Consider the following 72,089-nt stretch of genomic DNA (forward strand, 5'->3'; position numbering starts at 1 on the left):
GTGCATTGGAGTTGGCCTTACAAGTGGGACCTCAGTTAAGGAAACCGACTATCGGCAAACCCCCACCTCGCCCGCCGTGCGATGGCCGAAGTTAGAGAAACGACGAGGTTGAAGAGATTGCTCTCGCACTGACTCCAAGAAATAATATGGTGTCATATGGATGTCGTGGTGGTGGCGTGTGCCGTACTCCTGGACGTGAATGCGTGTTCTGGCCCATGCCACCCTACTACTCCTACTACTTACTCCTACTATATAGTATACTAGTATCGAGGATTCGAGGTGCTGGTTACGTACAACAAACAGATTAACATATGGCTACAGTAGAAACACCCGCCCGACGCGCGAAGCATGTGAAGCTAGTACAAATAGTGTACTACTATTGTTGATTGGCCTCATCTGATAACCTGTTGCAATGCACGTACAATTATGTATTCGAAAAATATTTTTTTGCCTCGTCGCACCACTCACTCAGAGAAGCGACTCGAAAGCCATTCATAAATTAGTAAGTTTATCATAGGCATATCATTTTATTACATAGAACAACAGATCATCAACCCACATCGACAACGAGGATACATTATAAATACTAAAGTTTTCGCCACACAACAAATAACAAGCAATGAAATGAACTTCAACTCAACCATTCCTCGGCGTTGGAAACGCTTGCTTTGAACCACAAGTGATTCTCTGGGACGGGCCATGCATTGTCGATCTGGAGACCAACGCAGGACTGATCATCCAGGCTGAAGCGGCCTACTATATCAGTACCAGGGTAGGGAACCATGCAAATGTCCGAGGTATAGACACAGTTGCTTCTCATAAATGTGTCAACAGCGGTTGGATCGCCTTTCACCATCATCGGATAGTTTCTTCCAAGGAAGAGCGAGTTTTCTCCAAGACTATCAATTATGTGCCAGGGAGAAGGAGTTGGCGCTAGCACACTAGTATCCATCCCGAATACCATGCAACGGCTGTTGGAATAGGTCCGGAGAGTGCGACCATGGGAGACTACACCTGCTTCCTTAGCAGTAACATCATCAGTGGGCTGTATAGACACAAGAAGAGGTGATCCATCGAAATTAGTTGCCAGGCGCCACAGAGTATATCGGCGCTGCTCGTGATCATCACCATCGTCATCTCCCCCTTGGTTATAAAAATCTTCTAGTATAGGTGGTGGGATGTCCACAGGACCTTGGAAACACAAGAAGAAGGTTAATTAGTAAAGGGAAAGTTCCTAACCCGCATGCATGTGGATGAAACAATTATAATTATGGTGGAAGACAAACGTACCAAAAAAACGAGGATCCCATGCAAAAACAGTGCCACGAGAGGTGGCAGCAAACACAAGATCCTTGTATTCAATTGCATCACAGTACACATCCGTGTATAGAAACTGATTTTTGAGTAATATCCATCCAGTCGAACCACGAAGGACGGCAACTAGCTTGTCGAAGATAGCAACAACATCATAGTTTTTGTAATTCCAAGAGCGGTTGGGAAATCGACAAATTGCTATCTTCAGTACACGACAGTCACCATGATCGTATTTGAACGTACGTAGATCATCTGTGTGCTCAACCTCAGGGCACTCGGAGATTTTTGGAAGTGGAATCCGCTGACGAGTGTACACATTCACAAGTTCCCACTCGCAATTGTACCCAGTATAAACAACCCAATCTCCATTTGCGCCAGCCCAGGACTTACCCTTAAGCGATGGCATCTTGACATCACACGTATCATTATCAAGCGGCATCAACTTGCACAAGGCGAGGTCTCCGTCGTCCGCTCGCCAGCGAGCAGGGTCATGGCGAAGAAGATAGGGGAGATCAAACCGCTCCATGATCATCTTGTCACCGGCATGACACCATGATCTCCATCATCATGATCTCCATCATCGTGTCTTCTTGAAGTTGTCTCGTCATCGACATGCAAGTCGTGATTCCCTTGACAAGAACATGATCAATCTCATACATCACATATATCATTCATCACATCCTTTTGGCCATATCACATCACACAGCATACCCTGCAAAAACAAGTTAGACGTCCTCTAATTGTTGTTTGCATGTTTTACGTGGCTGCTATGGGTTTCTAGCAAGAACGTTTCTTACCTACGCAAAGACCACAACGTGATATGCCAATTGCTATTTACCCTTCATAAGGACCCTGTTCATCGAATCCGATCCGACTAAAGTAGGAGAGACAGACACCTGCCAGCCACCTTATGCAACTAGTGCATGTTTGTCGGTGGAACCGGTCTCACGTAAGAGTACGTGTAAGGTTGGTCCAGGCCGCTTCATCCCACGATGCCGCCGAATCAAGATAAGACTAGTAACGGCAAGTAAATTGAACAAAATCAACGCCCACAACTACTTTGTGTTCTACTCGTGCATAGAATCTACGCAATAGACCTAGCTCATGATGCCACTGTTGGGGAACGTAGCAGAAATTCAAAATTTTCCTACGTGTCACCAAGATCTATCTATGGAGAGACCAGCAACGAGGGGAAGAAGAGTGCATCTACATACCTTTGTAGATTGATAAGCGGAAGCGTTCAAGAGAACGGGGTTGATGGAGTCGTACTCGTCGTGATTCAAATCACCGATGATCAAGTGCAGAACGGACGGCACCTCCGCGTTCAACACACGTACAGCCCGGTGACGTCTCCCATGCCTTGATCCAGCAAGGAGAGAGGGAGAGGTTGATGGAGATCCAGCAGCACGACGGCGTGGTGGAAGTAGCGGGATTCCAACAAGGCTTCGCAAAGCGCTGCGGGAGGAGGTAGATGTGTCACGGGAGGGAGAGGGAGGCGCCAGGCCTTAGATTGGTTTGCTCCTCCTTTTTCCCCACTATATATAGGGCCAAGGGAGAGGGGGAGGCGCAGCCCTTGCCCCTTCCTCCAAGGAAGGGTGCGGCCAAGGGTGGGGAGGAGTCCATCCTCCCCAAGGCACCTCGGAGGTGCCTTCCCCTTTTAGGACTCTCCTCCTTTTCCCATCTCTTGGCGCATGGGCCTCTTGGGGCTGGTGCCCTTGGCCCATATAGGCCAAGGCACACCCCCTATAGCCCATGTGGCCCCCCGGGGCAGGTGGCCCCACCCGGTGGACCCCCGGGACCCTTCCGGTGGTCCCGGTACAATACCGATGACCCCGAAACTTGTCCCGATGGCCGAAATAGCACTTCCTATATATAATTCTTTACCTCCGGACCATTCCGGAACTCCTCGTGACGTCCGGGATCTCATCCGGGACTCCGAACAACATTCGGGTTACCGCATACTAATATCTCTACAACCCTAGCGTCACCGAACCTTAAGTGTGTAGACCCTACGGGTTCGGGAGACATGCAGACATGACCGAGACGTTCTCCGGTCAATAACCAACAGCGGGATCTGGATACCCATGATGGCTCCCACATGTTCCACGATGTTCTCATCGGATGAACCACGATGTCAAGGACTTAATCAATCCCGTATTCAATTCCCTTTGTCTATCGGTATGTTACTTGCCCGAGATTCGATCGTCGGAATCCAATACCTAGTTCAATCTCGTTACCGGCAAGTCTCTTTACTCGTTCCGTAACACATCATCCCGTGATCAACTCTTTGGTCACATTGTGCATATGATGATGTCCTACCGAGTGGGCCCAGAGATACCTCTCCGCTTACACGGAGTGACAAATCCCAGTCTCAATTCGTGCCAACCCAACAGACACTTTCGGAGATACCTGTAATGCACCTTTATAGTCACCCAGTTACGTTGTGACGTTTGATACACCCAAAGCATTCCTACGGTATCCGGGAGTTGCACAATCTCATGGTCTAAGGAAATGATACTTGACATTAGAAAAGCTATAGCATATGAACTACACGATCTAGTGCTATGCTTAGGATTAGGTCTTGTCCATCACATCATTCTCCTAATGATGTGATCCCGTTATCAACGACATCCAATGTCCATGGTCAGGAAACCGTAACCATCTATTGATCAACGAGCTAGTCAACTAGAGGCTTACTAGGGACATGGTGTTGTCTATGTATCCACACATGTATCTGAGTTTCCTATCAATACAGTTATAGCATGGATAATAAACGATTATCATGAACAAGGAAATATAATAATAATCAATTTATTATTGCCTCTAGGGCATATTTCCAACACACATGTCAACGAAACATGGTGTGTAATTTCTCGTGCAAAATGCGATCTGGCCGCGTTGGCCCGAGGTGCCGCATTAGTTATCGACCTTTATTTTTTTAATGGCGTGCCGATCAGTTTTGAAGCACGACTAACTGGTACTGTACGCTGAGAAAATATAAACTACTCTACCACTACCCCACCTCTAGTACTAGTAGTATAAAAAAGATATATATAGGCTGGAGCTTCAGCGCTTTCTTGCTAAGGGCTGCCCACTTGCTTCTCACACTACCACCCTCTCTCCAGATCTAAAAAAGACGGGCTCTCTCTCCCTCCTCACCGGTGGTCACAGATCCGCCGGGGAAGAAAAGGACGTGCAGCGTTCACGCACTCGTCGTCAACGAGCGAGGTCATGCACTGACGACCACGAGCGAAGCCACTTCCCGCCGACCCTCAGGTATGCTACCTCTTTTCGAGCCATAACCTTGTTCTATTGCCCCATCTGCTACGTCGTTGCATGTGGATCTTTTTCCACTCCACCATCTTCCCAATTTGCTATCCTCTACTCTGCTGGCCACGCAGACGAAAACCATAATTTGCACTATTAAAGGAAACCCTACTTCATGCAGACTAATCCATGTCTGGGTTGAATAAGGAAAGGAAGGGAGACTGTACTGTCCAAGAGAGTAGGCATCGAACCCGCATCTAGGTTGAAAAGGGGAAAATCAGTAGCTAAGGAACGAGTCTCGTGTCTCTTGGTTGAAGAAGGGTAGAAAGGCATGACAACGCAATAGAGAATGACCAGGTCGATCGGTTTGTTGTCCTCGCATAGGACAAAGGTGGCTAAAGAGAACAAAAATGGGACCGTAATCCACATATACTGCCTAGATATTTGTTGCTCTGGGCAACCATACCTCCCTCACCACTCTGCGTCCGTGGAGGTACATCGTACTAGTGCCTCCCATGCTCTTATTGCCACTTTTTTTGCTGTTAGTATAATGCCAGCAGTCAAGTCAAGCAATGCTTCTGCTAAAGTGATGCCACATTTAACTAATGTCGCTCTCAGTCTAATGCCACCCATAAATTTAAGCAATGCCATTTAATGTCACTGGATTATTTCAGGGTTAGCTATTGATTGTCGATGTATTAAAGATTTTTCAGCTATAAGGCATTCTAATGTTGTTGCACAGCCGGTATACCAACGATGAAACTTGTTACTCCCATCAGATTTTTGCACTGTTAATGCTTATAGATTACATACCTCACTTTCATGAGATAAGTTAATTTTTTTGTACAATGTCACCAAAATGCCAAGGCGCTGATGTCATTTTATTTTGGCTAAACTGCACATACAATTATGAAGACAAGAGGAAAGGTCAAGAGTGGGCACCTCCTCCTCCGGTTGTTCTCTTGAGAGGTCTGTATGTTTGTCTCTAATGCCTGTCGACTACATACCTGACATCATGATGTAATGTTAAGTCATTTCCTTTTGTACAGTGTCACTGAATTGTCAAGGCGGTGATGGCATTTTATTTTAGTAGAACTGCACAAAATTTGCTTAAAAGAAGAGGAAAGGTCAGGAATGGCTCACTTTTCTAGAAAAAACTATGTATGCCTTCCTCACATCAGCCGCTGTTGCTTTATTTATTCCTTCAAACAGGTGGTTAGAAACAGTCTTGCTACCTTTTCCCATTAAGAAATTGGAATGCTTATATTTGTGAGTCTATGCTTCAACTAGTGCCACTTCTAGAGTAATCACACTTTCAATATCTATGCAAACAGGGATGCTCGATTTTAGTGGAACTGCACGAAAAGTCCAACTGGTTCAACATTAGGAGCATGTTTTTTCCCAACCTTTATATCCAATTGGTGGCACTATGAGTTGTTCATTACGAAGGTACATGGTTTGCTACTATCTTGCTACTCTTTTTGTACTGTCATTAGATAGTAATACTAGTGGTTTGCATGTGAATTTACTGGTAGGGCGGACCTACATTGGAGGTGCAGGACAGGATTCAATGATTGGATGCTCAATTTCGGTTGTATCGATTTCACCTCTTCCATCACTGCGAACATGGATATCCTTGGTCTGATGAAGAATAGGCGCTATATTTCTGCTCTAAACTAGCAAATCAATTCAGTATGAAATTGTCCAGGGCAAAACATAATTGTATCAGATTGTCCAGTGCAGAACATGACAGATGCTAAGCGGAAGAGACATGTTTAAACCAAAAATACAAGGTGTGGTATATGTTTACTAGCTGCTTGATATTTGTGCAGACAGAGATGTCTGCCTGTTGCTATTTGGCAAACCAACAAAGTGCCCGCAATTTTGGTTGAACTGCACAAGAGAATAGTATAGTCACTGCATGCAGTGCCATTTGAAAATTGACACGGAAAGATTGGATAGTCACTTCATGGACTGCAGAGAAGTAGTACTGCACTATTTATTGGCCAACACTAGGTGCTTCATTGCTTTGGTCTGATTATACAATGGGCATCATTTTGCCTAAGTTAAAGTTTGTATTCCGAAAATAGTCTCGCCGTGTGATCGAGAGAAGACCAAATCATATTGCAGTGGATGTTCCTCCATCATGTCTGGTTCATTCTCATGGTTCCAGCTGTTGGTGAAACCACTTACGTTTGCAAGAGGAATTGTAGACTTCACAAACAAATTTGTATTTCAGTCTGTACTGAATGTTGGCCAAGAGAAGCATCCATGTTAGTAGGAAGAACATACGTTTTTTCTAGATCTTTGCTTTTGGAGCTACATATTTGTATATGATCTGTGAGTCATTGAGATGCATTAACATGTTGATCTTATGTATGGGAATCGTACTAGTTAGTCTTAGTTGCGATGCAAGATCCGAAGTGGCTGATCTTTGCTTTTGGAGCTACATATTTGTATATGATCCATGAATCATTGAGATGCATTAACAGTTACTTATTTCTGTTCGCTCAGTGTTTACAAGTTACTGATCGATCACTAGCTAGCCTACAAATGCGCTCCTGGCAGTTTTATTTGCGACGCAAGATGCGAAGTGGCAGTTTTTTGAATAAAAATGCCTACCTATGAAGAAACTGACAAGCTACACTATCGATCCTACATGGATAAAAATGCCTACCTCTAAAGAAACTGACAAGCTACACTATCGATCCTACACGGATAAATAGCGGATCACGCACATACTACCTCCTTTCCGGTTTGCAGGGCTCAATTCAAGAAACGACCTACTCGATCCTACACGAATAAATAGCGGATCACGCACGTACTAGTACCTCCTTTCCGGTTTGCAGGGCTTAATTCAAACCTCTCACCAACCAAGGTACTCCCTCCGTCCGAGCTTATTAGTCCCGTGAGCAAAGTAGCAAGACCAAGGCATGGCAATAATTAACGGCATGCAGAAGTTTAAGCCTAATAAATTCCAGCGATTTAAGTGGCTGCATGCATGCCCTCGGCATGCAGAAGTTTAAGCCTAATTAATTCCAGCGATTTAAGTGGCTGCATGCTGCTTCACGTACTGCCTGCGAGCGATTCTGAGTGCCTGCATGCAGCCGGCCGTAATTAAGGCAGCTAACTGATGCGAAAAAATATACGCTTTAAATCCGTGGAATCATTATTGACAAGGAGGGAGATGATTCGAGTGCACTCGTTTCACCGCCATGCCGGCGTGCGACCCAGATGGGACGGGACGGCACAGTCATAATTTCAGTTTCTCTAGTTTTCCACGGCAAGCTGGCGCGCTAAGCCATTATGCATTGAATTCCGATGACCGTCGCACTACCTTCCGCCTATAAGTACTGTTTCCCGGCCTTCTCAGGTGCCACCGTGACCCAACTCGCCATATCCTCATAAGCCCCCTGTCGGTGTCAAAACCGACGGATCTTGGGTAGGGGGTCCCGAACTGTGCGTCTAGGCCGGATGGTAACAGGAGGCAAGGAACACGATGTTTTACCCAGGTTCGGGCCCTCTTGATGGAGGTAAAACCCTACGTCCTGCTTGATTAATATTGATGATATGGGTAGTACAAGAGTAGATCTACCACGAGATCAAGGAGGCTAAACCCTAGAAGCTAGCCTATGGTATGATTGTTGTATGATGATGTATCGACTAGCCTGGCCTTGGTTTATATAACGCACCAGAGGCCTAGGATAACAAGGGTCCTAGCTGAATACGCCGGTGGGGAGGAGTCCTTGTCTTGATCGCCAAGTCTTGTGGAATATTCCTTGTATGCGGCAGTTGTCCGAACTGGCCCATGAGTATATGGCCATGGGGGTCCTCGGCCCAATCTAATAGATCGGGAGATGACGTGGTGAGTACCCCCTAGTCCAGGACACCGTCAGTAGCCCCCTGAACTGGTCTTCAAGTTAGGGATGCTCCTCGATTCTTCCGAACTGTTCTTCATCTTCGGTTGACGGTCTTGAAAACTGGTTCAACAAATCTACTCATCTTCGATCTTGAGGATCGCCGAAATGCATTCGGCGAGTTTACACGTCGGGTATCCGAGGAGCCCCTTTAAGTTTCTGGCCTTTATCAATGCCTTGTTATTTTTATGCCATACCTCGGGTTTGAAATTGTTCCCGGGCGGCAGCATCCTCTTTCGTCCGAGCTCCAACGCCGGACTGCATTCGAGGTATCTTTTGCAGCCGAGCACCAACGCCGGACCGCTTCCCAGCTCTAACGCCGGAATGTATCCGAGCTCCAACGCCGGACTATGTATCCGAGCTCCAACGACGGACTATATCCGAGCTCCAACACTGGATAGTGTCCCAGCTCCAACGCCGGACTATATCCGAGGTGTCATATCACCTTGGTTCAAAAAAGTTGAAGGAGTTTTAGCCGAGCTTAATGTCGGAGTGCCCTCTATGGAGCCAGCCACTAGCGCCTGAGCTTTATGCCGGACTGCTTCCGAGGTGGTGCACCACCCCGACTGTGGGCCGATTTTTTGTCAATATTTTTTATTATTGCAATTTATTCTCTGCCGAGATATATGGCCAGTAGCCCTCAAGGTGTGTATCGGTCTAAAACCCGAGATGCACCTGAAGGATGACGTAAGACCGCTGATCCCGGTAGCCGCTGAGACTTAGGTTGATTTGCAAAATCGGCCTGAGGATCAAGTCCTAGCTCGGCAGAATACTTCGGGACACAAAAAGCGGCGTGCTTAGTCCTCGAGACTCAGGTTGGGTGCGGCCGACCAACCTGAGGATCAAAATCTCCTCGGCAACTGTATTGCACTTAAAATTTTCTGCATTGAACAGGCAATGTAGTAGCCCCCGAGACAATGGTCGGGTGGCAACACCAGATCAGGGGATCGATGTGCCCCTTTAATATTTGTAAATAATAAGCCCGAAGCCCAGTAGCCCCCGAGCCTTAATGCGGGAACGTGTGGCCGAATTAAGGATCAATATCCATAGTAAAATCACAAATTATGTGTAATGACTCTATGTATCCAAGTACTTTACGTCATTAATGCTCGGATCCGCATTGTACAAAACTTTGTTGACCGACCATCGGCTTCCACCTCCTCAGCCAATAGCCGAGGAGTGTTTGTCCTACTTTATAAATCCTTTATGAGGGCAAAGATTTACGACAAACAAGGCAATCTGGCCACACGGTTTTATAAACAAAGGTACGCAGAGAGATATGTTATATTATTGTTTAACAGAAGAAATGTCTTCCAAAGAAAATAGTCCCGCTATCGGTTCCTTTCTTTGGGTTGTCATGCTAAGCATGATCATTAAACCTCAGCTCTAATGTAAGAGTAAAATATCGAGGATTTAGTTTGGGAGGCCAGTTAATAGCCCCCGGTAGTGTTCGGCGACAGTCGGGGTCAAGCCGTAAACACTTCGGCCAATGTTATGAGCGGCCCATCATTTAACATAGTCATCGGATCGCTGACCAGTTTACGCTTATTTGTGAAAGTCAGATTTTGACTTTCTCCACTGAGGTGCTTAACCATGTGAGCTGGAAGCACAATCGCAGTGGTTCTCCCTTTGCACGCCTAGCCGAACAAAATGGAACGTAGGAAGCAAGTGCAGGAGCCGGGCAACCCAACTATTGACCGAAGACACAATTCAAAACCGATGCATATATAGCAATATCTGAGAATGTTTTTACCGAATCCCTAAAGATGTCCGGCGTTGCACTGCGAGACTAATGCTGGAAAAGCACAAATAGTTTAAAAGTGCCAAAAAGCTTGGAAAACCAAGAAACGTCAGTAAAAACATGACGTCCGAACAATATCAAGTGTTCGGTGCCAATCCGAAAGTTGGTCTTAGAAAAAAGAAGTGCTTCTATCGTGCTTTAACATGATATATCCTATCTCAAGACTTCGAGCGGGTCAGCCTACGGCTTCAACCTCCTATCCCGAGGGCGGAGTACTTCTCATCAGGCCAGTTTAGCAAACTAAACTCTAGCGGCTTTGAGAGAGAAATTAGGCTCCCCGCTAGTGACCGCACACTCGTGTCAAAAAAAGGAGTGATAAATAATAATAATAATAAAACTTTGCAACGACTAAGAAGAAGAACACTTATTATAAAGCGGCTCAAATAAACTTGAGCCCCCAAGTGACTTGGGTAGAAGAATGATTGCATGTACCGAAGTACTTATATCATATCTATGTTCAACCGAACTTTAAATGCGTCTTAACCGACCATCAGCTTCTCCCTCTTCGGTCAAGGACCAAAAAGTGTTATGTACTCCATCGGTCGAGAATATCGATGGTGTTTCCAATAACCAGGCAATCAGGCCATAAGGCTGTAACAGACAAAGCGCGCTCGGGGAACTTATGCTATATTACCGTGAAGTGTAAGAAGCATCTTCGAAGAAAATAGTACCCCCACCGATACCTTTCTTCGGTGCTCATTGTTATTATGAGACTTGTGCAATAGATTTTTTGTACTCATGAGTTCCGTTGTGTGCCGACCATCATTGAAAACTATAAGAGCGCTAGCTTTCGACTTCACCCAGTCTGAGGTCCGGCTCGGGTGACCCTGATCGTGACAATCGCAGAGGTGCTCCCTTTAATCCCTAGCCGAACAATCGGGAACATAGGGGTAAACACAGGAGCGAGGCAACCCAGCTTGCAAATCGCTTAAGTCAATATGGTGCATATTGTGGCGTAATACACGAACAAGGAACGAAGCCATACAAGTATAATCATATGCAAGAGGAAAAAGCTTCATGAAGGAAGCCCCCAAGTAAACGGGGTATTTGAATTTGTGCGTCACAAACAAAGTTTGGACAAGGAAAAAAATTTACAAGCAACTTTTTCCAAAAAAGTATAATGCTTGGTCGAGCCGAACACAAGTTAAAAATTTAAAACTTTGAGCATGAAGGCAACTTAGCTGGTTAATGTGTTCGGTATTGATGACGCGGTCCGAGCTTGATGCGGGACAAGGTGCCATCCCCCAAGCCGGTCCTGAGGTGGCGGAGCAAAGAGCTTGGCACTTCGAAGTGGTGACATAGCACGGTCAATGCAGGCCGGCAGAATGATGCTGAAGTCCCCGGCATGGGGTAATGAAGTGTTGACGAAGCCCCCCGTCCAGCCGAGGTGACGCCAAAGGATATAGTCCGGCTAGATCATTTTCCTGTGCCACATAAAATAGTGCAAACCGGAGATAATAGTAATAATAAAAAAAATCGTTGCATAATCAATAATTTATGCAAAGTGAGTAATAAAAGAAATATGGCCTGGCGCCGAAGTCAATGTCGATGCAGGGCGTCGGCGTGATGCGGTAAGGGCGTGGCAAAGCCTGAATTCACAGGTCGGTCCGAGTTCCGGATGCGGCATTCGCCGGACTATGTACGGAGACTGACCGGACCACCATGCGACCGTTGTTAATGCGGCCACCATTTGATAGACATGTGTACATATGATGGACAAACCAGAGTAATAATTCCTTGGGGAAAAATTGAACCCAAACAAGCAAAAAATACTAGGATTAATAGCACCTGGTTTATTTGTTGTAGCAATCCGAAGGAAGGTGATTCCCAAAATTGGGACTCGATCCGCACACCCGTTACCGGAGTAGGTTGATGAAGAGATGATGATTTATTCTTTGCGATGCCGAACTGTTGTTCAGCTTGCTGAGGTGATGATCCGAAGAAGTTGAGCTCGGCTCAATAAAGTAACGACGTGTCTAGCGCAGGTCGGCAGCCGTGGAGCAATATTGCCGGACTGGTTTGACACCAGCATTATATTGAAGATCATCTTCAAAAGATTTTAAAGTTAGTGGGATGTGTTCGGGAACAAAACACAATACCCCATACAAAACTTCCTTCAAAAAGGATGTCCGAAATCCCGTTCATAAAAAAGACGAACTCGGGTCGGATTCGTTTTCGCGCAGAAAACAGATCCGAAAAGTGATGCACTAAACGGAAGGTTCCCAGAGTTTGGACGGTCGGATCAAGTTGAAATTCGGAGGGGTGGTAGATATAGGAATTCCGCAGCCGATCAACGGTTGGATCTTCCCAAGGACGTCCGAGATAGAAGCTGGACACCACGCCCTAAACTCGTCCAGATTCCCATCCAGATTTGACAGGGCTCCGGTATATCGCGGATTGCCAGGAACTCGATGAAATTTTCCAGGGTTGTTGTAGACCCAATTCCGCACAATCCCACCAAGGCAATCATTAAAATGACACTTGAGGAGGCGGTGGCGACGGATACAAGTTCGCTGTCCAGAAAAACAGCACGGTTGCCCGAGGGCAATGTTGACGTTGAGCCCCCGAGATCTCTGGATGATTCCTCCATGATCTTGATAGAGATCGGAGTTGACGTTGATGAAGGCCCTCATCCGAACATGATGATCGGAGATAGGGCGCAGTCCTTGGTCGAACCAAGGTGACCAGTCGAGCTAGTGACGAAGATGCTGAAGTCGCAGTTGTTCTGCAGGTGAGCCATCGACCTTTTGCCGAACACACATCGGAACTCTCAATGAAAGCACCAATGTCGGTGTCAAAACCGGCGGATCTCAGGTAGGGGGTCCCGAACTGTGCGTCTAGGCCGGATGGTAACAGGAGGCAAGGAACACGATGTTTTACCCAGGTTCGGGCCCTCTTGATGAAGGTAAAACCCTACGTCCTGCTTGATTAATATTGATGATATGGGTAGTACAAGAGTAGATCTACCACAAGATCAAGGAGGCTAAACCCTAGAAGCTAGCCTATGGTATGATTGTTGTATGATGATGTATCGACTAGCCTGGCCTTGGTTTATATAATGCACCAGAGGCCTAGGATAACAAGAGTCCTAGCCGAATACGCCGGTGGGGAGGAGTCCTTGTCTTGATCGCCAAGTCTTGTGGAATATTCCTTGTATGCGGCAGCTGTCCGAACTGGCCCATGAGTATATGGCCATGGGGGTCCTCGGCCCAATCTGATAGATCGGGAGATGACGTGGTGAGTACCCCCTAGTCCAGGACACCATCACCCCCACCGGCCCGACATCGCTCGCCACGTCCGCCATGCCCCCGCCCGTCCATAGTAGGCGACGTCGGAGGCGGTCACCACCGGAACTAGTGTTCGGGTTTTCACCGGAAGGCAGATGAGGGAGGAGGCATTCTATCTGTCTTTAGATGGCAATGCGGAGATCGAGGAGTTGTTGGAGCGTGACCGCATGGCGGAGGAGCAGCGCCTCGCCGATTTGCGCCGCCAGCGGGACATGGAGCAGCAGCGCACCGACGCTCTGAGTCGCGAGCAGAGCGCCCGCAACTGGGTCGACTACGTGGAGGTCGGCGCCCGGCAAATAGCCCTGGAGGCTGTCGGGCACGCACGCATTCACGACGCTGATTTTTACTACCAGCTCATCAAGTGGGTTTTCTGCTTGGAAGTCGAAGCTTCGGTGGACCACGCCGGCATGGAAAGGGCCAATGCGTGCGAGCAACGCGCCCTATCGCACCTCTGGCAAGTCCGAGGCGAGGCGGAGGAAGCCGGTGCCGGCGTTTAGCATGGACAGCAGATGGCGGCCGGCATCGTCTAGTTAGCTAAGAGTAAGTTAGTACTTGTACGCTACTAGAGTGTTACTAGGAGTAGATAGTTCACTTGGCTATGATGGTTGTCAACGTGGAAGTTCAGTACTCTATATGTGGATCAGACATGTTACTTTGCTCTGAATGTTGAACTTTCCGTTTGAACGTATGGAATGGGCTGTTATTTTTTTAAATGGGTTGTATTTGTCCTCCACGGTTTAGAAGCTGACTTGTGGGCCTAGCAAGTTGACGCGTACACAATAAGGAGATGATTGTACGTGGAGAGGATCACAGCAGGGACCCGCCAAGGTCATGGTAGTACGCAAGCAAGTGCCTCCTTATTTCAAGCCAATAAAAAAATGGCTCCTCCTAGTGGATTTCTGACATCTGGGTCCCATGCCATTGTCAACGTAGTCAATAAATGAGAGAATTGCACAACGAGCCGCTGACACCAGGGACCCAGCAGCTCGCCCAATTATTATTTTTTTGGGTTAATTTGATAAATGCCACTCCAAATCTGGTGTATCCGAGAAATGCCACTGCAATTTCCAAACTTTGAAAAATGCCATTTCATGCCATTTCTAGTGGCATTTTTCGAAGTCTGGAGTGGCGTTTTTCAAATTAGCAAACTGCAGTGGCGTTTTTCAAAGTTTGCAAAAATTGCAGTGGCATTTTTCAAAATTTGGAAATTGCAGTGGCATTTTTATGAATCGCCATAATTTGAGTGGCATTTATCTAATTTGTTTTTGAGACGGAAGCAGGGTGTCAACTGGGCTATGCGGGACACTCTAGCCTGTCTAGACAGCTTTTTCTTTTATGTTTACCACAGACCAGCCCAGTAGTTTTTTTTCTTTCTGAAAATGGCTAGCCCAGTTTTTTTGTGATTTGTCAAGTAAGTCGTTTTATCAGGCCTATTGGGCTGCAAATCTTTCAAGACGAGGAAAGTGGCCTATCAGTAATGAGAAATGGGTTGTACATTTTTAAAACACATCAAACCGGCAATTATTTTCAAATATATTTTTTTCATTTCGAGATTTTAAATTGCATTGATTTTTATGTGTGGACAATTTATTGGATTTTATATTGATATACATTTATTTTTAAAATTAGTCTGAATGTGACTCAAAATTTCGGGATTAAAAACAGTTCAGACCGCACCGACATATGCAAAATTTCGTATAATTTTTTAACCGTGGCCATAATATGGGCTGTAATGCTAACATAAAGAATATGGGCTCCAAAAAAAACCCGTAAGAATTAGAAAATGGGCTGTAAATTATTTGAAATAATGGCAGATGGGTTGTATGTTGTTTTCCACATATTTGAGGCTATTCACAGATGGCCTGTATACTGTTGGATGTCCATCCAACGGCCGTCGTGCTTCTTCAATCTCTGCTCTTCCTCCTCCAGCCGCTCAAACAAGCGCCGGCGGGACTGCCTGCTCCCTCCTCCCCGTGGCCGGCTGTGCTGCCGCGCAGGACTCACCGCCCCACCGTACTCCCATCGCTGGCCTAGCCATCCCTCTACTCACCCACACCTGCTGTTATTCTCCGGCGACGGCAGACGAACCAGTAAACCCTCGTACAGTCATACTCCCCTCCGCGTGGGAAACAAAAACAACGGCCGAGTCTTCCCTACCTCCCTGTCGTTCCCTTCCTAGGCCTCGCCGTCGTCCACTGCACTGGTGCTCTCGGCGTGGCATGGTCGGCGTGGTCAACGACCGACATGCATCTGAAGTGGACTGTACGTGGAGAGGCTGACAGCTGGGTCCACGGCCGCACGCAAGGAAATGCCTCCTTATTATGCGCAAAATAATGATTTCCTCCACCTGACATCTAGGACCCACCGAAATGGCCTCTGTATTTCGCGAAAAAACGTTACCGCCGCTGACAGCTCGGACCCACCAGCTATATCTTCGCACGCAAGGAAGTGCCTCCTTATTATGCACAAAAAAATGAATACTCCCCCTGCTAGCTGGGACCCAGTATAGTGGGCCTACTAAGTTGACGGGGATGAAGGGCTTTGTCAACTTAGTCAATATGCACGATTCTAGCTCGACTGACCGTACGATGTCCATCCAACGGCCGTAGTGCTTCTTCAACCTCTGGTCTTTTTGCTCCAGCCGCCCAAACCAGCGCCGGTCGTGCCGCCTGCTCCTGCCTCCCGTGGCCGGCTGTGCTTCCGCGGAGGCCTCACCGCCCCTATACTACTCCCACCGTTGGCCAGGCCATCCCTCCACTCCACTCACCCACACCCCCTGTTATTCTGTGGCGACGGCAGCGCAGCCGAACCAGTGAACCCTCGTACTCCTCTCCGCGTGGGCATCCACTGCCGCTTCTTCCCCGGCTCCGCGTTGTCCCCTTCCTAGCCTCGCCGTCGTCCACCGCCGTGGTGCTGTCGGCGCACCATGGTCAATGTGGTCAACGACCGAATTCCATCGGAAGAATACTGTACGTGGAGAGGCTGACAGCTGGGTCCACGGCAGCCGCAAGGAAGTGCCTCCTTATTATGCGGAAAATAATTATTCCTCCACCTGACAGCAGGGACCCACCAGACGGGCCACCAGTATTTTGCGAAAAAATCGTTTCCCCCTGACTGCTGGGACCCACCGGATGGGCCACCGTATTTCGCGAAAAAAACGTTCCCCCCGCTGTCAGCTCGGACCCACCGGAAGTGCCTCCTTATTACGCACAAAAAAATGAATACTCCCCCGGCTAGCTGGGACCCACCTTGGTGGGAGGCTGACTTGTGGGCCTACTAAGTTGACGGGGACGAAGGGCTTTGTCAACTTAGTCAATATGAATGATTCTAGCTCAAGTGACCGTACGATGTCCATCCAACGGCCGTAGTGCTTCTTCAACCTCTGGTCTTCTTGCTCTAGCCGCCCAAAGCAGTGCCGGTCGTGCCGCATGCTCCTGCCTCCCGTGGCCGGCTGTGTTGCCGCGGAGGCCTCACCGCCCCCTACTATTCCCACCGCTAGCCAGGCCCTGCGGCGACAGCAGCCTCACACCGCAGCCAAACCAGTGAACCCTCGTACTCCTCTCCGCACGCGCGGGGGCTTCCACTGTCGCGGGTTCCCCGGCTCCCCGTCGTCCCCTTCCTAGGCCTCGCCGTCGTCCACCGCCCTGGTGCTCTCGGCGCGGCGTGGTCAACATGGTCAAGGAACGACTTCCATCGGACGTGGACTGTACGTGGAGAGGCTGACAGCTGGGTCCACGGCCGCAGCAAGGAAGTGCCTCCTTATTACGTGCAAAATAATTATTCCTCCACCTGACAGCGGGGACCCTCCGGACGGGCCACCATATTTCGCCCCCCTGACTGTTGGGACCCACCAGCTACATCTTCGCAGGCAAGGAAGTGCCTGATAGTCGGGACCCACCTGGTCGAAGCGTACGTAGCATTGTCATTCTGGTCGCGAACGTGTACGTACATATATACTGGTGGATGTAGAGGCGCGCATGTGTCGTAGTAGAGGCGGCCAGGTGCAAGAAAGAAAATACGGCCACGTATGTGTACATACAGGCGGGGTCTCGAACGCCTACTCGCGCATACGTACGGCGAGGGATCGTGTACATGGCTGGGTCGGAACGGAGAAACATCGTCGTCGTCGTGTTCATGGGGAGGCAATGGAATGTGTGGTCATGTTCATCGGGAGGGCTTGGACGGAAGAGGCAATGAAAACGAGGCCTGGCGTACCGCACAACGGAGGAAACGGACCTCCTACGGTCGAAACGGGGGTCCTGTTGATCGGGGGGGTGTGGCGTACCGCAAAACGGAGGAAACGGACCTCCTACGGTCGAAACGGGGGTCCTGTTGATCGGGAGGGGTGTGGCATACCGCAAAACGGAGGAAACTGACTTGTGTTGGAGCGCTACGGTCGAAACGGGGGTCCTGTTCATCGGGAGGGGTGTGGCGTACCGCAAAACGGGACTCCACGGGATACTGTTCATCTCCACCATCGACCCCCTCCAGCCTCCACGAGCTACTGTTCATCCACCGTCGACCTCCTCCAGCCTCCACGGGCTCCTGTTCATCCAGCCTCCACCGCGTGCTACTCCACCGGCTACTGTTCAACCACCCCTCCACCGTCTACTGTTCATCCAGCCCTCCACACCACGGGGTCCTGTTCAACCACCCCTCCACGGGCACCCCTCCACCGTCTACTGTTCATCCTGCCCTCCACACCACGGGGTCATGTTCATCCACCCCTCCACGGGCACCCCTCCATCGTCTACTGTTCATCCAGCCCTCCACCACACCACGGGGTCATGTTCATCCAGAGGCAACGCCACCGCTCACTGTTCATCCAACCCCCCCCCCCCCCCCCCCCCCCCCCCCCTCCCCCCCCCCTCCCTGTTCCCCCACCCCCCCCCCCCCCCCGCAACGCTCACTGTTCATCCCATCGATCGGCTTCAGTTAGCAGCAGTAGCCAAGGAATCGCTCGATCGGGTTCAGTTAACAGCCATCGATCGATCGCTCGGGTTCAGTAATGCGTAGCCTGTGTGCAATCGCTCGGGTTCAGTTAGAGCCCAACGCCTCGCTCGGGTTCAGTTAGAGCCAATGCCTCGCACACACGCGCGTACGTGTACGAGAGAAATGCGCATCGCTCGGCCCCCGACCTCCCACCGTAACCGGGAACTCCCCGAAATTTTCCTCCCCCTCGCTTCTACCATGGTTTTTTCCGTCATGGACGGCCCAAAGAATGTCATGCAGTTGCATCTCCGGCCCGCCCAGGACGAAAAGCCCATTTTCTGTCATGATTTTTTGTCATAGAAGTAGGAGCCCACCACATCTATGATGATACCAGGTTTTGTCATAATTATCGTCATAGAAGTGTCATATGTATGACATAAATTTTTTTCGTTCGGCCCAAAATGTCACGGGTGTGTCTTTTTTTGTAGTGACACCATCTACACCGCGTTGTGGTCATACCCCCAGCGACACCAACATCCTAGTCCATAACGCTACAGCACACTGGTCTTGAGGAGCCCTGCTGTTATTCCTGTACTTGGCACATCTTACCCTTTGTCCAGCGTCGCTGGAGTCTGCCTGATTCATGGCCCATCACAGGATGTCCACTGACATTGGGCCCTTCACTAGGCCAGGAATCAGTGTCTTCAGCTCCTCTGTCGTAGCCTTCTTTACCACAACGTCGATCTCCTTGTGCATGTCTTCGATGCTGATGAAGTTCGAGCACACTTCCATGGTGTTCTCGAATTCGTGTGATCACTGAGTGAGCACTCGAGGAAGAAAGACTTCCATCCAATGCCCCAGGGGAAGGGGTTGGGGTTGGAGTTCATGGCAATGGAGAGGTGGAAGAGGAGAGGCAGAGAGGGTTTGAGTGCGGTGATGGGTAAGTAGGGTGGGTAAATATAGGAGTGATAGACCGATAGGAATGAATGTTGATCTTTGAACTTCCAGCTGTTCATAATGCATATCAACACGGCGGGTATTCCGCCATTGGACAAGGGTAAGGAGGTCGTGCCGCCATTGGACAAGGGCAAGGAGGTCGTGCCGCCGTTGGAGGATGACGTGGTGGTGCAGGATCCCCGGTGGCAAGCGAAGGAACTATGGGCACTACCATGAGGAGGCAGGACCAACCCACTTATGCAAGGTGATCCTTACTCCAAAACTAGGGAGTCTTCCTTTGCCTTTGTACTTCACAAAGAACTTCCCCATCGTCCCTACGGAGTTCAGGCTCAAGACGAACACCATCTGTGCATGGAGGGTCACGGTCAGGGTGATCGATGACATGGTCACTCTTGATCAGGGTTGTGCCCCCTTCACCGTTGTTCACCAGATCAGGATCAGGAACATGGTGACCTTCAAGTTGCTGACTCCTGACACCCTGAAAGGTGATCGTCTTCAACGATGATGGTGTGGAGGTGGTCACCAAGTGCAAGAAGTACGATGACTCCTTCGCCGTGACCGCCTAGAGAGCTCATGTTGCCCATTGCCTATTGCTTGTGAAGTTTTAAGACTATTCTATGGTGCGGTTTGGTTTAAAACTTATCCTGATGTTGAACTTGTTCTAATGTGTGGTTAATACTTTTATGTGTGCCTCTATTTGTTCTACTTGCTCTACTTTTGTTGTTAGCTATCTATGTGTACCTCTGGTAACCTCACCACAACACCGAGGAGGGTTACCAGACAATTTTCCTGTATGCAACCAAACAACCGTACTTGTGTTTCCCTCGAAACAAGTCCACAACCAAACAGGTTGCCTTTTCTTTCAGCACATGCAGGCTAGAGGGGGTGCAGACAACCAATCAACACACATATGTTACTTTTGCATGCATTTTCCCTATCAAGCCCGACTGGGACAAGTATGCAAAGTGCCTAAAAAGATGCATGTAACCAAATGCACCCTAGATGACCAAATATTATGTTTATTTTGAGAGTCGGCGGTGTTGGAGCTGCCCTCGAATCTTAATCAGGGAAGTGAAGGAGAGAGCAGTAAGGCTGGCCATAGTGGTGGTGTCTTAGCCGGTACTCCCTCTATCCATCTATATAGGTGCGTTTTTCACGGAGGTGGATTTGGAGCACACAACGACGACGCCCTCCGAAATCACGGCCTATCGTCTGACCCCTGGGGATTCGCGTCACTTTAGCCGAACTGATTTTTTAAGCGTGAACACACGACCAAGTTGTATAGTTTAGCAGTGTGTACATGTCCTTTGACATTTAATATAGTTGACACTTAATGGTATATTTGTGTAGCGTGGTGGGGTAGCATACTAAATTGGACAGCAAACATTTATATACATTGACGGGGTCGGAGACTCGAACATGTCTCCTTCATGGGCAAATGCTAGAACAGTGTATGTAGGTCTTAGCTATAGGTCGGATTTTGTTTTTTACCGTGGTAGAAATGTCGTGTATGGAGTAGCTGTTCCAAGACATTTAGATAATAATTGTATGGGTCAATTATATAATAATTTGCCACTGTCGCCCCAAATTGGCCATGAGTCGGAAATAACAAGGGGAGCTTGAAATGCCAATTAGAACCATGTAAGAAGGAAATAGAGAGTAGCTGAGGAACAGCTGAGCTGAGAATCAAACAACTTGGGGGAGATATGTTGTGGTGAAGAAGATGGCCGGTTTTATGAACAGGCGGTCGGAGGAAGATGACCGTTCCCATAAACAACATGGTGTCGTTGGGGAGGAAGATCGGTGAGCGTGTGCATTTAATTGTAGCGGGTGGTTGAGAGTTGGAGGTAGAGGCCGGATCAACCCCACTTGAACAGGAACTATCTGACGAGGGTACAAAATGCGTGGACTCCACTTCTTCTATACCGCACAGTGTAAAACATAATGCAATTCTGCAAAATAGAGAATACAATGCATCTATTATAGTCGGTTCGGATTCCAATGTGACTGGATGCGCGGGATTATAGAGGGCGTCGTCGCCGTGTGCTCCTATGCAATTTCACGTTTTTCACAGCTAACTTTGACCATAATATATGACATGCAGGTTACATAAATCATACTATCAAATTCGTACGTGAAAGGAGCTTCCAATGATATAGTTTTCACATTATACATCTTATATATTATTAATCTTATCAAGAGTCAAAGGTTATCTCAAAAAACATATTAGGCCATATATATATATGGACGGAGGGAGTATCATGCACTCGAGACTAACAAACACGATGATATGCAGACAATTAAAGAAGTGAGAGATGGAATAACATAGGTAGATACCGTATCATATGGGTGGAGGGAGTACTATGTGTCATGCATGGTAGTCCCTCCGTTCCTAAATATAAGTCTTTTTAGACTTTCAAATGGACTACAACATACAGATGTATGTGGAGACATTTTAGAGTATGGATTCACTCATTTTGCTCCGTATGTAGTCACTTGTTGAAATGTCTAAAAAGACTTATATTTAGGAATGGAGGGAGTAATAAATAAGATCATCTATGATACTAATCTAAGATAACACTCTCTCCTTTCCGGTTTAGGTTGGTCGGAATGGGAGTATCATAAGTGGTATCATGCATGCCAACTAGACTTTTTGGATGATATGTCACACAATTAAATGAGTAAAGAGAGGGTGTGGTATCATATCATGATACCGTATCATATTAAATATTATACTACTTTGTGTCATGCATGTCAATTAATAAGGCAACCTAGGATACTAACTTATGATACTATGCATTACAGGTGTAGTATCATACACTAGTATCATATGCATGATACTAGTACACTAGTAGAAAAAGGACCTAATGTGAGACACATTAGTCCCGGTTTGATTTTGATCCAGTACTAATGGTACCATTAATGCCGGTTCGAATGGCTATGCATTAATGCCGGTTCGTGTTGAACCTTTAGTACCGGTCCGTGCCACGAACCGGTACTAAAGGGGTGGTGGCAGGTGGCGTCAGGCCGGGGCCCCACGATCACCTTTAGTACCGGTTCGTGGCACAAACCGGTACTAAAGGGCTAACCTTTAGTACCGGTTCGTGCCATGAATCAGGACTAAAGGGGTCTGACCTATAGTCCCGGTTGGAGACACAGACCGGGACTATAAGGCAATTTCCAAACTCTACCCCCCCCCCCCCCCCCCCCCCCCCCCCCCCCCCCCGCGTGTATCGCCATTTCAGTTTTGAAAAAATCAAAAGAAAATGATGAAAACTTCAAAAAATAAAATCCTTCGAGAGGTAGTTATATTACTACATCTACTAGTTACGAAAATTTGAAAACTTAAATTTGGACATGTTTTGCAAAAAGTGTAGGGAAAATGTAAAAACGGCTATAACTTTTGCATACGATGTCGGAAAAAAACGTATAATATATCAAAAAATTCAGCACGAAAATCCGCATCCGATTTTGATGGCCTACGACCTGTTTGCAATTTTTTTAGAATCCTCAAATTCCAAAAGGAAAAAAAGATATGCCCAAATTTCAGTTTTTTTAATTTTGGTTAAATCTGGTCAAACTATGGTCGAACTACTTATTCAAGAAGTATTAATGTTACTACATAATTAGTCAAGAATATTAGTGTTACTAAATAATTATTTCAATTTTTTGAATTTTGGTCAAATCTGGTCAAACTGTGGTCAAACTTATTCAAGAAATATCAGTGTTACTAAATAATTACTGTTTTTTAGAATAATAGTTTCAAACTCAAACGGTGAAACGTGTGACCTAATGCTCAAGCTAAACTGCTGAGGGTTAATAGGATTGACAACTTACATTTGTCACGAAAATGAAGTTAAGTGTGCTCGGGGTGGGGGAGTGAGAGGATGGGTGACCGGTCGGGAAGTTAGACAATTGGAATGAGTGATCCACACTTTGACCAGTTAAAAGGGGTGATTAGAGACTAAATCATCAAATAATTCAGAAAATCAAAAATTAAAAAATCATTTTTTTCAAAATTTTCAAAAAAAAAGAATTTCTAAAAAAATCTTTAGTAGCGGTTGGTAACACCAACCGGTACTAAAGGTCCCCCATACCACGACGCGAGCTCACGCCACGTGGTGGGCCTTTAGTAGCGGTTCGTGCCGAACCGGTACTAAAGAGGGGGCCTTTAGTGCCCACACTTTAGTGCCGGTTGCAGAACCGACACTAAAGGGCCTTACGAACCGGTGCTATTACCCGGTTCTGCACTAGTGGTATATGATACTCACCATTACGACCAGCCTTATATGGCTCAACTCAAAAATCTCACTAACCAAGATAGATGATGAGTGGTGGAATGATTTTGATAGTTTGCAAAAGTACTCAATTAATACGCTCGTTTTCATCAAACAATTGTGTTTACCAATGCATTAATGACAATGCATGCATGCATGACTAATAAATAACTAAGAACTTCTACATGCATTGGTGAGTTTTCTTTTAATCCTTGCATGCAATGATTTAATGCACCTCGATATTTGAATGTGTGATGTGAAGCAATAAAAATGAGACTTATAAAACAAGAAAATGAAAGTTTTGAGATAAGCCTTATAAACCTGAAGTAGGATAGTATGCACTATGAAGGTAGTACTCCCTCCATTTTTGTATATAAGACCACAATACATTTTGCATACGTACAAAGCCACAAACAGTAAACAAGTCAAAAAATGATGATGTTGCCTCATACTAGCAACCCATGGTATAACTAGTAGCATGCTTGCATTGGATGATAATGACACATTCAACCACTTCCTTTCTCATATCCACTCAATTTTATCGAATTTGCATGCATCTATTAATTAACTCGGTAAACAAGAGAAAAGGCTAGCTTGTAAAGCAGTTATTAAATTTTATATTGATACATGTAATTTACGTTTGTGGTCTTGTATATAAAATGAAGCAACTAATCTATCATATTCACTCCTCCTTAAAAGAGTGTACTTTCAATTTTGTTGGAAAGTCAAACTTTTTTATGTTAGACCGTATTTACACAGTAATAGATCAACATTTGTGCCATCAAATTAGTAGCATTAGATGCATGATAAAATATATTTTCGTCATATATCTATTTGGTTTCACAAGCATTGGCATATTTTTCCACAAACTCGGTCAAACTTTGAGTTAGTTTGACCCTCCAACAAAATTGAAAGTATACTATTTTATAGACATAGTTTGACCCTCCGTTTCAAAATATAGTGCGCCCTCGCTTCCCGAGGTTTAACTTTGACCATAAATTTAACCAACGAGACCGACTGTGGCGGGAGAAAAAATTATATAATTGAAAAACTTCTTTTGAATACGAATTCACTGGTATAACTTTTGCTCCCGCCGTAATCGGTATCATTGGTTAAATATATGTTGAAGCGCAGGAATCGAGGACGCATTATATTTTAGACCTCCTCCAATGCAAAGGTGGTTAGATGTTAGCAGCAAGCCATGTCCATGTGTGTGTGTGTGCATGCGTGGCGTGGTGGTGTGAGTTAGCTAGCTAGGTGAGTGCATGACCGGTAGGATAGACTTTTGGATAGGTTGTTGGCTGGATGTGATTTAGCAGCCTACATGCAAGGAGTCAGTTGGTTAGTGGGCTAGCCATGCACGGTAGTTAGCAGCCACAGGTGAAGCTGGTCGCGTCGTGCGCATGGAAAACTTGGGCGTTGCGCTGCTGGGGACTACAAAAGGCCTGGCCTCGAGTGTGTGTTGTACCGGGGGAGCTGTGTTGTAAGCCATGTAGCCGGGAGACTGAGTACGTTCTCAGGGAAGAAAGAATACGCCATTCGTGCGGCGGGGCGGAGTTCGTGCTCCGGGCAAAAACCTCTGTCCATCTCCCTTTCTCGTTGGTTCGAGCCACGGCGTCACATAGAGAGCGAGGGTGAGGGCAGCGCGGCAACAACAATTGGTATACAGAGCCACAAGGTTCGAGGGGCGGCCGTGGCGCGCGGCGGCGTCCGCGGCGTGCGCGGTCCGCGGCGGATATGAAGGTCTTGGCAACGACACGCGGCGAGCGCGTGGCGTCGGCAACGCGCGGCGAGTCCACGGCGGTGTGGCGTGATGCCATACGCGCAGCGAGCGCGTGGCGTCGGCAACGTGCAGCGAGTCTGTGGCGATGTGGCGTGATGCCGTGCGCGCTACGAGCAGCGGCGGTCACGGAGATGAGGAGGTCGCGGAGGACTTGCGTGGTGGTGCAAAGGCCGCGGCGGCTCGGCGCGACGACCGTGGAGGTGCTGTGCTGCGGTTGACGGTGCAGCGGTGCAGGGCAATAAGCGCGGCGGCGAGTCGGGCGCGATCGGTGCGTGTTATGGGTGCGCACTGGACGCGTCGGGCGCGTCGGGACCGCGGGAGTGGACCGCGTCGAGGCGCTGGACCTGGTTGCGCAGATCGCGTACGTGCGCGGCGGGAGCACGGGACGGGAGCGCGGGGACGTGGGGAGTGCGCGCGAAGGGCACGCCGGCACGGTGGCGTGACGAAGGCAGCGGAGAACTGACCGCGTCGAGGCGCTGGACTCGGGCCGTGGCGACTGCGTGCGTGCGCGTCGTGTACACAAGCCTAGGAGCGCGGGACATGGGGTGCTGCACGACGGAGGCCACAGCGGCGCGGTGCGACGGCCATGGCGCGACGTTGACAACGAGCCTGACATGTGCAAGGTCATGGCTTAGGGCGTGAATATTGGCAGCAAGCCATGTCCATGTGTGTGTGCGTGCATGTGTGGCGTGGTGGTGTGAGTTAGCTAGCTAGGTGAGTGCATGACCGGTAGGATAGACTCCTGGATAGGTTGTTGGCTGGATGTGATTTAGCAGCCTACATGCAAGGAGTCAGTTGGTTAGTGGGCTAGCCATGCACGGTAGTTAGCAGCCACAGGTGAAGCTGGCCGCGTCGTGCGCATGGAAAATAAGGGCGTTGCGCTGTTGGGGACTACAAAAGGCCTGGCCTCGTGTGTGTGTGTTGTACTGGGGGAGCTGTGTTGTAAGCCATGTAGCCGGGAGACTGAGTACGTGCTCAGGGAAGAAAGAATACGCCGTTCGTGCGGCGGGGCGGAATTCGTGCTCCGGGAAAAAACCTCTGTCCATCTCCCTTTCTCGTTGGTTCGAGCCATGGCGTCACATAGAGAGCGAGGGCAGCGTGGCAACAACATTAGATGAGGTGCTAAGTGTATTAAATATCTTAGCAACTCAACTTCCCAATGCATAGGTGTTTAACTTATTGTTGCTAAGCACACTTTATTTAATGAGTTAGCACCTAAAGTCTTTCATCCAGTAATCAAGTTGTTTCATTTAAGGCCTCCCTTGATTTGTAGGGTTTTTATAGGAATTCTATAGGATAGGATTTGCAAAGGAAATATTCCTTTGAAGGCATCCTTTGGTTCATAGAGTAGGAATATCATAGGAATAGGAAAATCATAGGAAGTGAGATGGCATGCATCTCACTTCCTATAGGGAAAAAGATGTCACTTGATTCATAGGATAGGATTTTTTTCCATTGAGTTTAGGCTAATATTTTTTTCCCTTTGAAATGTGAAGGATTGATTCATGTCCTACATATGAATAAGAATTCATTCCTACAAACCAAAGGGCTTCATAGGAATTTTTCCTATAAAAATCCTATCCTTTAGAAATCCTACAAGATTCCTCCAAACCAAAAGAGGTCGAAGCCTTTTGGTTTGTAGGAATGGATTCCTCTTCCTATATAGGATAGGAATCAATCCTTCACATTTGGAGGGGAAAGAACATTAGCCTAGACTCAATGGAGAAAATCCTATCCTATGCATCAAATGGCATCTCTTTCTCTATAGGAATTGACATGCATGTCATCTCACTTCCTATGATTTTTCTATTCCTATAAAATTCCTATCCTATGAATCAAAAAATGCCTAAGGCCTCTTTTGGTTCATAGGATAGGATTATCATAGGAATAGAATTTTGTAAGAAATGAGATGGCATGTATCTCAAATTCTATGAGTAGGAATAGGAAACAAGATGTCATTTGGTTGACACCAAAGAAATTTTTTCATTGAGTCTAGGCTCATTTTTATTTTCCTATGAAATATGAAGGATAGGAACCAATATTATGTAGGAATAGGAATCTATTTCTATGAACTAAAGGGCTCTAAACAAAAAAAATCCTATAAGAATCCTATCATTTAAAATTCCTATAAAATTCCTCCAAACCAAAGGAGGCCTAAATGGTTTGCCTAGCTACACGTGCTTGGCATTGGTTCTTCCTGGAGGAAATTGCACAAACCACCTATTTTTGGTGCTAGTTTTGCATAGAACACCTACTTTACAGATTTGTTGCACAAAACACCACATATTGGGGTAATTCGTTGCAACTAGGTCTAATCCACCATTTGGATGTGTTGACATGATTTCTGACAAGTGGGTCCAGTTTGTAAGTGCATCACGGCAAGAAAAACTTGCCGCATCAGCAGCCAACTGGAACTGTCAATATCTCACAATTCTTTGCTTCAATTGAGCTGGATTTTCCCCAGAATATTAGTGAGTGCATCTATGATTTATTGGGTTTTTTTAAATATTTTTTTAAAATGTTAAATTTCAACGAGTCAACTAAAATTACAAATATCTCACAAACTGTGGTCCAAATGAGCTGCCTTTTTTCGAGAGTAGTATTGCATACATGTGTGATTTACTGGAATTGTTCTGCATTTTTTTTTGAAAATTTTGATTTTTGAGTAAAAAAATTTATGAGCCAATGTAAACTGCAGATATCTCATTGTAATGTGATCCAAACCAGCTGAAACTTTCCAGATTCATTACTGGTTACAAATATCTAATAGCACACCACAAATTTTCATGTGAAAAACATAAGATTGCTACACAAATATAAAATGATTCATAAATAGGCACAATATTCATAAAATAAAATCAGTAGCACCAAGATATGGCAGATATTGTCGCTGTCAGGCTTTAGCATCCAAGTGGCTGCCATAAAGCCATTATTGACATCATCAACTCTCACGTACCAAAATATTACCGCCATGAGGTGTTACCATCTAAGTAGTTGTCATGTGACCATTACAGACATCATCAAGTCGCACACACCAAAATATTACCGCCATGAGGTTTTAGCATCGAAATACTGGGCGATTTTGCAATGTTAGTTGACTCGTTTAATATTTTTGTTCAAATTTAACATTTTCGTAAAATGCAAAACAAACCAATAAATCATGTGTGCACTCACTAATATTCTAGAAAAGAATCAGCTCAATTGGAGCAAGAATTGTGAGATATTGATAGTTCTAGTTGGCTGCTGATGTGGCTGTTTTTTCTTGTCACGGATGCACTTACAAACTGAACCCACTTGTCAGGAATCATGTCAACGCACCCAAATGGTGGATTAGACCTAGCTGCAACAAATTACCTCAGAATGTGGTGTTTTGTGCAACAAACCTGTAAAGTGAGTGTTTTGTGCAAAACTAGCACCAATAGTAGATGGTTTGTGCAATTTCCTCGTTCTTCCTGAGATCACCAAAATGCTCTCTCTCCTTAATTGTTGTGTCATGTCATTTTTTTCATTTATGTGGCATGCTTAGCACCTCTTCAGCTTGAAGCACTGAAACGGAGAGTACTACTTGCTATGCTAGCTTGGTCAGCCTTTGCGGCAGCGAATACCAAAAACATTGTCCTGTCGGCGGAGGAGAGGTTGAGAGCCCTGGTGCTTGGCGCCAAATACTCCAATGGCGCTGCTCCCAACGGGACGACTGCGACGCCCAACGCACCCCAATCAGACCGACCCGGCTCCACCGCGACCACCCGCCGAACGCCGATGCCACCTGCCGCGCCGAAACCCAACCAAACCTCTACACAATGCTCGCAAAGCAGCCCCACCGCTAGTAGTAATATTCTCGCAGCAGCGCCCTACGGAGCCTACACCACTCTATCACTCCGTCTTCCTCTGCTTTACCGCTTTTCTCTTCTTGTCTCGTATCCACTCTAGCGCCGGAAGGAATCCGTCGACCCAGAGCCGAGCTGCCTTTTCAGTTTGTCACTGACGACGAGCCTGCTCTGCCCGGACGCCAAAAAATGCAGGCCTACAGCCGACGGCACTGGAATTCATCAACGGATGCGCAAGAATCCGACGGATGAATCGAATGATGCAATGCAAGTTTGACATGAGATGAGAACGCAAGAGGGATGATTGCGAATTACGATCCGAGCTGATGGCCGCAATCGATTTGCATTGTCAGACGCCCTCAAAGAGTAGTACAAGCGGCACTCGATTACAAATCACGCGACGACAGAGCTGAGCTCCGGCAAGCTCCCCCACCGCGACGCACTTGATGTCGCTTCTTGTCGGCGGTACAGACAGAGTGACGATGGATCCATGACCGACCCAGCGCCGGAGGTGACAGCGTCCTGGTCTGGCTAGGGCTCTCCGGCCCGCGACAGCCGGGACGGCGCGCGGCAGGTGGGGCAGGACGCGCGCGCCGCGAGCCACCCGTCCACGCAGGCCCCGTGGAAGCCGTGGCCGCACGCCGGGAGCACGCGGACGCGCTCGCCGTCCGCCAGCTCCGACAGGCAGATGGCGCACTCCGCGTCGCCCCACCCGCCGGCCAACTGGACGCCCGCCCCTGCCCCGGCCTCCACAGAGAATTCGGCGGCCGCGGCGTCGGACGGAGGCTTCGGCGGCTGTGGCTGCCCCTGCGCCTGCGCCCGCGCCCGCGCGCGCGCGGCGCGGCGGCGGGCGAGGCGGCGGAGGAGGAAGCGGGCGGCGGCGTGGAGGGAGAAGGCGAGGAGGGAGACGCAGGCGAGGATGATGAGGATGGTGGCCACGTTGGAGAAGAATGCCCGGGAGCTGGAGTAGGGGCCCCAGGCGTCGCCCGTGGCGTGGGACAGCGGCCTCGGCGGAGGCGGAGACGTGGCGTTCATGGGGGGCGAGGCGGTGTGGTTGGTCCGGCGTGCCATGGCTCTCGATCTCTGGAGAGTGCTGTCGACGGCTTGGAGCGGGAGTCGACAGTGAATGAGTGAAGGAGGGCGAGCCTGCAAGGAGGCGTCGTTGTCTGGGTTTGGCAATGGCCTTGGCTTTTTGTATGGTTTCTTTCTTTTCTTTCCTCGGAGCTGACGGGCCGCTACTCAGAGTGAGAGTGGAGTGGTAGGCTTGAGTGACCATGCATGATCAGGCATGCGTGCACGAAGATGCCTTGCGCCATACCTCATCTCACGCAGGCTCGCTTGTTTAGAAAACGGACTCTGAATGCATGTTCCATCAGGCTGGTTGTAATAGGGAGTATCATATATTACTTGCATATGATACTAGTGTATGATACTACATCCCTAATGCATAGTACTTCTTCCGTTTTTATTTAGTCTGCATATTAGCTTTGGTCAAAGTCAAGCTTTATAAGTTTTGACTAAGTTTATAAACAAAAATATTAATATATACAATAAAAAATCAATATCAATAGATTCATTATTGAAGGTATTTTCACATCATATAGATTTGTTATGGCAAATGTTTATATATTTTTCTATAAACTTGGTCAAATTTTGCAAAGTTTGACTTCAGTCAAACCTAATATGCAGACTAAATAAAAACAGAGGGAGTATCATATGTTGGTATTATATAGGACTACATTTATTGTCATGCATGACACAAAGTAGCACATCATTTAATATGATACGGTATCATGATATGATACTCAAGTCTCTCTTTTTTCATTTATTTTTACGCCAATTAGTTGGTATGTATGATACTATATCTATGATACTCCTTACGGGCAGCCTCAGAATTCAGATTCAGAGTAGAGTAGAGTAGTACCATGCCCTACTTCCTAGACCAACTGATGGATGGCGTTACTTACTTAACTCTGGTCAATGCTCTTCCCCTGGCAGTACCAAGAAGGTTAATGCTGGCTTTTAAAGTTTCTGGCCCCTCGTCACCTCATCGAGCGTATCAAAAAGACGAGCAGGCGTCCTCTTGGCGCAATCTCCAAGAGCCGCAAAGCTCAGTGTTCAATCCTCTGTGTGAGGTGAGTGTATTTGATGTTTTACTCTACTTAAGGTACAGCAGTAATTTGTTTTAACCTCTACGATTTCTCCCTCCCTGGGCCAAAATCGGACACCATTGTCATGTTTATTACGTATACTCCAGTAATTTTCACGTATCACATTAGGACATTTTCACTTGTTTTATGGTTGTTCATAAAGTTTGCCACATAAAAGCAATTTCAATGAGGCGATCTATTTCGTCCGCGGGTGTCTGTTTGGATAGGCGCGGACATAAAAGTCGAACCAACACGTTGATCCAAACGGACGCGCGTCCGTTTTTCGTCTGCAGGCGATCCATTTCCGGCTCATTTTTGAGCCGGATTTACGTCGGCGCGGACACGAGACGGACGCGCGCGCTCGCATTCTCCTTCCCCTGGCCCGCTGGTCATCCTCTCCCATTCCAACAAGCCCTCGCCAGTCTCCTTCGTCGTCGCCGCCGCCGCCCACACCGCCCATTTCATCGGTGGTTCTACTAGCTGCCGGCGCCACAACATCCCCCTCTACAACGCCGCCACCTCTCACGTCGCCCGCCACAGTCATCTTGCCGCCTGGGAACCGAAAGCTTCCCGCCCCCGCTTCCTCAACACAGCCACGACCGTGACCAAGAAGCTGCCTCGTCCAGATCCTCACCAGCACGCTCGTCAGACGCCGCCAGGGCAGCTAGCTGGTCCGAGGGCGGCGCGACTCCCTTCGCCGGCCGTCTCCTTCGTCGATGCCCGCAAATTGTTCGACAGTTTACCAAGGTACAAAATGGACTCCGTCTACAAGGTTTTTTTTTCACAATTTCCTTTGCGACTCCGATGATTCCTCGTCCAATGAGGAGGAGATCTTGGTTGCCGTGTTGGTCCATCACCACCTCAATAGTCAGCGCACGCGTTTTGTGGCTCCATTCCGGGCCACCTTCCGGCGTTGAACCGCAACCGAGAGAGCGGGCATTTCCTTTTTTGAAAGGAATACTTTGACACAACAAATCCGTTGTTCAAATATCAGAAATTCCGCCGCCCTTTCCGTATGAATAGACATCTTTTCAACCGTATTAGAGAGGGTTGGGCGGCTATGATGACTATTTTGAATGCAAAGAGGATACTATTGGAAAGATTGGTTTCTCCTCTTATAAAAAATGCACTGCCACCATCCGAATGCTTGCATACGAAGTGTCCAGTGATCTCATTGACGAGTACGTCCGTATGAGCGAGTCTACATGCCCGGTGATCTCATTGACGAGTACGTATGTATAAGTTCTGCAAGGCTGTTATTGTTGTATTTGGCCCTGAGTACTTGAGAGAGCCGACTCGTGAAGATACAGCCCGTTTATTGGCGATGAATGCCAGCAGTGGCTTCCCAGGGATGCTTGGCGGCATAGACTGCATGCACTAGGAGTGGAAGAACTGCCCTTCAGCTTGGCAAGGACAGTATAAGGGCCATGTCAGGACTTGCACTGTCATACTTGAGGCCGTGGCGTCTTAAGATTTCTGGATCTGAAACTTTTTCTTTGGCATGGCCGAATCACACAATGAAATCAACGTGCTTCAACGCTCGCCGGTGTTTGCTAGGCTTGCCGAAGGCAACAACCCACCGGTGAACTTTATTATCAACGGCCACAACTACGACAAATGATACTACCTGGATAACAGTATCTATTCTCAGTAGATCACTATTGTGAAGACAATCCCCAAACCTGTTGGAGAGAAGAGAAAAAGATTTTCCCAAGAGTAAGCGAGTGCTAGGAAGGACGTCGAGCGTGCCTTTGATGTTTTGTAATCTCGATGGGGCATCGTCCGGTATCCTGTTAATACTTGGAGCACGCAGAAACTATGGAAGGTGATGACTGCTTGTGTGATCATGCACAATATGATCATAAAAGATGAGCGCCCGGAACGTCTGTACGATCAAGAGTTTCAGTTTCAGGGTGAGAATGTTGTGTCTCAACATGAAGGAGCAGCAACGTTTGAACAATTCACCAAATTTCATCATGACATGCGTGATTGGGAAATTCACATGCAACTGCAAAATGATTTGATTGAGCATATGTGGGCTCATTTTGGCAACCATTAGTTGTATCTTTTTTATTCGGCTTGCAAAACTATATGAGACATTTTTACTTTTATTCGGCTTGTAAAACTATGCTATCTTTTTGTTGAAACTATGTTATTTATTTGATTCTAGACTATATGGTTGAATGTAAAAGTTGTGTGTGAAACATTACAAAAAAATGAGCTATTTGTTGAAAACGGGTAGCCAGCCGGTCACACCGGCACATATGGGTCGACGCGTTGCGTGCACTGTCATCCCAATCAAAAACAGGACGGACGTTGGGTAGACGGCCGATTCAAACGGACAAAAACGCCGTCCGCTTGAATCGGCGCGTTGAAGCTGCTCTAAGCATGATGAGGAAATCTCCAACGTCGTGGCCTACAGCGTCCGCAAATGTCCAGACCATCATGTTCGGACATTTTCTTGCCATGCAATGTGGGGCCTCAAACAGCGTTGTCTTCGTTTGTCCGAATTCCCTCAAACCGGATTCAAAACTAGTGAAGATTTGTGGGAGTTTCGGCCACCACCGTGTAGCACCCAAAATCCCGCACAAAGTCCGCGTATTTTTCACTCTGTCCCTTTCCATTGGCTCTGTATATCCCCGAGAGCCCATACATAGGGAACCGAGTTAGCCCAACCTGACTGTAATGCCTTGCAAAAAATATTTGGTCACAGCTCCAGCATTGTGTAGTTTACATGTCGTTGCCTTTGACTGTGCAGAAAAAAGTCTTTAAATGTACCAGAAAGTGATATAAAAGTACGTCATCACCTATTTTAACTGACTGCAAGCCTGCAGCCGTGTTCGTACCCGCAGAGTCGGGTGCATGCAGAGCAGCCAGCACGCAATGAAAATCGACGCACGACGTCGTCACTTGAGATTAACTCCAACGTGGGCGCAAATCGGACGGTTGTTTTTGTCCGGTTTATGTCTGTTTACGTGAGTAAACAGAAGACTGTGTCCGGTTTTGGTCCGGCCGTCGGCGCGGTCACCCTGCTGCCGCATCTCAATATTCTGTCCGTATTTAGATTTTAAAATTTTGACAACAAAGACATTACAAATAATTTAAAATGATATATATTACATTAAAACTTAAACCTCTGCAAAGTCCCACGACCGCACATTCAAACTAAATTTAAAATAAAAATAAAAATAAAAACTAAATGGTCGTCGCCGCCATGGCCGTCGTCCTCGTCCTCGTCACCCATGGTGAGGTCAACATAGGGCGGTGGTTGACATAGGTGGGCTGACGGCCCCTGCGATGGTTGTGGGGTGGGAGGTGCCTGCACTACTTCTGGCCCTGGCGGGGACGATGACCATGTGTCCGCGCCCACCACAAGGCGACACAGATACATACTCTGTTGTGCAGGGCATCATGTCCGTTCACCATCGCGATTGCCCCACCAAGGTCGGGTTCCAGGCCGCAGCGGGAGGCTCCTCCGGCACCTCCTCCTTCACTTCCTCCATCACCTCCTTGACCCGCAGCTCGAGGATGGTGACATTGCCAGCGGTCGACGGGGCCAACATCTCGTCGAGGCCCTCCCACTAGGCGCGGTCGTGCTCCCGGACAGAGTCGTCGAGCACCCTCCTCGCCACCTCCTCCTCCTCAACGGACATGGTGGGAGGTGATGATGGCAGGGACGATGAGGGGGAGGGTGTGGGAGTGCGCGTGGCCGGGGTGGGCTTAGAGCACGCGCGCGGCTGGCTCGGAGCACGACCAACAAAATAGGTTTGCCACATTAGATCATGCTCGTCCCGGAACCACGTGTCCCAGAGCGGGGAATCGCGACGTCCATCTTCCGATGGAAGGCGAATGCGACAGTGATTGATCTCCAACACGTGGGCGTGACCGCTCAGTGAGGTTGGCGGCAGTGGCACCAGATCTGGGCTCAGGTATCAGTTGTTCGGAAGATGGACGTCGCTCAATGGCAGCGGTGTGCCCGTCTCCCAGCAGCGTTGGCATATGTTGACCTTCACACAAGGCCGCACGTGAGGCGGGGCCGTCAGCGAGGAGATGGTGAAGGCGGGCGACGAGGTGGAGTGGGCGGCAACTCTCCGCATGAACAATGGGCCCGCCTCGTGGTCGTGCTCCCACTTCTTCCCGAGATCCATTTCCACATTCCCATGGTAGAAGGCGGGCAACGGGAGGTGTTAGAGCGGCGGTCGGAGGTTTGGTTTGGATGTCGGGGCTCGAGGAGGCAGATAGCGAAAAAAGTAAAAGTGTGTGGACTGGCCTGTCCACGGCTTTCATTAAAAAGGACGGACGACTGACTTGCAAGCCCCGTCGGGCGTGTGGATCTAATGAAGCCGGTGGGAACAGTTGGACGGTCGACAGGCGGGCCCAAAGCAAACGATGACACAACGCATGGGTGCGGCTAGCATTCGTCTGGACGCAAATCAGGTCCTAATTTGCGCCGGATTTAGGTTCACCTAGACATTGAACGAACGCTCTTTACAGTTATGGTCATGCGTGTGGCTATGATCTATGTATGTTTCGATTCAAACGGACACGGCCAGATCAAATAGGGTCGTCCGTTGGGTTGACTTGAGAGCTGTGACCGTCGGACTGCAATGCAGGCACGTCGAGACGGAGGATCTCCATCTCATGACCGACCATCCAGCCCGAAGCTCCCGCCAGCGCCGCTCGTCCCGTCCACAGCGAAAAGATTCACGATCTGTGAGCATGAACACACTATTTATTTTTTTCACGAATACGCAAGTTGCGTATCATTTCATTGATAGGTAGAAAGCGAGAGTTACAGAGGCCCAATTACAAACTCCGACACCAACGGGAGAGTTAGCAATTAGGGTTAGAGAGAGACCGGGATGCTTAGCCCGAAAAACAGAGCATAAACGCACCTAAGGCGGCTCAAATTGGGTGATCGCGGCAAGTCCTCTAGCCCCAGTCAGAGCCCAGGTCCGTGACTAGTCAAGAATGTTCTACCGACCTAGTGACGCAGAACATACTATTTATTACCCGCGGTCTTATGACAATCCGGAGGGAGGACTGTAATGTGGAGCTTTAACTTTGGACGCCCGCGAAAGCATGAACACATTATTACCCGCGTTCTCATGGCTCGGGGCCCATGCAAGAAACAACTTGGCTGCACCCACAGAACGAAACTACTACACGGACGACACTGCCCGGCTGAACTCCACACGACGCGAGAATGAACGGTGCTAGCTACGTTTGCTCTAACGCATGAACGGTTTGATGTGTAGCATCGTTCGGTGATCGTCCAATATCTGTCGTGTGTGTAGCAGCGTTGCCCATAGAAAAGAAGCGAAACTGCTCTATGAATAACAAAACATGGACGATGTGTGGACGACAACAAATTCAACGGCCGTTGCACCACTGTGGGCATGCATGTGTGCGGCCAGATTATCACTGTTGTTCATGAGTTGTCTGATTTTGTCGTCCGTACAGCAATGTTCGAAAAGAAGCGATCATCATCGAGTATTAGAGATTGATGACTAAGAAAGTGAGCTCACCGGCTACCGGAGCGGGGCAACGAGGAGCGGCAAAACCCGCGCCTGCTCCTCCCCGCCTTCCTCGGCCTCTCCTTTGCCGTCGACGCTCTCCGGCAAGAGGCCAGGCGAGGTCCGACGGTCTCTCTGTGTAATACTGCTGCAGAGCGAGCTCGCTTCCCATCTCTGCTAACCGCTGACTGTGTGTGAAATGCAGACAGAGTTGGACTCCCAAGACCTGCTTTGTGCACGCCAAAGTATGGGCGCCGTCCTTTCTTTTTCTTTTTCTTTCTTTTAGGAAGGGCACCGTCCTTTCTTAGGCTGCCCGTAACGGGAGTATCATACTCCCTCCATTCCACAATGTAGTGCTTTCTTTATCCACGTGCTTCAAATTTGACCGTAAATTTAACTACCAAGACCGATTGCGGCGGGAGCAAAAATTTATCAGTGAATTCGTATTTGAAAGAAGTTTTTATTTATATAATTTTTTCTCCCGCCGCAGTTGGTCTCATTGGTTAAATTTATGGTCAAAGTTGAACCTCGGAAAGCGCGGGCGCACTATATTTTGGAATGGAGGGAGTAGGTAGTATCATGCATGCCAACTAAGCAATTTTGATGATGTGGCATAGAATTAAATGAAGAAAGAGAGGTTTGAGTATCATATCATGATACCATATCATATTAAATGATGTGCTACTTTGTATCATGCATGGCAATAAATGTAGTCCTCTATGATACCAACATATAATACTATGCATTAGGGATGTAGTATCATAGACTAGTATCATATGCATGATACTAGTATATGATACTCCCTATTACAACCAGCCTTAGGCCAGAAATCAGGAAAAGGCTGTCTAGGCTCACGCGGTACTAATTTAGTGTTTTCTTGCAAGGTGTGTCTAGGTCTCAGTCGTCTGAGATTTCCGTTAAGTCTCTGGCGATGCGCAGCCCGGATTAAGAGCGCAGCCAAGCTCATCTTCTGCACACAAAAGTTAATATTAGAGCTTGTTCTGGGACATGTGAAAGGGAGATTTGTTTAGGGAAAAAGGGCACTGAATGTATATGAACTATCACATCACTGGGCTGGACTTTGAATTCTCGCGCTGATCTATTAGCGATCTTATATTTCTTCACATAGAGAGTAGTTTATAGTAGTAGCATTCAGGTTTTGGCTGAGAATGATCACATTGTGCTTTTTTGTTTGACTGAAGAACAAGACCACTGTCCGCTTGAGAAGAACAGAAAACAGTACACTTGAAGAAACAACACGCGCACAACACATACAAAACCCTGTCAGAAAAACCATACAAAGCACACTTGCAGATCAAACAGCACGCTTCCAACAAGGGTCAGCTCGCTGAGGTGGCTGCAACGGACGACACGTGTTTGATTTTCTACAAGCTTTCGATACACATCGGAACAACCATTTCTGACAGATGAGGGGTGCAAACCGTGGGAACTGCAACAACACGTTAACAAAAGAGCGTGTCTCTGGATACGCAGTGATACGTTAATAATGTTAGCAATCAGACCGGCGGCGCCTGCTCAGGAACCGCGCACCAAACCGGTCGTCCTACACGCAAAGGGCATGCACCAAGATCAAACCCCCCGCATGCGCGTGTCCTGATACCCTATGGAAAATCAGAACAGGCAACACCCCAAGATACAAAACCACCAGAGAAAAAAAAAGATCTTTTGGTCAGCCGCATCATCCTGTCATCTTCTTGCCTCTTGTCGTCAGGGGCCCAATCAATCAGCCAAACGAGGGGATCCCGTATCTCCAGCCGTTGGAGGACCGCCGGGCGGGGGGCTGCTGCGGCGCGAAGCTGAGCCCGAACATCTCCCTCAGGACCTGCCCGGGCTCCTGGAGCCCGATCAGCTTGGCCACCAAGGACGCGCTCTCCCTCACGTGCTCCAGGTCCCTGCTCTCTGTCCACAGCCGGCGAGCCACCTGCAGCTTCCTCTTCTTGGAGTCCAGCGACACGCTCCATTTGGTGTACATGTGGTTCCTCTCCTCCACGGACAGCCGCTTCTGCATCTGCCTCGCCAGCATCTCCCTCTCGCGCTGCAGCTTCTTGGCGCTGCATCATAGATCGGACGTTCTCAGTCAGGTGTGTGTTCGTCCTTTCTCTCATCTATCTATCTAGGTTATAAAAAAGGAATGCAGATAATTGATGCATTGATGATTGCCGCGTACCTCGCGACGGGGGAAGAGCTGAGGCTGCCTACGGTCACATTGCTGGGGGTGCTTCCCCTGGAGTAGGTGTCTCTGAGGAACGATAGCCTTCGAAGCTCCACTTCCATGTAAATCGAGTCGGCAGATTCTCCTTTGAACAGCAGGAAAAAGTATGTCCTGTGGACCAAGGAAATGCTGCAAGCATGCCAAAGCTCAATGATCTCCTGCTGTTTCTTCTCGAATTCCAATGGCCATCGCGAAGGTGATTGCAAACCATCCATGATTGGGTCTAATCCGATGCTCTTCCCATTTGCACTCTACAACGTGGAGTAAGATTGCCAATTAATTATTCAGTTATTGGTGCAATGGAAGTAAAACATTTCATCAGGTCTGGGTAGAATGTAAACTGTTATGCTGCAGGCCTGCTAGTGATAGATCTCAAGGAGTCGTCAATAACTATTATGCTTAAAATTTCATTTCCAAATTGTCATCACCTATCTTAGTCATCTAAACGCTCTTATATTTCTTTACGGAGGGAGTAATTTCTTAGCATAATTATGACTCCCAGTTTCTTTCAAGTAAAATAAATGAGCTGCAGGGGTAAGAGCATACAATCATGCCTAAAAGATAACCCCGCACCTTGTCACCTACCTGTTTCTGATAATGAACCTGAGCCATCTCCTTAAGTTCAGCAACAAATTCACCTATACCAGTAAATTCTGCATCACCTGTCTTGCTAGCTCCCTTTGAAGTGCTAATTTCAGATCCTGCCCTTGAAAGAGTCTCACTCCCTGCATCGTAGTTTAATGCAGATCCTCTTCTCTGGTACTCTTCAGGTCTTCCTGGGAAGATTACCAAACTTCTGTTTACTGGTGTGCAATCCTCCATCTCCATCTCATCAAGTAAAGTAGACCCTGTTAGTGATCTACAGCTCCTGCTTCTACCAATTACTCTACAACTTGATGGGTTACGTGTTGAAGATCCTAGATCTTTAGTGATAAAAGGCCTTCTGATGTTCTCCAAATGTTGCTCCAAGGTAATAGGAGTTTCACCAAGACTCCTTGAATTCACTGAAGCTGTTGAATCATTACCACGCATGCTAGAATTCCTATTTGAAGCTCGTGGGCTGGTACTTTCACCAGCTGACAAAGACAAACGTTCATTTCCTCTCGTTTCATTTGGCTCAATACATCGCACTTCCTTGTAATGATCTGAATCATCATGAGAGATCTGAGAACTGTCATCTCTGCTAGCGCTTGGGGGCATTCCAACAGACGGGGGACTTCTGATTGAACGCTTTCCTGAGACCTAAACATACAGAGAAAACAAATACATCAGTGTTGGAGTAATAAGGCCAGAAGATAATAACTAGAAGTCACATAAGTAAAAATACCTGGTGCTTTGGGTCACGATCACCAACAACCTGCAGCAAATCCTGCAACCTGGACTGAGCCAAATCACGTTGCGACTTCAGTTCTTTTATTTCTTTCTCCATCTGCGAAGACATGCAACCTCATGAATGGATAGAAAGAAAAATGAGTTTATCTGTGTGTATCCCAAGGGAAATACAGAGGGAAGCAATAGCAATCTCCATTATTCAGGAAAGAAAGAAAACAGACTAGAATTTTCCAGGCACTGTACCTTTCTGATTTGGTTGTCCTTTTCCTTCACCTGTGCTTCCAGACTAGAGTTCGAAACTGGCTGCCGCAACTCACTCTCCAGTCTAGCAACTTCCTTTTGCAAATGCTTAACTAGTGTTTTATCAGACATGACCACATTAACCTGAGCATTTGTAACTACGTCCTTTGCACAACTCCCGAAAAACAGTGTATTCCTTGATTGCTCAATGTGACTTGTTGCAGGGCTGAGTGTACAAATAATCGCGGTTCTTGCATTGCCTCCCAAAGAAGGTTGTAATATGCGTGTAAGCTTGGAATCTCTATACGGTACGTGTGCATTACTCCCCATGCTGAATAATGAAAAAATATAACTGGAATGTCAGCAACTAACAATCCCATGACTACATAAGTAACTACTCTTATAATGTGAAGAATCAAAGCAAAGTAAGACTGTGAGCTGAATTTGCAACCTTAGCTTCCTAATGACGGTGCCAAGGGAAAGCAAACTTTTATTGATGTGGCAACCTTCTTTCAGCCTTGTGCCAGCTGACATAGCCTGAGATGCACGCTCACTTCCTGCCAGATCAACAAAGTTCTGCATGGGAAGAATAATTGCCGCTTACACTTTTTCTCCAGATTGTATAAACTTAACAAACTGAGGCGTCTTTCTTACCACACTAGCCACAAGGGTGGTTGACTTGTCCTTTCCTAAGAATTCACGAGCAGAACTTTCAACAGTCTGAATTGGTAGATGAAAATTAAACGGTCAGCAAACATACACATCTATGATGAATGGAACACATATACATCAAAGTATTTCGTAAATATAATCAAGTTAAGGACAGACCAATTTAAGTATTTGATGGGATCTGGAGCTTTTTTCATTTAAGAAGGTCTCCCCGGTTTTCCTTTGAGCTATTACAATCACGTAAAGCACAAATGAGAACATACAATAACCATAAGATCGACAAAATGCAAGCTGCTATTAGTAAGCAATATTGAACCTTCGCAAACAGAAATAAGTCCCTTGAGGTGGTTCCAATCCCTTAATATAACCTCCGTAAGATTCTCCACGTAGGTGCCTTTCTGTAGAATAAACAACACTAAACCGGTTAGCAAACATGAGCATAACATCACTCAAAAGTTAACAATGCTGAAAAAGAACACCTTATTACCTCTGCATCATCCCAAAGTCTAAGAGGAGTATTTTCTGCACTCAGAAGATCCCTAACAACTTCATTGTATATTTCAATTGCTGAGAATTTCAACACAAATGCTCTTTCCTCATGCTGAAAAGGAAACACTGATTTGAGGACTTTGTAACAATCGCGACCAAAACCTGGCCATGGAAGCTATGGTTGGCTGGGAGTTGATCACCTTGTTAATATAATCGTATATATCTGCTACTGTGCATTCTGTCACTCCAGTCATAGTGAATGTCTTCCCACTACTTGTTTGCCCGTACGCAAAAACACTTGCTGAGAGAGAAAACACACTCTGATTTAGTTCAAATGCTATTATGTTTCACAATTTTTGACTCATATGCTTTTGTGTAGTTTGCACTCACAGTTAATGCCACCAACTACAGAGAGGGCAACTTCCTTAACCCCTTCCTGGTAGACTTCTTTCGTACTGCACTCGGAATGAAATACCCTGTCTGCAAATTCAAGGGATTTATGTTTAACAAAGACACACGTTAGGAAAATGTAACCAAACTATAATTCTTACCAACTATACTCATGTGAGATCCTTACATAGCAATTGCGCACATTGGAATGATTTAAACAATACGTCAACAATAAATAAAGGCATAATCACTATGCAGTAATAACATACACATCAAGTATGCATGTAATTGTGTAGGGAAATATGATGTTTGAGTGTTGCTTCTGAGAGCCATTGTAGTACATCAGATGTTATGAAAATGCTTCCAAAAAACAGTACTACAGACTAATTAAGCATACTGAAGAACCAGAGCAATGAAAAAACACAAAAGATGTAGCATCAAAAGAGCACTGACCAAATGTGTATGCGGTTGGAGCCGTGGGTCGATCAGGGAAGGTACTCCGGAACATGATGGTGGTGTCATTGATGCACTCCCACTCCGCAGGCTCACCCCTTGCAATCTCCTTGTCACTCAGCGGCCTCACCCTCACTAACACCTGTATCCTATCCAGGCTTCCTGCGCCGCTTCCACCGCCGTTCACCACCTCAGCTCCATTCATCTTATCCCACTGCACGGACTCGTCGCCTCCAATCGCCCCCATTCGCCCTCCCACTCACCTGCCCCCTCTCCAGCACCTCTCCCTACACCATCTGCCAGAAATGCAGCATTATAAGACCACAGCCAAGAAGCAAGGCACATATGATACGTACAAGAATAAAGAAGAAGCAGACAAGAAGCCACCACGGCAGGGGATGCACGAATCTGTCCTTTCCCAGTGGATTTGAGTGCCGGGCAAGGCTGTTGACGAGCTTGCTGCTGCTGCTGCGGGTGGAGGAGAAGGCAAGCATTTCTATGTGGACCCTTGGCTACCAGTAATTACGCGCATCATCAGGGTTCAGGACAGTGGTTAGCATGTCCGATGGTCGGATACAACCGGAGAACCACCGATAATGCCAAATCTATGGCGCCCCTGTCACGCCAACCATCCTCCTTCCCGAGGAATTCGCAGTTATTAGCAGATCTGCACGAAGCAATCGCCTGACCTAAGCACTCCCTAACAACCGGAACAGTAGCCCCCAGCAGGCTCACATCGACGTCGCCACCAACCAGCCGCAACAGCAGCTCTCCTCCCCTCTCCTCTCCTCCGGTGACCAGTAATGCTCAAGCAATAGCATAATAATAAAGGAAAAGCGGGTGAGTTATTCATAACATACCGAGGCTTGGCGAACACGGCCGGCTCCGGCGGGCGAGGAAGCGACGTTTCTCCGGACGGCGGCGGCGGCCATGGCTCGGGATTTCTGGCGGGGGATTCGCAGGGGAGTGGGGGGTTTTGGAGTCGGGGGGTGGGGGGGAGGGGGTCTGGGAGTGGCGCCGGCCTCACCGCGTGCGACTGCTCCCCACGACGATCGATTTGGGGGGAGAGAAGGGTCAGGAGTGTGGGAGACGGTGGCTCGATCTTTTTTTCCTTTTCTCTCTTTTTTTTCTTTTTCTTTCTGCCAACCCCAGGAGACCGTTGCTTGGATTCCTCTGTCCCCTCTCTCCCAGGGATCGTTTTCAATGATCTTGCTTAGTGGGCGCTTTTGCGCGCAGGCCCTTTATGTTATATATATATTGTTTCAGTTAAGTGCTCTTCACTGCACGTATTCACAAATTTTGTACGCCCGTATATTGCGCCGTATTGTACGGACAAGTAGCTACTGGTAGCGAAACCGATCCAAGAGTAATGAATCACTCGGATGGAATGCTTGCCGAAATCTCAGCGCACGCAGAAACCGGATACGTACGAGGGACGGGACAAGGGATGCCGGGGAAGTAAAGTAAAGAAGGGAACATCCATGATACGTGCCGTGTATTTATCTCGGCAAGTTAATGCGGCGTGGAAATTTCGTGCGCGGGGCAGACGGACAGTGCGGCGAGCAAATTCAAATGCTTGGCCGTTCTGACTGTAGTGAGCGGTGGACCGCTTCTGAAGGCCTGGGCTTCTGAAGGTGGCCGGTGAACATCGGAGAATTGCTGACCACTAGTGTGTGGTCGAGGACGTGCAGCTCCAGCTTCAGCCGACACCATCTCAACAACGGCTATAATTTGGCCTCTTGTTATTTTATAAACATGATCGGTTTATTCTAGACAATCGGCTAACGTATCATATGGTGACATCTTCTTTTTATGACGGGAATATCTGAGGTCAACTTTATCCGTTTGTTAAGTTTGGTACGAAATTAGTTGTTATTTTCATGGAAGTTTCTTCTCGCGATAAATAAAATGGAAACCGTGTCGGCAATGCATACTTTTCTTGAGTCAACTTATCCATTTGTTAAGATATAAGTTCGAAAATTTGTTATTTTCATGGTGCAAAAAAAGGCTCATCATTTTCTTCAATCCTACTATACCCCACTTAGGACATCTTCAACGTGACCCACAAGCCTCCCGCATGAGTCCAGAACGCGCTGTGCGGACAGCGGAAGCCATCCAACACGGGCATGTATCGGTCTGCGGCGCGGTCCGGACGTGATTTTTCACAAACCGGAGAGAAACGTGGGGGAAGCTTTACGGAAGTCCGGACCGATCCTACACCCGCTTCTGATCGCCCTGGCCAACCAAAAAACCCCTCACCCGTCCCTCATGCGCTTTCCTTCCGATGCGCGCCACTTACCGCGCTGCATTCATGCCGGTCCAAAGCACGCGGAGGCCGGCATTGATACCGCGATGTGACAGGAGGGAGGGGGGCAGCGCTGATCGACATGATCACTCAGCAGCCGCCGCTTCAATGCGGACCTGTGTTCCCGAGGAACCAACTTCGATCACTGCACGACATTGAAGCGGCTGACCGGCCCTTCGCATGGCATGGCCGCGGCTATGTAAGTCGTGCTCTAGCGCCATCCACATCGCATCCTCCTCCATCCCCTTCTTCCCTCTCCTCGTCCATCTCCCTCCACATCTCCGGCGATGGGCAAGTTCTGGGCATCGGCAAGTGGTTCCAGGGCGGGTTCTGGCGGATAGTGGTGACGCCGCCCTCGAACTCCGGGGTCATCCCTCATCGATGGGCGGCTCATCAACGAAGGCGGAGATCATCATCTCCTCGGTGACAAGGAGGACCAGCAGCATGCAGTCCGCGCCGGTGGTGCCTGGCCAGGTCTACACCGCCATCGACGCAGAGTTCGAGCAGCAGATGGAGCTGATGCTCCGTTGCTCCGTCGTACACATCAACAGCCTGGCTCCGCCACCGGGGACGTTCCTCTCCATGAAGCCGGAGCCGGCATCCCCTCCACGCGCAGCATCCAAATTAGACGCCGCGTGAAGGAAGAGCGGCTCTCGCCGCCACCCCAACGCATCGTCAAGGAGGAATGGCTCTCACCGCTGCCCCGGCGCTTCGTCAAGGAGGTGCGCCGCCTCGGTGCATTGTCAAGGAGGAGCGCAGCGCGCTGCCGCTCCTTCCCAAGGCGCACGGTCGCATTTTTCACTACCTCAACAGCGGCGGGGCCGACGGCAGGTGTTCTTCATCCCGGATCGCCATGACGGTGCGGGAATACGCCGACCGGGAGCAACGTCGGCGGGACAGCCACAACGCCGCGCGCCAATCCAAGTTCGCAAACTCGGACGTCCCGTCGCCACACATTGTGGCGAACCCAGACTTGACATACGTCTGGGCCCTGGACCGCTCCGTGACGACGTTAGAGACGGCCAAACGCCGTCTCCGCCACCTCGACGGGGAGATGGCCAGGTACGGTGAGTAATGGTCCCTTGCCGAGATCGCCTCCTCCAGCAACCGCCGCCCTCTCCCCCAGCCCACGTCATCGCTGGCTGCAGCCGCACTACGCACGATGTCGTGGATCTAAGACTGACAGTAGAATGAGGGTAGGTATGAGGAGGCAAGATCCTAGCTATGGCGAAGTTGTACACACGAGTTTACGAGTTCAGGCCCTTCGCAGAGGAAGTAATAGCCCTACGTCTCGGTGCCCGGAGGCGGTCGACTGGATTATGTATGTGTGTGTTTACAGGGGGTGCGAACCCTTGTGCCAGTGGAGGGGGGTGACTTATATAGAGTGCGCCAGGACCCGAGCCAGTCCACGTTACAAAGGGTTTAAAGTACATAAAGAAGGAGTTGTTACTGGTAACGCTAGCAATTAAGTGATATAAATGCCTATTAAGTCTATGAAGTAAACGTCCGACCGTTGCCGTGTAGAGTGACTTTAGGCCTTCTGCCGTCGAGTGATAATTGCTGCGGTCGAGTGACTTTGAATATTCTGAGTGGAATGACTTGTAGTCGAGTGGATGACGCTATCCCTTGAATGTTTCTGGTTTTAAGATGGTGTCCTAGGGGAGGGTGTCTAGGTCAGGCCTATGACCCTATCCTAGGTACATAGCTTCATCATTAGCCCCTGAATGGTTCAGGGTTTGAGTGGAGAAGGAGTTGAGAACACCTCCGATTCAATTTTCGCGCTTCGGAAGTGCCTTATGGGGACCAAATGAACAACCATGACGACATCAACTTATTTTTCAGTCGCCTTGATCCATTCTTGGTTCTGTCGAGTGAACTTTACTGTGATGTTTTGAGTACTGATATAAAAGAAATCTTCCGTCTGACAGGTTGCCCTGCTGCTCGCGGATATCGTGGGATTCGTATTTTGGGGAAGCGCGCGGGACGGAGGAGGCCGCAGTAATCGGATGGGATTAGGCAAGGCCGCCTCGATCACCGCTCCACCTTTTTCACCACGTACCTCACGCGCGACTGTTGCGGGATTTGATAGGATCGTCCGGACCCACAGGTCAGCCACTCGGAAGCGGCCTCATATAAGGTGCCAGATTGGGGTTTTGTCTAGAGCGTGTCCCCATTCTCCTCCTTTCTCCTCCGCTCTCTCCGCCATACCCACCTCTACTCCCGGCGTCGCTGCTCTATTCGAGTTTCGCCCGCGGCCATGGGGAAGGAGAAGACAGTGGATCTGGAGCGCGCGAAGAAGGCGACGGCGAAGGCGAAGGGGAAGAAGTCCAGCCGGGGCAGATCTTCGTCGAGGTCCGACCTGCCGCACGGCTGGATCCAGGGCGACTGGATTCAGTCGACGATTAGTCAGGACGACATCGATGATCTGGTTGAGGGGGGAATGATTCCCCACGAATTGGCGCAGCTCTCGGAAGGCAAGACCGAACCGCATCCGCGAGAGGGTGAGTGTGTTCTCCTCGCCACCCATGTTGACCGTGGATTTTCTTTGCCTCCCCATCCTTTTTTCCGGGTGAACTTCTTTGGAGCACAACTCCACCACTTTACTCCCAACACCATCGTATATCTCGCTGCCTATGTGTCCATGTGCGAGAACTTCTTAGGTTGTGGGCCACACTGGGGTCTTTTCAAGCACATTTTCACGTGTCGTTCCCAGTCGGTTAAGAAGGCCAACCCGAGTGACGAGAGAACGCACGTGATTCAGATGTGTGGGGTCTTGGTATTCAAATGAGAGGTAAAAGCACTTTCCCAGCCATGATCCTTCCTGAGTCGGTCCGAGGATGGCAGTCGACCTGGTTTTATTGTAAAAACCAGCCGACTCCAGGTCAGTCGACCGGACTTCCTGCTTTCTCCATGGCTCGGGTCGAGAAGCCCTCTGCCTTGAAAGTGATCCCAGAGGAGAAGGCGCAGGTGAAGGTGTTGGTCGAGTGGGTGGTCCAGCTCGTCCGGGATGGCGTGACCGGTATGGATATGTTGGAGGTCTTCCTTAAACGACGCATCTAGCCGCTCCAAGCCCGTGACCATCCGATGTGGATGTACTCGGGTATCGAGGATTCCACTCGGATCCACCCGGAGGAGGTCGACGAGGACACAGTGGAGAAGTGGTTGAAAGGCATCACTGGCAACAAGGATAACCCCAGGGGAAGGGGATCCAGGAGAGTCCCTCCATTCGACAATTCGCGCCAGCCAGACCAGGTCTGACTCTGGATTGTCGAGTGTTCTCTTGATTCATCATGTAATCGCTTGTTGACAACCGACTGATTTTTGCTTCATTTGTTATCTTTCAGGCCCTTACTGAGATGTACTCGATGCCCAACGGGGAGCAGGAGCAGGATCCGGAGGGGGAGGCGAGCAGGGGCGAGAGCGGCGAGTGGCACTCTAACGAAGAGGAGGACGAGGAGAGTGACGACCTGAGTGATGAAGAAGAGGTCGACTCACCTCCTCGTAGGGAAAAAAGATCCAAGCACACTGACGACCCGACAAGCATCCACGACAAAGCGACCGCACCGACTGGACAGTCGTCGAAGCGCCCTCGGACGTCTTCTCCAGTGCCGACTGAGAGGGCACCGAAGCAACCGAAAGCTGCATCATCTCCAGCGCCGACTGATAAGGCGCCGAAACAACTGAAGGCTGCGTCATCCAAACCGTCGAAGGCTTTGACCAAGATAAAAGTGGCCATTCCTACTGTCTCTGGGTAATAATCAGACCTGATTCTTTGATTGACTCGGTGCGATAGACGTGACTGACTGAATATTGAAATTTGCAGAGCTGCTACCTCCGGGACTTCCACCCACAAGTACAAAGATGAAGAGATGGAAGATGCAGTCACCTCCAACCCAGATACAACTCTCGTAATCCTGTCCTTGGTTAATTGGTCGATTAAATTCTGACGACTGATCTGGGGTCGACTGATCTCTTTGCAGCCCCTCCCAATATTATTGAGCTTCCAGATGATGACGAGGACGTGCCGCTGAGGCCCAGGAGGAACAAGAAGACGTCAGCTGGCAAGACATCCCAATCGGAACCGGCGGCAGAGCCAATAGTTCAACAGCTTGAAGATGTGAGCAGGGTTTTTGTTACTTTTGCTGATCCAGTGTCGAGTGTACGCCCCACATCGTCGACTGTGCCAATGCTTCCTTCAACCGTCCAACTTCATGCCTCGGAACTTCAAGCTGCTGTGTCTGGACCGTCAATCCCATTCTTCACCACTCATCACATTCCAGAAAGCCAGGCGGACGCCGCTGCGGAAGCCATTCGCCAGGCTGGCATAATGATGGAGCGGGTGAAGGTGGTGCACGAAAATAGTCAGGCTGCTTACGGCGCCAGCGTGACTCTTTGAGCCAATGTCCAAGTAAGTTGGCTTCCGACTGAACTTGTTCTGTTAGGATATGCTACCTAAATACTTTTCTCCGTGTAATATCTTGTTGTCCTGCACTTCGCATCTGCACACCCACTGGGTGTTTTGTCATCTTTGTTGTTTCCACTCTTCCACTCGGTCTAGGTGGACCGTGTCGAGTGGAATCTGAACCAGTTGGGGCACGCTAAGTGCACCCACTGGGTGTAGTCCCCGAGACCGCAGTCGACTGCTGGCAGTCGGTTGGGGTCTGAGTACTTCTTTCTCTTTTTTTCTTCCTTCCACTCGGTCTAGGCGGACCGTGTCGAGTGGAATTTGAACCAGTGGGGGCACGCTAAGTGCACCCACTGGGTGTAGTCCCCGAGACTACTGTAGAATGTTTGATTCTGCAGTAGTCTTTAAAGTTTTATTCACTCAGAAGTAAATAATCTTTGATCTTGTCCACTGACATGTCTTTTACTCATTGTAGAAATTCTGTGCGCTTATCTCTAAATTTGCTGAATTCGAGGAAAAGCAGAGGCAACTCAACCTTGACTTGGAGCTGGCCCAACAGAACTTAAAAAAGGCTCAAGATGAAGCTGCTGGTATGGAAGGTAACGGCCTGTCGACTGCTTATCTCGACCATCCTTCAAGTTATCCCTTTGTTCTTCTGTTTGACCCAAATGTGTGTTTTTGCAGAGAAAATGAGGCTGGCTCTGGCGAAGAAGGACCTTGACCTTGCAGATGCGCAAAAGGAGGCTCAGGAGAAGGCTGCCCTTGCTGACAAAAAGCTGGCTTCGGTCGGAGCGCTAGAGGAGGAAATAACCAAGCTGAAGTCGTCTCTTACTGAATCCAACTGAGAGGCGACTCGTCTGAAGAAGGATAAGGTGACTCTGAACGAGCAGCTGGAAAGCATGTCTCATAGGAGAAACGACTTGGAAGCTTATCTGAAATCCCTCGCCAAGAAGCTCTTCCTTATGCTCGAAGGTACCCCTTTTTTTATCCGACTGTTTTACTGTTTGCAAGTCACTACGGATCAGTCGACTCATTAACTCCTTGAATCTGTAGAATTCTGCCAAAACTTTGAAGAGGAAACTGGACGGATCGAGACGGGCTTGGATCCCATCCTTTCTCCAGTCGGCGATGAGGCTACCATGAATGTGCTTCGACTGGAATCTCGCGTTGCTAGCGTTACCAGTTATCTTGCTCGCTTGAAGGTGGTGACGTCGCGCATTGATACATCACTCTGGCCAAGGGCAACGCTTCAGAATGATCTCGAGTCTCTGATGACTCGACTCAATGAGGTTCATGGTCGAGTGCGGGAATGGAAGAAATCTTCTGCCTGATGCGGTGTTGACGTGGCTCTGTCACTGGTTAGGGTCCACTGCAAAGAAGCTCGAGAAGAGAAGCTGGCGGCGATCAAGGTTGCTAACACCAAAAGACACGACTTCCAATCCTTCATGGAGACTTTCATTGCTGCTGCCACTCAGATTGCTGACGGGATTGATCTGGACGAGTTCGTCGAGCCTGCAAGCCCTCCTCCTGCGGAGTGAACAAACTTGATATCTCGCCTTAAATTTGCCTCGGAATGCCGAGTGATTTTGTAACCGTTAAACTCCTTCGGTCCTGATGCCCGAGTACTTTTATCTTCGTCTTGAAACTTTTAAAATTCTATTCGAACTTGGTTTATCTTCTGCATGTGCTTGCATTTGCCTTCGAATGGAACTTGTTCTTCACTCGGAATATTCTTTGAACTTGAGATGCAATTCTGAGGAAGATATCCCAGTCAACCTGCACCTCGTCGTCCTTGCGGATAGGGATGGAGCACACATTGTACTTGTGGCGCAGCTCCGAGGAGAGGGTTGTAGTCGACCTGCACCTCGTCGTCCTTGAGGATAGGGATGGAGCGCATGTTGTACTTGTGGCGCAGCTCCGAGGAGAGGGTTGTATTCGACCTATACCTCATCGTCCTTGCGGATAGGGATGGAGCGCACGTTGTACTTGTGGCACAGTTCCGAAGAAAGGATTGCTCTCAGTTGGTAGGATTTTTTAAACTTAGGCGAATACTGGACTGCAACTAAGTTCCCGAGTGTGAGGGTTGCTCACACTCGGTAGGATTTTTTACACTTAGGCGAGTACTGGACTGCGGCTAAGCACCCGAGTGTGAGGTTTTCTCATCACTTGGTGGGATTTTTTTGCACTTAGGCGAGTATTGGACTGCAGCTAAGCCCCCGAGTGTGAGGTTTGCTCATCACTCGGTGGGATTTTTTGAACTTAGGCGAGTATTGAACTGCAGCCAAGCCTCCGAGTGTGAGGTTTTCTCATCACTCAGTGGGATTTTTTGAACTTAGGCGAGTATTGGACTGCAGCTAAGCCCTTGAGTGTGAGGTTTGCTCATCACTCGGTGGGATTTTTTGAACTTAGGCGGGTATTGGACTGCAGCTAAGCCCTTGAGTGTGAGGTTTGCTCATCACTCGGTAGGATTTTTTGAACTTAGGCGAGTATTGGACTGCAGCTAAGCCCCCGAGTGTGAGGTTTGCTCATCACTCGGTAGGATTTTTTGAACTTAGGCGAGTATTGGACTGCAGCTAAGCCCCCGAGTGTGAGGTTTGCTCATCACTCGGTAGGATTTTTTGAACTTAGGCGAGTATTGGACTGCAGCTAAGCCTCCGAGTGATAGGCTTGCTCACCACTCGGTAGGATTTGTTCAACTTAGGCGGGTACTAGACTGCAGCTAAGCCTCCGAGGGAGAGGCTTGCTCACCACTCGGTAGGATTTGTTCAACTTAGGTGAGTACTGGACTGCAGCTAAGCCTCCGAGTGAGAGGCTTGCTCACCACTTGGTAGGATTTTTTCAACTTAGGCGAGTACTGGACTGCAGATAAGCCTCCGAGTGAGAGGCTTGCTCACCACTCGATAGGATTTTTTCAACTTAGGAGAAATGGATTCGCAGCTAAGCCTCCGAGTGAGAGGCTTGCTCACCACTCAGTAGGATTTTTTTCAACTTAGGCGAGTACTGGACTGCAGCTAAGCCCTTGAGTGAGAGGCTTGCTCACCACTTGGTAGGATTTTTTCAACTTAGGCGAAACGGATTCGCAGCTAAGCCCCCGAGCGAGAGACTTGCTCGTCACTCGGTAGGATTTTTTCAACTTAGGCGAAACGGATTCGCATCTAAGGCACCCACTGGGGGATTTAGAACATACAAAAAAGGAACAACGATCATTTACAAGACTGTAAAACCGTGTCTTTGATAATCAAACTAAAGGGTATTTTTTATTACATCTCAACAGTCTGAATGCTTAAGTGTAAAAGGGACGGAGCAAATCCGCATTCCAAGCGCGTGGCTCGTCTTTCTTATGCTCGACGTTGTAGAGGTGGTACGCTCCATTGTGAAGCACTCTGGTGATGATGAAAGCACCTTGCCAAGTAGGGGCGAGCTTGTGTGGCTTCTGCTAATCCACTCGAATAACCAAATCTCCTTCCTGAAATGCTCGACCCCTCACGTTTCTAGCGTGGAATCGACGCAGGTCTTGCTGATAAATGGTCGATCGGATCAGAGCCATCTCTCTTTCCTCTTCCAGGAGATCAATTGTGTCTTGCTGAGCCTGTTTTGCTTCAGCTTCTGAGAAGAGCTCGACTCTGGGTGCATTGTGAAGCAAGTCACTCGGAAGCACAGCTTCAGCTCCATAGACCAAGAAGAATGGAGTTCAACCAGTCGACCGATTCGGAGTCGTCCTCAAACCCCAAAGTACTGACGGAAGTTCATCAACCCAGGCGCCTGCCGCATGTTTGAGATCACGCATCAGTCGGGGTTTCAGTCCTTTGAGGATCAACCCGTTTGCTCTTTCAGCTTGTCCATTCGACTAGGGGTGGGCGACTGAAGCATAGTCGACTCGAGTGCCTTGGGCGGCACAGAAGGCTCTGAACTCATCCGAATTGAAGTTCGAGCCGTTGTCAGTGATGATGTTGTGCGGAACACCATATCTAAATGTTAACTCTCTGATGAAACCGACCGGAGTACTGGCTTCAAGACTTTTGATAGGTTTGGCTTCAATCCATTTGGTGAATTTGTCGACTGCCACGAGTACATGAGTGAAGCCGCTCCTACCTGTTCTCAGAGGTCCAACCATGTCCAAACCCCAAACAGCAAAGGGCAAGACGAGTGGAATGGTCTTCAGGGCTGACGCAGGCTTGTGAGACATGTTGGAGTAAAACTGGCAACCTTCGCATTTGTCGACTATTTCTTGTGCCATCTCATTTACCCGTGGCCAATAAAATCCTGCTCGGTATGCTTTGGCCACAATGGTCCGAGAGGACGCATGATGACCACAGGTCCTTGAGTGGATGTCGTTGAGGATCACTCGACCTTCCTCTGGTGTTATGCATTTCTGACTGACTCCAGTTACACTTTCTCTGAACAACTGCCCGCTTATCACAGTAAAAGCTTTGGATCAACGGACGATCTGTTGGGCCTCTTCTTCGTCCTCTGGGAGTTCTTTCCTGAGGATGTACGCAATGTACGGCACTGTCCAGTCGGGAGTGATGACCAAAACCTCCATGATCAAGTCGACCACGGTCGGGACTTCGACTTCAGTCGGATCAGTGGCGCTCTTTGGTTGCGAGGGCTCTTCACTGAAAGGATCTTCCTGGACTGAAGGTGTATGAATATGCTCCAAAAACACATTACTGGGAATGCTTCCCTCTTGGAGCCTATCTTCGCCAAATCATCTGCTACTTGATTTTTCAGTTGGGGTATATGATGGAGTTCTAAACCTTCAAACTTCTTCTCTAACTTTCTCACCGCATTGTAGTATCTAGTTATAGCTGGGCTTCTGACGTCCCACTCCTTCATCACTTGATTCACCACTAAATCTGAGTCGCCGTAGACCATGAGGCGACGGACGCCGAGTGAAATGGCCATACGCAAACCATACAAAAGTGCATCATATTCAGCTTCGTTGTTGGAGGAATCGAAATGAATTTGGAGAACATAGCGGAGCTTGTCACCTCGGGGGGATACCAATACCACCCCAGCACCAGAACTATTCATCATCTTAGATCCATCAAAGAACATGGTCCGGTGGTCCGAGTGAATCTGAGTCGGCAGTTGCTGTTCAATCCACTCGTCAAGGAAATCTACTATTGCCTGGGACTTGATAGCTTTCTTTGCCTCAAACTTGATATCTAAGGGAAGGAGTTCAATCGCTCATTTTGCCACTCGACCAGTTGCATCTCTGTTGTTCAGAATTTCTGATAATGGTGCATTGCTGACGACTGTAATGGAGTGATCAGAGAAATAATGTGCAACCTTCTTCGTGGTCATGTAAATCCCATAAACCAGCTTCTGATAATGTGGACATCTTTGCTTGGATGGAGTTAAAACTTCAGAAACATAGTATATTGGGCGCTGAACTTTATAGGCTTTTCCTTCTTCTTCCCGCTCGACCATGAGCACTGTACTGACAACTTGTCCAGTGGCTGCAATGTAAAGCAGTAAAGGCTCTTTGCTGATTGGGGCAGCGAGCACCGGCTGGGTGGGAAGCAGGGCTTTGAGATCTGCAAATGTTGCATCAGCTTCAAGAGTCCACTCGAACTTGTCAGATTTCTTCATCAGTCGGTAAAGAGGCAATGCCTTCTCATCGAGGCGAGAAATGAATCAACTCAAGGCGGCCAAACAACCAGTAAGCTTCTGGACATCATGCACGCGCACAAGACGCTTCATCTGGAGTATGGCCCCAACTTTCTCTGGGTTCGCGTCGATCCCTCGTTCGGAAACGAGGAAGCCAAGTAACTTTCTGCCAAGAACTCCGAAAGTACACTTTGATGGGTTAATCTTGATATCATATCTTCTCGGGTTGGCAAAGGTTTCAGCAAGGTCAGTCAGTAGGTCGGAACCTTTACGCGACTTGACCACAATGTCATCCATGTATGCTTCCACATTCCGACTGATTTGAGTGAGCAAACACTTCTGAATCATCCTCATGAATGTGGCCCCAGCATTCTTGAGACCAAATGGCATGGTGACATAACAAAAGCACCCGAATGGAGTGATGAAAGCTGTTTTTATCTCATTGGGTTCATACAGTCGGATCTGATGGTACCCGGAATAGGCGTCTAGGAAAGACAAACGCTCACATCCTGCAGTTGAATCGACAATTTGATCGATACGGGGGAGAGGAAAATGATCTTTCGGGCAGGCCCAATTGATATGCTTGAAGTCAATGCACATGCGGAGTGAGTCATCCTTCTTGGGGACCATAACAACATTGGCGAGCCACTCGGAGTGGTAAATCTCGCGGATGAACTCAGCTGCGAGGAGCCGAGCCACTTCCTCACCAATTGCTTTTCTCTTCTGTATAGCGGATCGTCGAAGATGTTCTTTGACTGGTTTCACTTTCAGGTTGATGTCTACTACACAACCTTCTTCTTGTAGACGTTGTTGGGCCTCCAAGTGCAGAGGTTTGTAGGACAGTAGCAAATTTCCCTCAAGTGGATGACCTAAGGTTTATCAATCCGTAGGAGGCGTAGGATGAATATGGTCTCTCTCAAGCAACCCTGCAACCAAATAACAAAGAGTATCTTGTGTCCCCAACACACTCAATATAATGGTAAATTGTATAGGCGCACTAGTTCGGCGAAGAGATGGTGATACAAGTGGTATATGGATAGTAGATATGGGTATTTGTAATCTGAAAATATAAAAACAGCAAGGTAACTAATGGTAAAAGTGAGCGTAAACGGTATTGCAATGCTAGGAAATAAGGCCTATGGTTCATACTTTCACCAGTGCAAGTTCCCTCAACAATACTAACATAATTGGATCACATAACTATCCCTCAACATACAACAAAGAGTCACTCCAAAGTCACTAATAGCAGAGAACGAATGAAGAGAATATGGTAGGGTACGAAACCACCTCAAAGTTATTCTTTCCAATCAATCTGTTGGGCTATTCCTATAGGTGTCACAAACAGCCCTAGAGTTCATACTAGACTAACACCTTAAGACACAAATCAACCAAAACCCTAATGTCACCTAGATACTCCAATGTCACCTCAAGTATCCGTGGGTATGATTATACGATATGCATCACACAATCTCATATTCATCTATTCAACCAACAAAAAGAACCTCAAAGAGTGCCCCAAAGTTTCTACCGGAGAATCACGACGAAAACGTGTGCTAACCCCTATGCATAGGTTCATGGGCGGAACCCGCAAGTTGATCACCAAAACATACATCAAGTGAATCACGTGATATCCCATTGTCACCACAGATACGCACGACAAGACATACATCAAGTGTTCTCAAATCTTTAAAGACTCAATCCGATAAACAGAACGGTGGAAAGTTGCATGGCAATATATCTCGGAATGGCTATGGAAATGCCATAATAGGTAGGTATGGTGGCTATTTTGAGGAAGGTAAATGGTGGGTTTATGGTACCGGCGAAAGTTGCGCGGTACTAGAGAGGTTGGCAATGGTGGAAGGGTGAGAGTGCGTATGATCCATGGACTCAACATTAGTCATAAAGAACTCATATACTTATTGCGAAAATCTACAAGTTATCAAAGCAAAGTATTACACGCATGCTCCTAGGGGGATAGATTGGTAGGAAAAGACCATCGCTCGTCCCCGACTGCCACTCATAAGGAAGGCAATCAAAAAATAAATCATGCTCCGACTTCATCACATAACGGTTCACCATACGTGCATGCTACGGGAATCACAAGCTTCAACACAAGTATTTCTCAAATTCACAACTACTCAACTAGCATGACCTTAATATCACTATCTCCATATCTCAAAACAATCATCAAGCATCAAACTTCTCTTAGTTATTCAAAACACTCATAAGAAAATTTTACTAATCTTGAATACCTAGCATATTAGGATTTTAAGCAAATTACCATGCTATTTAAGACTCTCAAAATAATCTAAGTGAAGCATGAGAGTTCATCTATTTCTACAAAATAAAACCACCACCATGCTCTAAAAGGATATAAGTGAAGCACTAGAGCAACGACAAACTACTCCAAAAGATATAAGTGAAGATCAATGAGTAGTCGAATAATTATGCAACTATGTGAAGACTCTCTAACATTTAAGAACTTTAGACCTTGGTATTTTATTCAAACATCAAGCAAAACTAAATAAAATAAAATGACGCTCCAAGCAAATCACATATCATGTGGCGAATAAAAATATAGCTCCAAGTAAAGTTACCGATGAACGAAGACGAAAGAGGGGATGCCTTCCGGGGCATCCCCAAGCTTAGGCTCTTGGCTATCCTTGAATATTACCTTGGGGTGCCTTGGGCATCCCCAATCTTAGGCTCTTGCCACTCCTTATTCCATAGTCCATCGAATCTTTACCCAAAACTTGAAAACTTCACAACACAAAACTTAAAGTAGAAAACTTGTGAGCTCCTTTAGTATAAGAAAATAAATCACCACTTCAAGGTACTGTAATGAACTCATTATTAATTTATATTGGTGTTAAACCTACTGTATTCCAACTTATCTATGGTTCATACCCTCCGATACTATTCATGGATTCATCAAAATAAGCAAACAACACATCGAAAACAGAATCTGTCAAAAACAGAACAGTCTATAGTAATATGGATCAAACGTATACTTATGGAACCCCAAAAATTCTAAAATAAATTGCTGGACCTGAGAAATTTATCTATTAATCATCTTCAAAAATAATTAACTAAATATCACTCTCCAATAAAAAAATGGCAGCAATTCTTGTGAGCGCTAAAGTTTCTGTTTTTGACAGCATGATCAACAAGACTTTCCCCAAGTCTTTACAACGGTTCTACTTGGCACAAACACTAATTAAAACATAAAAAATCAATCATAACAGAGGCTAGATAAATTATTTATTACTAAACAGGAGCAAAAAGCAAGGAATAAAAATAAAGTTGGGTTGCCTCCCAACAAGCGCTATCGTTTAACGCCCCTAGCTAGGCATGATGATTTCAATGATGCTCACATAAAAGATAAGAATTGAAACATAAAGAGAGCATCATGAAGAATATGACTAGCACATTTAAGTCTAACATACTTACTTTGCATAGGGATTTTGTGAGCAAACAACTTATGGGAACAATAATCAACTAGCATAGGAAGGCAAAATAAGCATTACTTCAAAACTTTAAGCACATAGAGAGGAAACTTGATATTATTGCAATTCCTACAAGCATATATTCCTCCCTCATAATAATTTTCAGTAGCATCATGAATGAATTCAACAATATAACCAGCAACTAAAGCATTCTTCTCATGATCTACAAGCATAGAAAATTTACTACTCTCCACACAAGCAAAATTCTTCTCATGAATAATAGTGGGAGCAAACTCAACAAAATAACTATCATGTGATTGAAAATTAAGGTCAAGATGACAAGTTTCATGGTCATCATTATTCTTTAAAGCATACGTGTCATCACAATAATCATCATATATAGGAGGCATGCTTTCATCATAATAAATTTGCTTATCAAATCTTGGGGGACAAAAAAATATCATCTTCATCAAACATAGCTTCCCCAAGCTTGTGGCTTTGCATATCATTAGCATCATGGATATTCAAGGAATTCATACTAACAACATTGCAATCATGCTCATCATTCAAATATTTAGTGCCAAACATTTTATAGATTTCTTTTTCTAGCACTTGAGCACAATTATTCTTTCCATCATACTCACGAAAGATATTAAAAAGGTGAAGCGTATGAGACAAACTCAATTCCATATTTTTTTTGTAGTTTTCTTTTATAAACTAAACTAGTGATAAAACAAGAAACTAAAAGACTCGATTGCAAGATCTAAAGATATACCTTCAAGCGCTAACCTCCCCGGCAACGGCGCCAGGAAAGAGTTTGATGTCTACTACACAACCTTCTTCTTGTAGACGTTGTTGGGCTTCCAAGTGCAGAGGTTTGTAGGACAGTAGCAAATATCCCTCAAGTGGATGACCTAAGGTTTATCAATCCATAGGAGGCGTAGGATGAAGATGGTCTCTCTCAAGCAACCCTGCAACCAAATAACAAAGAGTCTCTTGTGTCCCCAACACACCCAATACAATGGTAAATTGTATAGACGCACTAGTTCGGCGAAGAGATGGTGATACAAGTGGTATATGGATAGTAGATATGGGTATTTGTAATCTGAAAATATAAAAACAGCAAGGTAACTAATGGTAAAAGTGAGTGTAAACGGTATTGCAATGCTAGGAAATAAGGCCTAGGGTTCATACTTTCACTAGTGCAAGTTCCCTCAACAATACTAACATAATTGGATCACATAACTATCCCTCAACATGCAACAAAGAGTCACTCCAAAGTCACTAATAGCGGAGAACGAACGAAGAGATTATGGTAGGGTACGAAACCACCTCAAAGTTATTCTTTCCAATCAATCCGTTGGGCTATTCCTATAGGTGTGACAAACAGCCCTAGAGTTTGTACTAGAATAACACCTTAAGACACAAATCAACCAAAACCCTAATGTCACCTAGATACTCCAATGTCACCTCAAGTATCCGTGGGTATGATTATACGATACGCGTCACACAATCTCAGATTCATCTATTCAACCAACACATAGAACCTCAAAGAGTGCCCCAAAGTTTCTACCGGAGAATCACGACGAAAACGTGTGCCAACCCCTATGCATAGGTTCATGGGTGGAACCCGCAAGTTGATCACCAAAACATACATCAAGTGAATCACGTGATATCCCATTGTCACCACAGATACGCACGGCAAGACATACATCAAGTGTTCTCAAATCTTTAAAGACTCAATCTGATAAGATAACTTCAAAGGGGAAACTCAATTCATTACAAGAGAGTAGAGGGGGAGGAGAAACATAAGATCCAACTATAATAGAAAAGCTCGCGATACATCAAGATCGTGCCAAATCAAGAACACGAGAGAGAGAGAGAGAGATCAAACACATAGCTACTGGTACATACCCTCAGCCCCGAGGGAGAACTACTCCCTCCTTGTCATGGAGAGCACCGGGATGATGAAGATGCTACCGGAGAGGGATTCCCCCTCCGGCAGGGTGCCGGAACGGGTCTAGATTGGCTTTCGGTGGCTACGGAGGCTTCTGGCGACGGAACTCTCGATCTATTGTGCTCCCCGATGTTTTTAGGGTATATGGAGATATATAGGTGGAAGAAGTACGACAAGGGGGCCACGAGGGGCCCACGAGGGTGGAGGGCGCGCCCTAGGGGGGTGGGCGCGCCCCCCTACCTCGTGGCCTCCTCGAAGCTTCCCTTACGTGCACTTCAAGTCTTCTGGGCTTCTTTCCTTCCAAAAATGAGTTTCGTAAAGTTTTAGGTCAATTGGACTCCGTTTGATTTTCCTTTTCTTCGAAACCCTAAAACAAGGTAAAAACAGAAACTGGCACTGGGCTCTGGGTTAATAGGTTAGTCCCAAAAATGATATAAAAGTGTATAATAAAGCCGATAAACATCCAAAAGAGTAGATAATATAGCATGGAGCAATAAAAAATTATAGATACGTTGGAGACGTATCACGGGTCGACTCACAAACGATGCTCAGTCAGTCCCCTGGGTACACCCGGCATGTCAGAAGGTTTCCATGCAAAGATGTCCCAGTTCTCACGGAGGAACTGGGTGAGCGCTGCTTCCTATTTGCTGTCGAGTGAAGTTGAAATATGAGTAGGAGCAACACTAGGATCGGTCGGGTGAATATGAATCGGCTTGGTTTCACCGGACGACTGGAATGCAGAATTAGAGGCAGGCTTCTTGGAGCGCAGCAAATTACTCGGATCTCCATTTTTCTGGTATTCTTGCATTTCGACTGCCACCATTTGTGCATTGGCAATTTTTGAGCCCTTCTGGAAGCACTCTTCCGCTTTATGCCGATTGCCAGTGATAGTGATCACTCCTCAGGGACCAGGCATTTTCAATTTGAGGTAGACGTAACACGGTCGAGCCATGAAACGTGCATAGACAGGTCTATCCAGAATGGCATGATAAGCACTCTTGAAATCCACTACTTCAAATGTCAACTTTTATTTGCGGTAACTCATGGAATCACCGAAAACCACGTCAAGGGCGATCTGACCGAGTGACTCGGCCTTCTTGCCGGGTATAACGCCATGGAAACTCATATTACTTTCGCTGAGCTTAGACATCGGAATCCCCATTCCCTTCAAGGTTTCAGCATAAAGGATATTCAGGCCGCTACCTCCATCCATCAACACTTTAGTCAATCGAGTGCCTTCAACAACTGGGGCGACCACCAACGCTTGCCTCCCAGGGGTGGCTATACGTGCTGGATGGTCGGACTGGTCGAATGTGATGGCAGTCTGGGACCATTTCAAATAACTTGGTGTTACCGGAGCAACCATGTTCACTTCCCTGTTGACAACTTTCAATCGACTTTTGCTCTCAACATCAGCAAAAATCATTAGAGTAGAGTTGACGTTGGGAAAACCGTCATCATCCTCTTCCTTGTCCTCATCCTTGTCCGACTCCTTTTCCTTCTCCTTGGGTTGTTTCTCTCGGAATTGCTGGATCAGGAGTCGACATTGCCAAGTGGTGTGCTTGGGATAAATCAAATTACCCTCTTCATCTTTCTTGGTGTGAACGTGACACGACAAATCCAACACATCATTTCCGTATTGATCTTCACTTTCTTGGGATTCCAGGGCCCCTTGGGCTTCCCCTTGAACTTCCCTTGAGCCACAACTAAGGCTTCACCAGGAGCAACTGGCTCGGCCTTACGTTTCTGTTTCTGATTGGAAGTACCTCCACCGGTGTCTTGGGCGACTGCTTTGTGCTTGCCACTCCGGAGTCGGTTTTCCTCTTCTCCGTTAGCGTATTTTGTGGCGATCTCCATCATCCGAGTCAGAGTCATATCTCCTGTCCGACCGAATTTCAAATTCAACTCCCGATACTTAACGCCTTCCTTGAAGGCACAGATTGCTTGGTGATCTGACACATTCTCCACCGTATGGTCTAACGTGATCCATCTCTGGATATAATCCCTCAAGGTTTCATTCGGTTTCTGTACACAACGCTGCAATTCTGTAAACCCTGCTGGTCGCTTGCAAGTACCTTCAAAAGTTCTAACAAACACTCTGGCGAGTTCTTCCCAACTGTATATGCTACCAGGCGCCAACTGGTTCAGCCACGCCCTGGTCGAGCCTTCCAACATGAGAGGGAGGTGCTTCATTGCCACTTCATCATTGCCACCACCAATTTACACAGCCACTCGGTAATCTTCAAGCCAAGTGTCAGGCTTAGACTCACCGGTGAACTTGCTGACTCCAGTCGCCAACCTGAAGTTGGGAGGAATCACTGCGGCCCTGATGGCTCTGCTGAAACACTCGGGACCGGAGACCTGCACTCTGCTGCCAGTCGGATAATCTCTGTCATAACCTTCTCTGTGCGCTCCGTTCCTGTCGACCAGACCTTGAACGAGAATAGATCTCGCATCGAAGCCTGCCTCCCTCGGGTTGACTGGGACTCTTCGCTCGCCGCTGTGGGGGCGTCTGTCATCTTGCCGCCGAGGCACGTATGACCCACTCCTCGGGGGAGGCGTGGGCACTCGACAACGGTCATCGTGGTTGAGTCGATGATCATACTGCTCGCAGTTTCTGTACTGATCCTGCCGATGCCCATGTCCTTCACGCCGCAGAGGCGATCTTGGGCTGTGAGCCGACTGGACCGTGTCTGCCACCACAGACCTGCTATGAATCCTATTCCACGACTGGGATACTGCTGTATTCTGTTCTCCAGCTTCTTGAAGCAAGGCCCGGATCTGCATCAAACCTCTGTCTGCCTCTGACTGGGAGGGCTGGATTGACTCTGCTATCCGGGTTGTGGCTGTGAGATTTTGGATCGGAGTGCGGTATACCTGAGTTTGAGGTGGAAAAAGCAGCCATCGACTGGATTCGGGGATCCGCTGCCGAGCACGCTCGTCGAGTGCACGCTACAGGTTCTCCAGTCGAGTGCGCTCAGCCAAGTTGGCCATGCGCGCTTCCTCCAAGGTCCGGGCCTTGGGGGTTTCTCCGACGATAGGAGTGTGAAGTGCATCCATGTTGCAGCGGCGAAGCTCCTCCCTCCGTTGCGAAGAAAGGGGCTCAGGTCGGTACTCCTCGTGGGCGCACGATGGATCGCCGCCACCGTCGCCACCATCGTTGCGGGGGAAGCCAGGGGGACTGGGTGGTCCGTCGACCATCAAAACTTCTGCCGTGGGATCGCTGTTGTCGCATTCGGATGCGGTCTCGAAGGAGCCAGTCGAACAGGCATAGAGAGTTTCGTCGGGCTCGATTGCCGCGACGTGTGAGGTGGCCGACTGGCGGGCCACCGCGTGCCTCACCCACCGTTGGAGCCGTGACCGACCGGAACGCTTGTGTCAGCGAGCGGCGGGGGATGAGGACACCATAGGGACCGACCGATACCGAGTCGACGGTTGCCGGAGGAGGACGCCGTGGACGCACGCGCGAAAGTGCGTCGCCCCGCAGACGGGGAGCGCGTCGACGTCGAGCGGAGCTTCTAGGAGCCATGCGGAATCGTCGGCGATGAACACAAGTGCGCCGAGACGGATCTCGCGACCCTCAACCAGTCCGCCGATGGAAACCATGATGATGAGAATCGGAAAAATTGCAACTCCACCAGAAAGTCGCTAAGACACCTGCCCCACGGTGGGCGCCAACTGTCGTGGATCTAAGACTGACAGTAGAATGGGGGTAGGTATGAGGAGGCAAGATCCTAGCTATGGCGAAGTTGTACACACGAGTTTTACGAGTTCAGGCCCTTCGCGGAGGAAGTAATAGCCCTACGTCTCTGTGCCCGGAGGCGGTCGACTGGATTATGTATATGTGTGTTTACAGGGGGTGTGAACCCTTGTGCCAGTGGAGGGGGGTGGCTTATATAGAGTGCACCAGGACCCCAGCCAGCCCACGTTACAAAGGGTTTAAAGTACATTAAGAAGGAGTCATTACTGGTAATGCTAGCAATTAAGTGATATAAATGCCTATTAAGTCTATGAAGTAAACGTCCGACCGTTGCCGTGCAGAGTGACTTTAGGCCTTCTGCCGTCGAGTGATAATTGCCGCGGTCGAGTGACTTTGAATCTTCCGAGTGGAACGACTTGTAGTCGAGTGGATGACGCTATCCCTTGAATGTTTCTGGTTTTAAGATGGTGTCCTGGGAGAGGGTGTCTAGGTCAGGCCTATGACCCTACCCTAGGTACATAGCTTCATCACACGACATAGGAGGAAGCGGAGAGGATCATCCACGAGCGTCAGGCTGCCGTCTGGAAGCCCTGTTGCGACGCCTCCCGAAGCCCGACGACGACGACGACTCCGAAGCCGGATCGGGTGCCAGTGACGGAGGAGGAGCTGCCAACCAGCTTGACATGGCCTACGAGGTCCTCGTGAAGTGTATGATAGTTTAGGATTTTATTTTAAGGTTTTTAGTTCACCAGACAAAATGTCGTCCGATTTCAATGAAATCCATCGTGTTTATATCAAAATTCGCCCGGTTTGATTGAATTTCGGTTGGTTCGAACTGTTGTGAAAATGTATGTGGCTAGCGTTGAATGGCAGCCTCCCGCATCCGTGTCCGTGGTCGGATGCGAGAGAAAATTTACAGATTGCCCTTGAAGATACCCTTATATATTGCTGGAACGCACTCTAGTACCATGGTGAACCATTGTTGACAGCATCTTCCTCTTTTTTTTGTGAGAAAAACTTATGATCTATTCATCAACGATAAGATGGTACAAAAAAACACGGGACAAAACACACCTATCTTTCCATACCAAAGACACGCAATCAGGGCAACTTGATATTATGGTATGTAAACCTAGCCTTCCTCACTAATAGCAATAAGTAAAATTACAATCAGGTTTGTAGACCATCTAGCGATGACTATAAGTACTAGAGGGAGCTGAAGGCGCACCACCGTCATCACCTCTCCCTCATCAAACTCAGACAAATCTTGTTGCAGTAGACAGTTGGGAAGTCGTCGTGTTAAGGCCCTACAGAACCAGCACACAAGCACAACAACCGCGGCCGTTGAAGAGAACCGTTGAAGAGAAGGATTGAACGTGTAGACACACGAACGAAGACCGGATTCATATGGATCCATCGAAGACAAACGCCGACCGGATCCCATGAGATTCTTTGAAGACAAACCTCCACACGCCCTCTTGCAACGCTAGAAGCACCATTGGGACCGGATTCCATCTTCAGAGAGGCGCCGCTGTCTCGCCTTGAGCAAGACACAAACCTTAACAAAACTCAAAAAAAAAATCTTTAAAAATATAGTCCACCACCGGCAGGGGCTAGGATCCATGATGCCTCTATAGCCCTATGGGCACAAGGGATGAGGGCGCCTGCGTCGACGGGAGGCACGAGGAACCCTAGCGGCGGGGCGTCCTTGCGTACGAGCCAAGGGGTAGTTCCTCTACACACTCCATCCATTTCTTTTTAGTTTGCATATAAAACTTGATCAAAGTCAAACTTTGTAAAGTTTGACTAAGTTTATAGGAAAAAATGTCAATATCTACGATACTAAAGCTATATGGTATAAAAATCAATTTCATGGTGCATCTAATGATATTGAATTCATATTGTGAATGTTGATATTTTTCTTCTATAAACTTAATTAAAGTTGATAAAATTTGACTTTGATCAAATTTTATATGCAGAATAAAAAGGAAGGGAGAGAGTACAAGTGACTACTCAACTACTCCCTCCGTTCTAAATTAGTTGACTTGAATTTGTCTAAATACGGATGTATCTATACTTGTTTAGTGCCTAGATACATTCGTATCTAGATAAATATGAGTCAAGTAATTTCGAACGGAGGGAGTATATCTGAAACCGTTGACGCCGTCTCCATCAGAACTAAACATGCTTCTGGAATCATGCTTCTCCACGCGTGATGGCGGGAAGCACTGCAACATCGGTTCGTTCGTCGTCCGCGTCGAGGAAGCGGAAATGCCGTGTTGTTTACTGCTTGGAGCTAGCCGCACGCGGGTCCGGTTAATTAGCGGTGAGGCGACCTAGGCCGTTAGGCGCACGTCTTGCCGGTAACTGTGGACGCAAAGCATCATGGACGTGCCAAACAAACTTCAGCAGAAACAAAAACTTGTTCCCATTGGGGAACAGCTGTGCGGTTGTCACAGGTGCGATCTGTCCGCCGTCGAGTAGATTTATGTGATAGTATGTGTAGAAGATCGCATTGACTACTCCAAATCACGGGAAGGGCTTTAAATGGCTTTGTGGAGGGAAATTTCCTTTTATGACACACGGTACAGTATGTTTTTTTCGATAAAGACAGGGTACAGTATGTTGCACGCCGAATTCTTAGCCTGGCCTGGTTAGCGTGGTCCATCGCGCAGGGCCCGGGCCTGGCTCTAAGCATAGTTTTTTGATCCGTGGAACTTTGGCCGTGTTACTCTGGTCTGTACACTACCGAGCTGCTATCGGAGGCCATGTATTGAGTTCAGCAGAAAGAAATTAGTATTTGGACCGCGCCTATGTATTGAGTTCAGCTGAAAGAAATTAGGATTTCAGTTTACTTCTTTTAGAATCTTTTAATTTCGCAAAAAAATATCCGGTTTATAAAAATGAGAAACGAGACTAAAATTCGAAACAAGTTCACATATATTTTAAAAAATATTACCAAACTAAAAAAACTTCACGAATTAAAAAAAAGTATCATGAAAATAGGGAAGCATACTTTTTTTAAACGTTCAAAAATTCAAATATGCCCGGGATTTTTTAAAAGTTATGATTTTTAAAAAATATGCTTGAATTGTTTTTTTCAAAATTAAGAAAACTAAAAAAGATCAGGATATTAAAAATGTAAATGGATTTGTTAAAATTATTCATGAATTTTAAATGATAATAAAAATCAAAGATACACAAAAATAAAAATGGTAAAAATAAAAAAATAGAAGCAATAAATGAGCGGGAAAATGACCCCTCGACCTGCAACGGGCTGGTCCAATAGTGTCGTGCAGAACTATCACTTCAGAATAGGATTACCTTGACTGATTGGCAGTTGATATTTTCGTTTCACTAACAGTAGTGGTACCAGCCTTTTTTTGCATATAAAGGGTAGTACTAGTTCTTTCCTTTTCTGTAATTGTATACTAGCCTGACACAACATGTGGTTATATGAGTAAACGATGAAATATTTACACCATGAGCATAACTTAGAGCGGATAATTGAACTTCATACATTTAAATGAACAACATTGCTTTAGGGCACATGACCATCACATGCAAATATTTCTTTCAAAAGTCCCAACACATTAGTTTGTCATTTCTAATCGCTCCGCCTAATTTCCCTCCACGATACCAACTGAGGTATCAAGGCCATTATTCTACATGTTAAAACAAGCACGATAAGGATTTTATAGCCAACATAAATAGTACTACCTATGTAAAGTAATGTAAGACGCTTTAGTGATCTAAAACGTCTTATATTAGTTTACAGAGGGAGTATTTTATAATCATATGCGGGCTAAATTATTAGTTATGCTCTTACGTGAACTATGATTGGATGTCCCATGTCTTCATAAGTAATTTTGTAATTGAGTCATTTGATCAATTCCACAAACGGAGGTACCTGCTATAGGATACATGTACATATCAAATTTCAAAAATACTAGTCACAATGATGACACAACTAGATCACAACTCAGTCAACTCTTTTATGAGGACCATGCTAGGAGAACATCATGGCCTAGGCATAGTACGCACATGTATTCATTTCTTCTATGGAGAGAGAGAGAGAGAGGGAGGGAGGGAGGGAGGGAGGGAGGGAGGGAGGGAGAGGGAGAGGGAGCGGGAGCAGGAGAGGGAGAGGGAGAGGGAGCGGGAGTGGGAGAGGGGAGAGGGAGAGGGAGAGGGAGAGAGGACCATGATGTTCGAAAGCGCATAGATCACCAGAATGCCGTTTCCATAAGTAGTATTTACAAGTATCATAGCAACCTTGAGGAGACAACTTTAGTTGTTCCTCACTACAACTAGAGTCATCATAGTTTTTAATCACGTTCACACCCAAAACGTAGCTTAAATATAGCCTACTTGTTGCCATCTTGGATCGGAGAGCGGATACTGTAGGTGACCTAAACTAGTAACAAAAGGCATGAGCATGGATAAAATAGACCAAACTGGTTGATGCTCGAGTAGTATCTGCTTCTTAACGTGGGTAACTAATTGTCATCAATTAACTAAGAGAAAATTATACTTTTCGTCTCTCAATTCTCAGCGGAGTCTAGATTTTGTCCCTCAACTCTAAAACCGGACAACTTGCACCCTTAACTTCTAAAACCGGACAAGATTCATCCCTGATCATGTTTTTGACCGGTTTTGGTGCTGTCCCACCCCGGTTTTGACCGTTCCGACTCAAATTTGCCTACCTTTTCCAAGTTCTCGTAATGTTTTAAAATTCGGTTAGTTTTTTCAAATACGTGAACCTTTTAAATTTTGTGTACTTTTTTTAAATCCGCATACTTTTTCCAAGTTCATGTACCTTTTCAATTATTCGTATTTTTTTAAAGTTCATGTAGTTTTTTTAAGTTCATTTTATTTTTTAAAATTGATGTACCTTTTCATATCCGAGTACATTTTTTTGGAAAGAGCTCATGAATTTGAAAATTTTATGTGAACTTGAAAAAAGTACGCGGATATGGATTTTTTTACGCAAAAATATGTGGATTTCAAAAATTATTTCAACTTGAAATAAGTACGTGAATTTCAAACAAATTTCATGGATTATATAAGGAACACGGATTTGAAAAAAAATGCAGACTTTGAAAAGCATGTGGATTTGAAATAAGTATGCGAATTTCAAAAACTGTTCATGGCTTTGAAAAATATTTGGATTTGATAAAATTACACAAACCTAGGAAAAATACGGGGATTTGGAAAAGGTGCGTAGATGTTAAAAAATCATGGATTTGAAAAAAGTATGCAAATTTCAAAATAGTTCGCTGATTTGAAAAAAGTATGTTCACGCGAGCTTGAAAAAACTACGCGGAGTTGAAAAGTGTGTGTTAATTTCAAAAAGTTCACGGATATAAAAAATTACACGAATATGAGTGAGCACGGTGAAAACCGGGGTGAGTCAGCACCAAAACCGGTCAAAGCCGAGTCCAGGGACGAACTTGTCCTGTTTCGGTAGTTGGGGGTGCAAGTTGTCCGGTTTTAAAGTTGAGAGACCAAATCTAAACTTCACCAAGAGTTGAGAGACGAAAGGTATACTTTTCTCATTAACTAATGAGATAATGAGGAGGACGAAGCTTAGGCTAGGCATGCCACGACCTTGTTGACACGCCCCTCACACCACTACCACCAGATCTAACATTCCATACATATATGATGGTAGTTTCCTTGTGGATGCGACTATAAAATAGTGGGGTCTTTGTTACTCCCCCGATTCCATGGCCAATGGGAGAGAGAGGTGATTTCTATCACCGGTACACCCTTCAATCCGATAGAATATACTCAGTATAAAATCCTAGGTGTTCTACCCAATAAACATTTCAGGCCGTGATCGACATGTAGAATCAATCTACTCATAACATCAAACAAGATAATTGAATAACACACTAAATATCATTGGCGTATAATTGAAAGATTAATCAAACATGTTATCAATATTAAAGAGTCAGGGGATGATGGTGGAGGCGACACCGGTCTGGGGGAGCGACGCGCAATGGCGAAGCTATGTGTGCTCCTAGGGTGGCTGTGGCCCCCAGCCTTGGCAAAAAGTGAAGGAAAATTTTTAGAGGGTTTAGATGAGGATAAATTTAGTATTTGCCCCCCTTGTGTCTGCATGTTTTATCATTTGCCCCCCATGAACTTTCTCCCTAGCTCCGCCAGTGGCGACGCGGATGGTGATGTGGGCTTCCTCCTACTTCGTCTTCACGCCCTCTTTTTCTTTGGCTATTGGTTGGATCTTAGAGTAGATGGCTATATGGTGGCTAGAAGGAAGCAAAATGCCCGCTCTATGAAGCAGTACATGCAAATTCATTGGGCTCAATCCCACAATACTCACACAATTACCACAAAAATATACAAACTCCAAAATCAACACAATCGCCCTCGGAAACGCTTTGATGTAAATGATTTTCCATAAGGTAGTGAACCGTTATAGGTAAACAATTTGTGTGGGATGAGGTATAGTTATGAAACTTTGACCTATGTACCTTGTAGCACGTAAGACGCAAACTGAACCGAACTCTATTAATCAATTGCCCACATATAATCCGATCACCTGCGAGACGTAAACTACCCAGACTCCGTGCATGCACTGACCCATGCAAGTTTTAATCAGACTCACTGCATTTTATTTTTTTGAGCGGATCAGACTCATTGCATGCATTGACCCCATGCAAGTTTGGAGCGATGCATTGTTTGCAGAAGAGCGATGGACGTGATTTACGGCATCCTAAAGATACGTGTTCATCCCATTGGCCTGCTACTGTTATTTTTCACAGCAAAACGGTCTCGGTCGACGATCGTGACGGTACCACATGGTAGCATCATCCGTGACACCCTTGTTTGGGAGCATGGGCCCCACGGTCACCCATTTGCTTTTTGCTGATGACAGTATTGTGTTCTTGGAAGGGTCTCATGATAACTTTCTTTGCCTACGTGAGATCTTGCAGGACTATGAAGTGGCTTCGGGCCAAAAAGTAAACTTGGATAAATCAGCAATATTCTTTGGCAATGGGTGTGATGAGGAGGATAAGGTGGCCCTCAAACAAACTTTGGGTATATCTTCGGAGGCGCTGAGTGAGCGCTATTTGGGGTTACCGACAGTTGTTGGGAAATCCAAGGACGGAACTTTCCAGTATGTCAAAGAGAGTGCAAAGGGGAAGGTGTCCGGGTGGAAAGGCCAAGGACTATCCAAGATGGCGAGGGAGGTGTTGATCAAGTCAGGACTTCAGTCTACTCCAACCCTTACCATGAGCTGCTTTCAACTCACGAAGAAAATGTGCGGGAACTTGTCTTCTATCTCTTCAAACTTCTGGTAGGGTGAGGCGAATGGCGAGAAGAGAGTACACTGGATTGCCAGGGACAAGATGTGTTCAAGGAAGAATGAAGGAGGGCTTGGGTTCAGAGATCCGGAATTGTTTAACCAAGCTTTGCTTGCAAAACAAGCTTGGAGGTTGTTTAAAATGCCAAACACGTTATGTGCAAGAGTACTAAAAGTGAGATATTATCCAGACAACTCCATCCTCAACGCTTCTTGTCCGAGTGGAGTGTCCTTTACATTTAGAAGCATAATCCATGAACGGGAGCTGCTGCGTGAAGGTCTTATTTGGCGCATTGGGGATGGGTCCAGAGTACGGATCCACCACGATAACTGGATACCGAGGAAGGGAAGCCTGAAGCCACTGGGCCAGGTCTTCGTCCCGAGGATAACAATGGTCCGTGACCTGTTGAATGATGCAGGATCAGAGTGGGATATGGGGAAGCTGCAGCTAATGTTTCCCCCCTGGAGAGGCATGTGATATCAAGCAGATTACAGTGGG

At 47.3% G+C, this 72,089-nt stretch overlaps 2 protein-coding genes across 3 annotated transcripts; both read right to left on the minus strand.

Annotated features, from left to right (window-relative positions):
- Positions 1 to 29,663: 29,663 nt before the first annotated feature.
- Positions 29,664 to 30,753, minus strand: LOC125512199 (RING-H2 finger protein ATL79-like). The gene has a single exon (XM_048677282.1). The coding sequence runs from the start codon at positions 30,431 to 30,433 to the stop codon at positions 29,894 to 29,896; it is 540 nt and encodes a 179-aa protein (XP_048533239.1). The 5' UTR covers positions 30,434 to 30,753; the 3' UTR covers positions 29,664 to 29,893.
- A 7,721-nt stretch (positions 30,754 to 38,474) lies between these two features.
- Positions 38,475 to 43,992, minus strand: LOC125513902 (kinesin-like protein KIN-7C). Of its 2 annotated transcripts, none has more exons than XM_048679110.1 (14): positions 43,695 to 43,992; positions 42,835 to 43,130; positions 42,382 to 42,471; positions 42,192 to 42,292; positions 41,990 to 42,103; positions 41,819 to 41,900; positions 41,662 to 41,729; positions 41,488 to 41,553; positions 41,285 to 41,409; positions 40,837 to 41,164; positions 40,589 to 40,690; positions 39,835 to 40,503; positions 39,217 to 39,512; positions 38,475 to 39,100 (listed from the first exon to the last, which is right to left on the minus strand). In XM_048679110.1, the coding sequence occupies exons 2-14, from the start codon at positions 43,079 to 43,081 to the stop codon at positions 38,773 to 38,775; spliced, it is 2,616 nt and encodes an 871-aa protein (XP_048535067.1). In that variant the 5' UTR covers positions 43,082 to 43,130; positions 43,695 to 43,992; the 3' UTR covers positions 38,475 to 38,772. The 2 variants fall into 2 exon arrangements, with proteins under 2 accessions (XP_048535067.1, XP_048535068.1); XM_048679111.1 differs by having other exon boundaries at positions 39,847 to 40,503; positions 43,695 to 43,990.
- Between the last annotated feature and the right edge of the window lie 28,097 nt (positions 43,993 to 72,089).

Source organism: Triticum urartu, chromosome 6 (genome assembly GCF_003073215.2).
Source record: "Triticum urartu cultivar G1812 chromosome 6, Tu2.1, whole genome shotgun sequence".
Classification (NCBI taxonomy): Eukaryota; Viridiplantae; Streptophyta; class Magnoliopsida; order Poales; family Poaceae; genus Triticum; species Triticum urartu.

Coding starts and splice junctions, on each gene's coding strand:
- LOC125512199 (XM_048677282.1), bottom strand. CDS start 30,433: ATGGCACGCCGGACCAACCACACCGCCTCGCCCCCCATGAACGCCACG.
- LOC125513902 (XM_048679110.1), bottom strand. CDS start 43,081: ATGGGGGCGATTGGAGGCGACGAGTCCGTGCAGTGGGATAAGATGAAT. Junction 42,472..42,834: donor TCCAACCGCATACACATTTG/GTCAGTGCTCTT, acceptor TTGAATTTGCAG/ACAGGGTATTTCATTCCGAG. Junction 39,101..39,216: donor AGCTCTTCCCCCGTCGCGAG/GTACGCGGCAAT, acceptor TCTATGATGCAG/CGCCAAGAAGCTGCAGCGCG.